Consider the following 55,269-nt stretch of genomic DNA (forward strand, 5'->3'; position numbering starts at 1 on the left):
TGGCTTACCTTTGTGAGATCATTAATTTTCATATCCCACCATCATCCCCATTCCAAAGAAACCCAAAATCACAGGACTTAATGACTACAGACTTGTCGCCGTAACATCTGTGGTCATGAAATCATTTGAACGACTGCTGTTGGCCTACCTGAAGGACATCACTGGACCCTTGCTGGACCCCCTGCAGTTTGCTTATCAAGCAAACAGGTCCGTGGATGATGCAGTCAACATGGGATTGCACTACATCCTACAACATCGGGACAAACCAGGGACTTATGTGAGGATCCTGTTTGTGGACTTCAGCTCGGCCTTCAACACCATCATCCCAGACCACCTCCTGTCCAAATTAACCCAACTCTCTGTGCCCACCTCCATCTGTCGGTGGATCACCAACATCCTGATGGACAGGCAGCAGCTAGTGAGGCTGGGAAAATTCTCATCCAAGACTTGCACGATCAGTAATGGCACCCCCCAGGGATGTGTGCTCTCCCCACTGCTCTTCTCCCTGTACACCAGCGACTGCACTGCAAAAGACCCCTCTGTCAAGCTCCTGAAGTTCGCAGACGACACCACACTCATCGGCCTCATCCGGAATGGCGACGAGTCTGCCTATAGACAGGAGGTTAAAGAGCTGGCTGTCTGGTGCAGTCATAACAACCTGGAGCTGAACACTCTCAAAATGGTTGAGATGATTGTGGATTTTAGGAGAAACACTTCAGCATTATCCCCACTCACCATCATGAACAGCACTGTGGCAACAGTGGAGTTCACATGTTCCCGGGCACCACCATCTCACAGAACCTGAAGTGGGAGCCCCACATAGACTCCATTGTGAAGAAGGCCCAGCAGAGGTTGTACTTCCTTTGCCAGCTGAGGAAGTTCAATCTACCACAGAAGCTGCTGATGCAGTTCTATTCTGCAGTCATCCAGTCTCTCCTCTGCACCTCTATAACTGTCTGGTTCTGCTCAGCTACAAAATCAGACCTCAGAAGATTACAGCAGATAGTCTGGACGGCTGGAGGAATCATCGGCACACCCCCCCCATTCTCCAAAAATTGTACTCGTCCAGAGTGAGAAAAAGGGCTGGCAAAATCATCTAAGACCCTTCGCACACAGGCCACTTCCTCTTTGAACTTTTGCCATCTGGCCGGTGCTACAGGGCACTGAGCACCAGGACAGCCAGGCACAGGAAAAGTTTCTTTCCTCAGGCCATCTACCTTATGAACAGCTAAATGCCCCCTAGGGAGCAAATTGGTGCAATAAACAACGCTATTTATATTCATATTTATTTTTCACATCATATCTCTTATTTACTTTCCCTTGCATTGTATATATCAAACCTGTACAAACATATAATGTCTAGTGTCTATTTGTATATTGTGTCCTTTATACTCTATATATTTTTCTTTTTTATCTTTTATTAGCCCACTCTACTTTTATTATTTGTGTCTTGTCACTGTCATTCTGTCTGTGCTGTGGAAGTTTCTGTCACCAATACGAATTCCTTCTATGTGTAAACATACTTGGCAATAAAGCTCATTCATCCATTCATTCATTCATTCATTCATATCTCCATTCATTAGATGCAGGTTACCTTAAAGTACCTGTGATCAATAAGACCTCAGTAGGAGGTCGCGCCTTCAGTTATAGAGCACGTAAACTGTGGAATAGTCTACCAGTTACTGTCAGAAATGCCCCGTCTGTTTCTCTTTTCAAATCCCGACTAAAGACTTACATGTTCACTTAGGCATTCCACCTCGTGATGTAATTCCACCTGCCTTGGTTGTTTTTTTATCACCTTTATGAAAATGCATATTAAATTTACTTAAGTAACAATTACTAACTCTGTTCTATCTTCTCATTGAGGACTACCTTGCTACATAAGACCTGAGGAGGCCAGCCAGTGGTGACAGCCGAATCCCGTGCTGACAGACAAATCCTGTGCTGACAGGATTATATCCATCTGCCATGACAATCGAGACGTTCTATGCCGAGCTGAGGATCCAAGATGCCATTTACCAACATTATCATTATTACTTGTTACACACTGGCTTAAAAATTGTTACTTTATAGAATGCCCAGGAGGGGTGGGCAACCACTGGCCCGTGGACCCCCAGAGGTTTTTTTCTCCTTCAACCTTCAGTTGGGAGTTTTTGTTCCTTTCCCCAGTGGCCAGTAGGTATACTTATAGCTCTATAATAAGTTCTTCATTATGGTAGTGTAGCCCCTACACAATCTGTTCTCCTGTTTGTGAATTTGGTGTGTAAAGTTATGGGTGTAAAATGGTTGTATAAATAGTGAGAGGGTTATGGTTTTGTAATCTGATGATTTTTTTTGTTCATATATTGTAAGGTTTTTTTTTGGTGCTTATTGGCAGGGAGTCATTTAGGGGCTGCCCAATCGGTGCTGGTTGGGAAAATGTGCGCGACCTTGGTGGGAGGAAAGAGGAAGGAGTAGAGAGGAGAGGTTGAGAAGACCGCGTGGGGAAAAGGGGAGTTTTTTTTTTTCTGAGGAAACCGGGCGAGGAGAACAGGCTGGTTTGGGTTCATTTTCACCCTGCTGCTCTGATAAGCTACGTGAGCCAAACAGCTAGCGGGCGTGCAGAGGGAAGCGCAACCAGACCGCGGAGGGAGTCACCGGGACTCGCCATCATTGCTCCACCCTTGCCGGAGAGCGAAAGGATGTGAGGACAGGTCGCTGTCACATTGGTGGTGGACAAGGAGCGCCAGCAAGAGCCACCAATGAGACGGTACCAGAGACTGTGTCATAAAAAAAAACCCCAGGTTCAAGTGTTCATTTTCTATCATTGAGACTACTGTAATGTTTATAAGTATGGATTAGTTAGTTTTATATTAAATGTTCTTTGAGTTTGGGTATTTACCTGAGTGTTGCGATATTGTGTGTGTGTAAATGGGTTTTTGTAAGGGAAAGGAAAAGGGGCTGAGTCTGTTAAGTGTAATGCATAGGAGGTTTACACTCACATTAACAGCTGCACGACGCTAACTGGGCCTCTCCTCACCCTAGCGAGAGTCATACACCGCAGTTGGGGAAGCAACAGTAGACCCATCCCCAAAGTTGGTTGTTGCAGACACCACTGATTCACCTCCCATGCTAGTAATGTTTTAAAAAAAAAACATCAGAATTGAGTGGGTGAGCTACAGTAGCCATTAGTCGACTGTCTTTTTTGTATGTTTTCTTGCTGTACGCCTGCGTTAAAGCGCTGTGTCACTGCGTGAAAAGAACGCTCTATAAAAATAAATTGAATTGAATTGAACTGCTTAAGGCCCTGGATGTTGTAGGGCTGTCATGGCTGACACACCCCTGCAATGTTGCATAGGCCACCAGGACAGTGCCTTTAGATTGGCAAACTGGGGCGGTGGTCCCTACCTTTAAAAAAGGGGACCAGAGAGGGTGTGCCAACAATTGGGGTATCACACTTCTCAGCCTCACTGGGAAAGTCTATACTGGGGTGAGGGAGAGGAGGCTCCAGCCGATAGTTGAACCTTGCATTGCAAAGGAACAATGGGGATTCCATCCTGGCCATGGAACAGCCAGCTGCTTTTTACCCTCTCACAGATAATTGAAGGGGCATGAGAGTTCTCTAATCCAGTCTACATGTGTTTTGTGGTCTTGGAGAAGGCGTATGACCATGTTCCCCGGGAAATTCTGTGGGAGGTGCTTAGGGAGTATGGGGTACCAGGGCCACTACTGCGAGCCATCTGCTCTCTGTACACACAAGAGCGAAAGCTGTGTCCGCATACTCGGCATTAAGTCAGGCCCGTTCAATGTGGGCGTTGGACTCCGCCAAGATTGTGCCATGCCTCCACTCCTGTTTGTGGTCTTCATAGACAGGATATCAAGGTGCAGTCGAGGCCAGGAGGGTATTCTGTGTGGGAGTCGGAAGGTGACGTCTCTGCTTTTTGCGGATGACGTTGTCCTTTTGGCACCATCGCATGGTTGCCTCCAACACACACTGGAACGGCTTGCAGCCAAGTGTGAAGCAGCTGGGATGAGGATTAGCACCTCAAAATCTGAGTCCATGCTTCTCTCACAGCAAAGGATGGCATGCCCCCTCTAGGTAAGGGGAGAGAATTTGCCCCAGGTGGAGGAGTTTTAAGTATCTTGGAAACATTTTCACGAGTGAGGGGAGAAGGGAGCGTGAAATCGGCCACAGACTGGGAGCAGCGGCAGGAGTAATGCGGCCGCTGTACCAGACTGTAGTGGTGAAGGGGGAGCTGAGCCATAAGGCGAAGCTCTCCATTTACTGGTCGATCTACGCCCCTACCCTCACCTACGGTCATGAACTTTGGGTAATGACTGGATACAAGCAGCTGAAATGAGTTTTCTCTGCAGGGTGTTGAGACTCACTCTCCGTGATAGGGTGAGGAGTTCGGACATCTGGAAGGAACTCAGAGTAGAGCCGCTGCTACTCCTCCACATTGAGAGAAGCCAGTTGAGGCGGTTCAGGCAGCTGATAAGGATGCCCCCTGGGCGCCTCCCTTTGAAGGTATGCCAGGCATGGCCAACTGGGACAAGGCCCCAAGGTCGGCCCAGGACCTGCTGGAGGGATTATATCTCACAGTTGACCTGGGAATGGCTGGGGATCCCTCAGGCTGAGCTGGACCTCTCTTCTCTCCCTGTTGTCACCACACCCGTACTAGGACAAGCAAGAAAGAAAATGGATGGGATGGATAGTTGGATGAAATAACAGCACCTTAAAATAACAGAAAAGCCATCTTGTTTGAGAGGGAGGAAAAACTAAGCAATGAATTAGGTAAAGGTTGTCATGAAAAGGCTGAGGTGCCATTCAAAGCTTAACTGCTCCCAATTTCCCATCAGCGAGGCTCTGTGCTCAAACTGGAGGCACCGTTTCTGGTTATAGTCACGAGAATATAGTCATAAATCAGGTGGTCCCCCATTTATGATGGGGTTAAGTTCTGCGAAATAATGTAGACCTCTATGTGACAGACTGGGAGATGCGGACTGCTGCCCAGCATCGTGAGAAAGCATGGCACTGCATATTGCTTGCTTTGGGGGGGATAAATTGAAAGCATGGTTTCCAGTGAATGTTTATTGCCAGCTCACCATCATGAAGTTGAAAAAATTCTAAATCGAAACATAAATCAGGGACCACCTGTACTTAGGTGCAGGACTGTACACTTACCAAGACACAGTGGATCTAAGCGCAGTAGGCTGTTGCAGCACTGGAACTCTAAATACTAAATTCTACAAGAATTTAATTTCGAAAGCAAACAAAATTTCTGTTTTACATTTCATTTACAGTTTTCTCAGGAAAGGAAATGTATGAACAAAACAAAAGTGAAAACCAGATTCCCTTCAGGTTACCCAAGTCATCATGTGAGCCTTTGTTCTCTTTCAGCAGTCCACTACCCCCGTGACCCATATGCAAGCTTTCCACAGGTTTCCATAAGATTTTTTTCCATTTATGCATTAGATTTTTTTTTTTCATTAAGCAGCATGTAACAGTTGCTTCAGTTCATGTTTGTAGTGTATTGAGTTTTGTGTACTTTGAGAAACAGCATGAAAAGACTGGGTTACATGTCTTACAGGTTACGGCTTTGGTAGTTGTGTTAAAAACAGAGCTAAACATCTAAGTTTGTTTACAATCAGCTGGTAACAGCATTTCAAAATCAGGAACAACATTTTTCACAGAATGGTATATAAGAACCTGATTTACATGAGTTCAGTTAGAGGTTTTTTTTTTTTTTTTTTTTTAAACAAGGTTGTAAATCAGGGGAACAGTACAGCCACATTAGATACATTTAAATACAAAAACTGATATGAAAGTTAAATGTATTTACAGGCAGTTATACAATAAAATGTTTTCATTATACAAACAGATATAACATGAGGGAGAGAGGAGCACAGTTTTATTGGAAGTGATATTTGGGAATAAAGAAATCCCATTTCCACCCATTTCGTAATCTTCCACACTACTAAAAGTGAACTCATTCAGCCTGACCTAAAAACATTACTTATAACTTTCTCAGTGAGATACATATTCAATTTGCAATGTCTTTCAATGGCATTTGACTGTACATAAAGTAATATTGATCTCTTGGAGTAACTGCTTAGCTTAAGGTCGCAAACATTTCAGCTTCAATAATCCTCGCACAAAGGTAAACTAAAAACCAAGTAAGAAAAAGTGGAAAAATACTGAATAATAATTCCACACACTCTAACACTGGTTAACATTGCTTATAGGAACTACCATCATCCAAGTCCAAGAGATGTCAGACCCTCAAGTGCCTACAATGAAAAGTTGAACCATTTCTCGCTTCAGGTTTTATCATAACCCTCAACCCAAGAAGGCCTCTAGCCACTCCTCTTTGACTCCCATGCCAACCTGTTCACATAACTCAAAAGTACAGTTACAATTCAATGGTACATGTAAAACTACTCAAGCCAAGACTTTCTAAGACACAACTCTTCCATTCTGGTCAGAAGCTAAGGACACATATGATTTGTGATTGGAACACATTTAATTTTCACAAGTTCTTTCCAGTGAGATGACTACGGTTAACATCCCCAAAAATCATACACCTTTCCATATCCATTGCGTCTGCATCAGGACCTTTTAAAAAGAAACTGAAACACATTAAATTATTACATTCACTTACACACAGAATTCAAAAGTGAAAGATGCAGAAGTTGTTCAACTGACCAGCTGCAAACCCACCGACACTGAGCTATCGTGACAAACACACAACAGAGCTCTATACACAGGCACGCAGAGAGGCTAATGTACAGACGGTTTGCTGTATGAATAACAAACACCATTTCAAAATATAGCTTTTGCATACAATCCAACCAACAGGTTTAAACAATTTCGTGCTTTTTAATGTCAGTACCAAAGAAAGAGAAGAGTACACACAAACCTCCATCAAAACTAATCTGTACTCAAGTTATTTCTAAACAACTGTAATCTTTAACCTTACACCTGATGTGTGCGTTTTATTGGAAAACTACTAGGAAAACCTTGCAAGACATACTTTGATATTACATGTGATTTGTGTATACAGCAAGACATATTTCAGGGTTCGAAGGTAAACATTACAATCCTTACATAACAGTCTCATCCATAAGAATTCAAACTTTCACCCAGAATGCTTTTAATCTGTATTTTAAAATGTTATCCGCATAATTATTAAACAGACATGTTTGGAATATTGCTCACTAGCATTGCATAAAAAGTATACCAACTTCTCTAAGTGGAAAAGGAAAACAAATCTAGTTCTTTCACTGTTTTATGAAACATTATTTGTAAGGAAAAAATACTGGGAAACAGTACTTTTCAAGTTATACTTGTTAAAGTCCAGTTTTAGCCTCACTTTGAATCTTCCATAAATTTAATGCATCTACAGTCATTTCCTTACAGGAACAATTTTAAGTTCGGGTAACAAAAAATTTTGTTATAAATTCTTCTCAACATTCAGCCTGATTTTCCCAAGAAACCGTAATTCAAACTACAATACTATGCTGTTTATTTGCTGCAGTAAAAATGTGGAAACAAGACACGCCTATAACAAACCAAGAGTAGTGAGGTCCCATTTCTTAATCTGTTCTTCCAGTTCTTTTGTTTAGTCCTGTTTAGTCTGAAGCTGCTGCTTCCAGGCTTCATTCAAGTAAACAAGTCGCTTGTAGTTGAGAACAAAAAGGGCTAAGTTCAGTATATATGTTGTAACACTGACAATACAGAAATCTTTCAAGACAAAGTAGAGGATGTAGCTTAGGTAGAGTGAACCCATTACAGACACGATGGACGTGGTCATGAGAATCAGAGCCGCCATCGCACTCACCGTCATTCCTGTGAAGATAAAGAGCAGTGAAGGTGTAAGATCTTTGACTAAATGAATTTCCATTATACACTCAGCAATCTTTGATTTATTTAATTTTATCACAGAAAAACAAAGGAAATTTGATTCAATTCATAGCTAAAATTTTTTGCAGTTTTCTGGCTGGTAAACTTACCTAGTAGCAGCTGGAATACATAAAAGAAAAGGTTATAAACACTGTTTGGCTGGTCCATTGCACCATTTTTACCAAATATTGATCCAAGTAACCCAAAGCCTCGGCCCCATCTAGAAAGGGAGAAAGTGTAGCATTAAAATCAGATTGAAAAATATAATCACAAATGTGGATATGTTTAAATGTGACATCTTTACAAACCTGTCTGCAAACATCTGAAGGGCAAACGAGCAGCAATTAGATCAACACAAGAGACCGAAAAAACAACATCTCTGTCGAGAGTGAAAGATGGACATTCAAATCCTACTTGCTACTGTAGCACCCTTGAACAAGAAACTTCACTTTGAACTGATCCAGTAAAATTTATCCAGCCGCATGTGTAACTAAGTAGCTTAAAGGCTGGAGAAAAGTTTCTGTTAAATAAATACATAAATAAATGTGAACGCAATCACAACCATCGATATTATAGCTGACAGCTTTCTTTTAGAGAGGCTGTGATGATCCATTGACAATTTGGACAGATTTTGTTTTAAAAAAAAAAAAAAAAAAAAGGGAAAGAAAAACTTCACCATTAATGCCAACATTGGAAATTACTTGAAAAAGTAAAAAACAATGCAGTACTTCAGGGCTGATCAAAAGTGACTTAATATTTTAATGTTTTATAAAGAATTAACTAGTTCCTTGAAATGTAATAAAGTGGCATACTGTCTATGGTGTACCAAAAGTCACTCATGCAGCAACACAAAACAGGAAAAAATTTACTCAAATTTAATTTTAAAAATTTTTTAAATTTTGATAAAACTCTTCAGAATGTTGATACAGAAGACAAAAAAATCTCTAACAATTTCATACTGCTATCCCACTGACATATAAGAGTTTACCAGTTTATCGAGGCTTTACAAGTCTCATAAGACATGTAAAATTACCTGTAACAAACATGATTAAAACACCTCAGCCACATACAACAAAACCATGACTGTTGGACCCCTGTACTGTATAGTACAGGTGTCCAACAAACTCCAGCGCTGTAGAGTCGGAAGTAATTATTGGGTTACTGGAATCAGAAAAGAATGTACAGACTCCAGCTAAATCTACTGTATATGCCGGTGTGCAAGTCAATTTGGCGTATAAGTCAACCCCCGAAAAATTAGAAGTGGAATACAGGTTTAGGCCTATATTTGCCAGATAAGTCGACCCCAAAAATTAACGTGCAATTTTTGGGCAGTGGTGTGGGGTCAGAGTCGTGGAGTTCGAAGCAATTACAGGTGGTCCCTGACTAACGATTTTTTTCGACTTTGCAATGGTGAGCTGGCAATCGACATTCAGTAGAAACCTTACTTCAAATTTTGTTTTTTTTCCCCCAGGCAAGCGATATGCAGTGTAATTCTCTCGATGCTGGGCAGCGGTGATCACAAGAGGTGTGTATTAGGTGTATTTTCGACGTAACCCCATCGCAAGTCAGGGACCACCTGTATGGGGTTACTGGAGTTGGAGCATAAGGTTTTGTGTACAGACTTCACCACCCTGTGAAACTCAAGGGTCAAGAAAGTGCATTTCTAAATAGTGCTATTATGGACCAATGTTTATAAATCAATTAATTGCAAAAGAAATTTTATTTTTTTTAAATTTTCTTCTCTTGTCCATTTTTTGAGTTTTAGCAGAACAAGCATGACCTGCATTTCTCTTCAACACAGACAGATGGCAGTAAAGCACAGCCAAACAGAATGAGTGAGGTGCTGCTTCACTTCAACTTGTTCCCACAGTGTTTACAGCCAGAATTTGAAGTTAAAAGTCTCTGTAGTGCCAGAACACACAGGCATGTTATTACAATGGAGTTGACAGCAATATTAAAGAAAAAGTGGTGTCAAGATTATGTCATAAACATGTGCAACATTTGTGAACTGGTCAACAGCTGGGATGGAAAGGAAACCACTGACACTGACTTGCAGAAATGTGAACTCTGACCACACTGTTTTGGTTACAACACATGGTAACAGAGTGCTATAGAAAAGTGTGAGGCTATCAGCTGTGGTCTGTGTACAGTAACTGTGCACACCATCCCTCGGCACCACCTGGTACCACAGTACTGTATGGAACACTGTGTAAATTATTAATCATTTCCAACCTCCTATTTGAAAATAAATGAATAATAATTCAGTCTCTGCACAAGAAGCATATAGTATTTATAAGTCACTTGTATGTTAAAAAGGAACAGAGCTACAGAAAACTACAGTTTGTCTAAAGGTCAGTGTAACGTAAAATTTGTGGCTGCACTTTCATTATGCTTTTTGTGCAAAGTATATGTATTTCTGTGTGTGCTAAACCGAGCCTTACGCCCCGTGTTGCTGGGTAGGCTCCAGTTCCCCGCGACCCCGTATGGGACAAGCAGTTCAGAAAATGTGTGTGTTTGTGTGTGTGTTAAACCATGCACAACCTCACTTCACCTTGCCCTCTCCTGTGCACAAACATGCTTGCTACAGTTACCGATACTGTATCCATTATTTTTATTTGTGCTGTGGCCTGTTGCCTTCACTGGCTCTAACTTTAACTATTACTTTTGCTGTTACATTTAGTGTCACTTTACCTGGTTTGGTCACCTTTAATTTTCAGTTTTGCCTTATTTCACTCTCACTGTTAGTTTGCACACTAAACTACTTACACTGATGTAGCCGTTTACAGAGCTGGGTACTTCTAGTGTCAGTAGACTGAGAAAGAGTTTAGGCCGGATCTTTGTGCTACAAGATGGCAGCTCTACCCACTACGCCACCTGCTGCCTGGACTCTTACTGTTCCTATTTCTCTCTTGGGCTGGTGCCGCTATTCTCACTGGACTCGGTAACAGTCAGATACCTGGAGCTGAACATTCTGGAGCAGCTCACTGAGCCGCCAACGTCGCACATGGCTTCGTAATTCGGGTCCCTCGCCTTCTCCCTTTCCACGTGCAACGCGTACGCCGAGAGCAGCACGCCGAGCAGACACACAACGAGGCGGGCCGTGCACTCCCACCGCGGGGTTGACACTCTCAGGACGGTCGCCGCCATCTTCCTCCGGCCTGGCGCGCACACGCACCCGCCCGCCATGGGGCTCAGGCTGCGGCGACGCGCTACAGCTTGCAGCCGTCTACGGCCGCGCCATGCAGTGCCTGCTGCGGGTTTCCGTGTTGCGCTGCGCAGTCACTGCTTCCCGGGGGTTGTTATAGCAAACCAACATGCTGCAACACGAACTCCGACTTCACCGGAGGCGTAGCATGATACAGACCTAGTGCGTGCAATGGCGGGTCTCTCCCCACTCGCGTTACAACTCAAACAAGCGTCGGAACAAAAACCATCAGGACGGTTCCTGAGCGTCCACAGACAACCAATCAGTTTGTCGCAGTTAGGGACCACGCCTTCTTCGAAGCCATGGAGGCGTGGCACTACTCATTTATACTTCATGAGAAATGCGAGCCTAATTTACATCGAAGATCGTCTTCAGGGTGAAGATGCTGTACTGGTAGTGAAAGGAACAGCAATCACAAGCAATAGGTGTGGACAATACATGTGGCAAAAAGGTCGCACAGAAGATTGAAAAATATACTGTTTGGTTCTGCAGTTTTATTCAGAATTATTCAGAAAACTCGGACACACCTGAAGTGTAAATCTATTAAAATCAAACAATAAAGACAATCTTTGAATGTAGAAAAATTAAAAAAAAAGCAATTAGAGGTTTTCCAGCTGAAGTTCTACCTTGTGTGTCAGCTACAGTCAAACAAGTGCAGAGAATGCAGTACAGTATTTGAGAATAAGGTCTATGAAAATATCTGAAAACTGTGATAATACATGCTGTAATTACACAGAACCAAACGGAGACATTGGGCATATTGAGAACCCTCCAAAAAAGTATAAACTCATTCATTTGAATGTGATTATTTCATTTTTTGAAGTACACATCTATTCAGTTATTCTTTTAGTAAAAATCTTGACTATTGAAATAACAGCATTTGGTAATACAGTTGAGACATGCTGACCCAGTGTTTCTGAAATAAGTGTTGAAAGGCAGCTGACATGATAATGAATCTTAACACAAATTGGTGTTTAATTCTGTGGCCTGTTTACAAAAGCACACCATGATGTTTGCAAGATGTTTGTCTCTGGTTTCTGATCTGCTTCACTGGTGATTAAGCAGAAACAGACAACACTGTTTATGACACTGGTGTTCAAACTGTTTCTGCCACAACTTTAGCCAAATATACCAATGTCTGATTATGTAAAATAACACTAATCATGATTTGTATATGCGTAGCAGCAAGATGAAGCTTGTAATGTGACTGACACTTGAAAAAGGAACGAGGGGGACAGATTGGAGTGGGTGCAAGGGTGCTCTGTAGAAAAGCTCTGGAGGAAATCTAAACCTAAATCTCTCCCCTAGAGAGTAAACCAGTGCAATACATAATGCTATTTATATTTATATTTATAACTTATCACATCATATCTCTTACTCACACTCCCTTGCATTTGTAACTAGTGACTATTTTTGTATATAATATTGGGTACTGTATTTTATATATTTTTCATCCCTTATTCACATACTCTATCTTCTCATCTGTCTTGTCACTGTCATTCTGTCTGTGCTGTGGAAGTTCCTGTCACCAAGACAAATTCCTTGTATGTGCGAACATACCCGGCAATAAAGTTCGTTCTGATTCTGAAAGAGTCCAGCATCAGGTACAGCATGAAGAGAGAAAGAAATAGGTGTGGAAGCCAGGGTTTCGTTATCAGTTGAATGCCAAGCTTGGCATTTTTGGTGTGTAAGCTAAGTTTCTGATCAAGGCAACCAACCAACCGATGTCAACAACCACTTGTCCTGAACAGGGTCGTTGTGACTAGGAGCCTACCTGGTAACACAAGGCGCAAGGCCGAGGGGGACACACCCAGGACGGGATGCCAGTCCGTAGCTGGGCTCCCCAAGCAGAGGTCAAGCCCCAGCCCCACCACACAGCAGGCACTGGCCAAACCCTCCAATCAAGGCAGCGTGTAATAATTAAACCCATCGTCCCAAGCTTCCAGTCTCGTTTTTTTAATCTCTAAACCTTTAAACAAGTGTTGCATTCTCTAAGAGCTGCAGGAATGTTTAAGGTTGCCCTTTGAAAGTTCTGAATTAAATAACAGCTCAGGAGTGACAAAATAATGAGCATACAGCAATTAAATATAAGTTCAGTTAAATGCCTCTGCATCAGTCACAAGAGATTTGTTCTAGACAGCTGTCTTTTGACATTGATCCACATGAAAGTCAAAATCATGCCTGTCAATGTGTACTACGAAGTTTCCCTGTTTGAATCCCACTCCTGTTGTAGTGCCCTTGATCATTTGCATGTATTTATTTAGCCGATGCTTCTCTCCATGGCAACTAACAATAATTTTACCCATTCAGTGCAAGTACCTTGCTCAGGGTACTACAGCAGGAGGTGGGATTAGAGCTTGGGTCCTTCCAGCTCTAACCAGTCAGTGTTACTCGACATCATCATCCCTCCTATTATGCCATATATTTCGTCATCACTTTGACATATTAGTCAATCCCGGATCAAGTACTTGCTCTAACTGATAACAGAATTCATAAGAATACTGTAAATGGGCTGATTTTATCCAACTTAGTTCTACTAGTATCGGAAAAAACACACACAGGCTAATTCACAACGACGACAACGCTAGATATCTATATATAAGGTTTTATTTCCTACGAATAAAAGCAACTTTTGGACTTGCCTCGCGAAGAAACATGATGTCGGCGAAGCACCACCAACAGCAAAGACAACGCGGCACAACACTCAGGTGACAATTGCGCCTCTAGTTCCTCGCGGTGTTAAATATTCATGAAGGGGGCGGGGCGTAGAGACAGCCCGCCAGGAAGCGCTGACAACAGACGTGGAGAAGAGCCGAGCAGCAGCACGGTGAACTTGTCACACTTTTTTTTTTTTTACTGAGGAGGCAGCAGAAAGGAGCTGTGTGTCCGTCGATGGAGCGGTGGAAGGGCAGAGTGGCTCTGGTTACCGGAGCCTCAGTGGGCATTGGGGCGGCCGTGGCCCGGGCTCTGGTACAGCACGGCATGAAGGTGGTGGGCTGCGCCCGGAGTGTAGACAAAATCGAGGTAAAATCAGAAGTTATTTTTATTTAAAGATTGTCAGCAAAATTCTTAATGCGCCACGCAAGTGTTAAAAAACGCACGACCGACGGTGTACTTGGCTTAGGGTAGCTATTTAGCTTTCTAGCTAGCCAGTGCAGTCCTCAGTTACTTGAAAAACTACATAGTTGATTAGCTGCCTTATACTAGCTGACGTTTTGAGCGTCCGTCACATTCAATTTTTATTATCTTAACAACTGGGGAATAATTTTTATAACAACCGGAGGACCTCTCGTTAAACAGGTGTGAATTTCAAGAACAGAAAGGTTGATATTTCCTGACTCGAATCATCTGTTAACTATAATGCTGGAATATAACACTTATTAATAGGTCTAAGCGGCATTTAACGCTAGCGAAAGCGTCGTTGATCTTCAGCGCGGCCTCTTTTAGTCGTCTGGCACGCGGCGCCGCCGGTTACGTCACAGAACGTGAGTGCGCTGAGTTTGCGACCCCTTGACCGTGGTAACGCGGACTTCGTTGGTGTCCTGCGGGACCTCAGTGGTCAGTAATTTCATCGAGCCATATTCTTGTCCCCCCGCAATGACCAAAATGTATTTTAAAGGTGTTCTTAATTCAGAAAGTCCCTGCTTTACGTGCTAAAGGACGCAGGTACGTCGTCCCAGTGACCATGTCTCACTAGGACTCAACTGCTCACATCGTCTTGTTGGACAGACGTGCTACGTGGGAATACAATATATTACAAAAATCTAAAAACTGTTTTCACATTAAAAAAAATTCCCTATATCACGATAAATGTGTAAAGAAAATAACTCTTGATACTGTAACAAATGTTTGTGTCCCTGTTTTGCTCTTTGTATCTCTATTATTACTTTTATGGTTTATTATGTCCACGCCGGTTGCCATGGGCACAAAGTTGAAAAGTCATCAGTTTTCGTGATACTGACTCCAGATGTTAGAAATGCAATTTATAATTTTTCTTGCCCATAACACTCCAAAGTCAAATCCTTAGTTGCTGAGACATCCCTTACTGGCAAATTGGGCTGCTAAAATGTGATATAGATATAACAGTAAAACTTTATTTTTGATATTTTATTAACGTTACAATGAATACTATCTTTAAATGACAAACTACAAACATGTTTTCTCCACAAACTCTCATTTAATGTCTGGACTGTGGACCAGTTCATTCCACAAACGTGCCCCTTTCCTCATGCTGCTGTTCATCACAAACAAAAACCTTGGACACTAGCTGTAAACACAGTGAAAGAGAGTTTAATTGAGGTAGGTACAGTCTCTTGCTGTGTTCTAGTGCTGTGCCACTGTGTCCCCATACACAATCCATACATACGTACTATTTAATACTTTTAAATAAATTTAAGATCATGCCCAGATTAATCCTTTACGCGGCTGCTCCTGTAATGTTTATATGTATATCCAAAAAAATTACTGGGACAGTGATCAGGAATCGTAGATATTCTGATAGTTTTTTTTATGCAGCTACTCGTGTGATGAAAATTGGTTCATACGGTTGAAAGAAACTAACTACTTAAGAATCACACACCTACATCTAAGTCTGTCTTTCTCCCGATGTAATGAAAACATTGTATTTTCTATGAGATGGGCGTCGCTTTGGAGAAAAGTGTCTGCTAAGTAAGTAAAGGTAAATGTAATACAGATCACATTTGCTTAAACTGGTTTGAACAGAGGGAGAACATACCAACTCCACACAGACTGAGTACGGATCAAATCCGTAGCTTTCTTGCACCACCACCTGAGAGACAGCATCGCAAATTCCTGTGCCACCATGCTGCTGTTATACAATTCACAAATGCACAATTTAACATACACTTTAAAAATATATGTTCACAGTTATTGTGCAGTGTTTTTTAGCTTTCCCCAGTACTGACTTTGCTGATGTTTCAAGACAGTAGGTCTTTGGACAAACCCATTTTTCTGTGCACTGGACACCAGGGTGGGTTTATTTCTGAGTTGTACCTAGAGTTGCTTGGTGGTAGTAGAGGGTTCACACATCACTTTACCTGTCCACACAAGCACACCTTGTTTTTCTGAAATAACTGTGCATTGGTGGATCTGAGGGCATCAGGCTTGGTCATTGTGTTTGTGCTTACAATGTTAAGGTTACAATAATTATAGTTACAAAATGAGAATTATTTACCCATTTATACTGGAGGTGGGGATCAAACCTGCAACTTTTGGGTTCAAGGGCAGTAGGCACTAACCATTACCCTACCAGCTGTCCCCAAATTTACTGCTTTGTTGCAATTTTGTCTTGTATATTTTAGCATGACATGTTAAAGAAGACTTTGTGGGGGCGAGGACTGGAATTTATGGATTTATGATTATTTATGTGTTTGTATTATATGAATTTATGAGTATGGTCAATGTACAGCTCTTAAGCCGCACTAGTTTTCGGATAAACTAATTTACATCTGTTGTACTACAGGCAGGACAAAACCAAGCAGACAAATACAAGGCAACTACAAGACATGGAGTTGCCCTTTGCAGAGATCCTTTACAGATAGTTTTAGTTTGTTTAGTACCATTTTACGATGCACAGAGTTGTAAGGGTGAGAAGCCTTTGTTGGGAAGTCGCTGAAGTGTCGGCTTAGTCTTATGATCTATCAAAACGTGAACTTTGAATTCTTAGAGAAGGACCATTTTATGGCCTGTTGTATTAATATGTACATTTTCTTTTGAGGTTGATTGCTTTATGGTGTACTGCTTAGCACATACAGAGTCTTGGAAAAGTATCCAGGCGCTTGACCAATTTTTTCATTTTACTGAATTAAGGATGTTGCTAAGTATCTTGCTTAACGGTGCTACAGCAGGAGCAGGGTTCAAACATTTTTTCCCCAGTATTGTAATGCAACACAGTGTCCGTAACAGCAGAGTATCAGAGTATATTTTGTGGAATGAAAGGCATGGGCAGTGATTTTAATATGATACGATTTTCTCCATATGCTGACATCCATGAAAAAAATAATCACAATGTCTCCATCCAGGTTGTAACCTGGATATCTATGCATCCTAGATAAACCACTCTTATCTCTAATTTCTAAGAGATTATGTGCACAGATTATTTTTGTGTAAGATTTTTAACCATCTATTGGGCGGCACAGTGGTACAGTGAGTAGCGCTGCTGTCTCACAACGCCTGGGTGGTGTGTGAGGATGTGGGTTTGATTCCCCACTCAGTCTGTGTGGAGTTTGCATGTTCTCCCCATGTCAGTGTGGGTTTCCTCCAGGTGCTCTGGTTTCCTCCCACGGTCCAAAGACATGCTGTTCAGGTTCACCAATAGTGTGTGAGTGACAGAGAGAGGGAACGTGTATGACTTGTGTATGGATGAGTGATCCATTGTAAGTAGTGTGTCTAGCAGTATGTCGCCTTGGTGAATAAGATGTGTGGGCTGGTAACACTATTACATAGAGTTCACTGGAAGTTGCTTTGGAGGAAAGCATCTGCTAAATAAATAAATGTAGATGAAATGCATGCACCATGATAATGAAGTTTTTAATCAAAAATGATATGAATCACAAGACTAAAAAGAAAGGTCTACAGCAAGACAAAGACAGCAGTAATGGTATTTTCTGACCTGAGAGGAGCAGGCCCTCACCTGGCTATTTATTTACTCTGACTTTCTGTTATGCAGAATTTTTGATGAATGGAAAATAGATGCTTTATGTGCACTCAGTGTTTTTGTCTGGTGTTTGTGCTTATTATGTGTGTGCACAAGGCCACAGTTTAGGAGGAACATTACTGCAGACTTTGGCTAGTCTGCACTGGCTAAATAGTTATTGATAATGAATGAATGAATGAATGAATGAAAATATTTCAATAACCACTTTGCTTTGAGCAGGATAACAGTGATCCGGAGCCTATTCTGGAAGCACTGGTCACAAGGCTGAAAGGGGTACACCCTGGATGGGGTGCCATAAAATTAACTTTTAAATTTTTAATGACAGGAAAATTAACAAAGCATTCGTGAGCTACAGAAAAGCTTGGCCAGTTTTTAACCCTCTTCCACTCATTTATCTTACCATCGTTCTGTGTTTTTGTTTTGTTGTTTTTGTACAGTGCACAGTGATGCAGTGAGTGCTTCACAGTTCCAGAACTGTGGGTTCAGGTGTGAGTCTGAAAACTGGCTCCACCTATGTGGAGTTTCCATATTCTGTCCATGTTTCAATGCATTTTCTTCCACAGTCCAAGGCACGTGTCTCAGGTGAATCGGTGTCTAAATTTCCCTTAGTGTGAGTAGGCATTTGTGACTTAAGTGTTTGGTTTTCCTACCGGAAACTGTGATCCTGCATTACAGTGGTTATAAATAATAGATGGATTCTGGCCCTATTTTATTGTTGTAGTTTTTAAAATGCTGATATTTAAGTTGCTTGAGTGTTTTAACGAATATGGATGTGCCATTGAGTTGGGTCCAACCACTCATGTGGTTTCCAAGACAGGAAAGGAGTAGAAATGGTTTGTCAGTGCCTTTTTCCATGCGTGTCTAGGCTGTGCAAACCCTGCACACCCTGCACTTTCCTCGAACCCCCATGCTCACCAAGTGTGAGGCACTGGTTTTTTTCCACTGTGCCACCGTGTCCTCATACATAACCCTTACATATACCTACTCTTTATTATAAAAATGCATTGAGAACCTGCTTTTAAATGCAATCTATACATTTATTCATTCAGCAACCCATGATCTGACCTTTCATTCATTTTCTCCAGTGTGACTTATAATGTTTGGGTAATTTTACCAGCATGGTTTAGGATAAGTATCTTGCTCAAGGGTACTACAGCCAGAGGTGGGAATCGACCCTGCGAACTTTGGATCCAAAGGCAGTAGCTCTGACCATTACACTATCAGCAGAAAAATGTTTGATGACTTACAATTATTTACCCATTTATACAACTGGGTAATTTTATTGGAGCAATCGTTTTAGGGCAAGTACTTTACTCAAAGGAACTTCAGCTGTCGGCAGGATTCAAACCTGTGGTGTTTGGGTCCAAAGGCAATGGTTCTAATCACTACACTACCCGCTTCCCTATTTGCATATATTAGTTCAGGAGATGTTTTTCTCCAAGGCAATTTAGAATTGTATTTAACTGACACTTCTTCATCTACAGTGACTTACATTGCTAGACACACACACACACACACACACACACACACACACACACACACACACACACACACACACACATTTTCTGAACCGCTTGTCCCATACAGAGTCACAGGGAACCGGAGTCTAACCCGGCAACTCAGGGCGTAAGGCCAGAGGGGGAGGGAACACACCCAGGACGGGACGCCAGTCCGTCACAAGGCACCCCAAGCAGGACTCAAACCCTAGACCCACTGGAGAGCAGGACTCGGTTCAACCCACTGCGCCACCGCACCCCCTACCATTGCTAGATACATTACATTTAATTTAGCTCACGTGTTTTTTTCCAAAGCCACTTACGACACTAAGCTACTTACAATTATTTACCCATTTACCCAGCTGGGTAATTTTACTGGAGCAATTTAGGGTAAGTACCTCATTGAAGGATATTACAGCTGGAGGTGAGACTCAAACCTGCGACCTTTGGGTCCAAAGGGAGCAGTAAAACAAACACTTAATGGGCAATTTTCAATTGTCAATAAAAAATATGGATGTCTTGTGATGGCACGACCAGCTGATGTTATCTGTTGTACAGCAAATGGAGTTCTCATCATTAGATGTCATGACAAAACGTCAGGATGGCCATCCTAAGTCTGAGTCACCGTAAGTTGCATATTTTTTGAGGGGGATCTTATTTTTTTCAGATGATAAGTCACAGGATTTCTGAGAGACGCTTGCGAGTGGATCACATGGGTTTGACACCACTGACAAGCTGTGCCCTATGGTTGCTTCCCTTCTATGGTGTTCAACATCACTAAGCCTCACATTTGGAAAATGTTCTGTATTCTAAAGGCATTTCTTACATATGAGTTGTAGCTTCAAATTTTAGGGGGTAGTTGCTTGTATTCCTGAATTTTTGTAGAAGTTTGTTAGATGGGGAAAACCTTTATTTAAAGTATAATTATGCAAATGCATAATTCCATATACAGTCCCCTCCACTAATATTGGCACCCTTGGTAAATATGAGCAAAGAAGGCTGTGAAAAATTGTCTTTATTGTTTAACGTTTTGATCTTTTGTTCAAAAAAATTCACAAAAATACTCTGCTCTCATGGATATCAAACAATTGCAAACACAACACAGGTTATCCAACAAAAAGAATCTTTAAGTATATGTGTGCCACAATTATTGGCACCCTTTTAATCAATACTTTGTGCTACCTCCCTTTGCCAAGATAACAGCTATGAGTCTTCTCCTATAATGCCTGATGAGGTTGGAGAATACATGGCAAGGGATCTGAGACCATTTCTCCATACAGAATCTCTCCAGATCCTTCAAATTTCGAGGTTGACACTGGTGGACTCTCCTCTTTTCTATGGGGTTCAGTTCAGGGGACTGGGATGGCCATGGCAGGACCTTGATTTTATGGTCACTAAACCATTTTTGTGTTGATTTTTATGTATGTTTTGGATCATTGTCCTGCTGGAAGATCCAACCATAGCCCATTTTAAGCTTTCTGGGAGAGGCAGTCAGGTTTTCATTCACAATCTGTTGATATTTCATAGAGTCCATGATGCCATGTATCCTAACAAGATGTCCAGGTCCTCTGGCAGAAAAACAGTCCTAAAACATTAAAGAGCCACCACCGTATTTAACCGGGGGTGTGAGGTATTTTTCCATATGGCTACCTCTCTGTGTGCGCCAAATGTTTGTTGTCAGAAAGCTCTATTTTCGTTTCATCTGACCATAGAACCTGATCCCATTTGAAGTTTCAGTAGTGTCTGGCAAACTGAAGATGCTTGAGTTTGTTTTTGGATGAGAGTAGAGGATTTTTTTTCTTGAAACCTTCCAAAAAACTTGTGGTGATGTAGGTGACGTCGGATTGTACATTTGGAGACTTTCTGACCCCAAGACGCAACTAACTTCTGCAATTCTCCAGCTGTGATCCTTTTGGCCACTCCAACCATCCTCTTCACAGTGCGTTGAGACAATATAGACACACGTCCTTTTCCAGGCTGATTCATAACATTTCCAGTTGACTGGAATTTCTTAATTATTGCCCTGATGGTGGAAATGGGCATTTTCAATGCTTTTGCTATTTTCTTATAGCCACTTCCCATTTTCTGAAGCTAAACAACCTTTTGCTGCACATCACAGCTATATTCCTTGGTCTTACCCCTTGTGATGAATGACTAAGGGAATTTGGCCTATTTCTTACCTCATACTTATACCCCTGTGAAACAGGAAGTCATGGTTGAACAGTTAACTGTTCCTAGTCACCCAGGTGTACTTAAAAATTCTAAAATATCAATGAGAATATACTTAATATATTTTTCTTATATGAATTCATAGGGGTGCCAATAATTGTGCCACACATATATTTAACAAAGATTTTTTTTGTTGGATAAACCTGTTTTGTTTGCAACTGTTTGATATCCATGAGAGGAGAGTATTTTTGTGAATTTTTCTTAACAAAAGATCAAAACGTTTAACAATAAAGACAATTTTTCACAGCCTTCTTTGCTCATATTTACCAAGGGTGCCAGTATTAGTGGAGGGCACTGGAATAGGTTCATTTATGTAAATAGAAAACTAAAAAACTATGTACATCCCTTGTTGGCAGGTAATCGTACCTGCTATGAGGATGTTTCTGTAGCTAGCCTGGGGAGCTGGAAGTGATTGAAATATTTGCAAGTGAGTTCCTAATTCTGATAGATCTTTATAAAGTTGGTAGGCCCTTCCCTCATACAGCAGGTTCCCATGCAAAGAAAAACTGCTACAATTGCTTATGCAAAAATTTTTTCATTTAACAGGCTTATTGTTCAGTATAACACATTTTTCCTCTGGTAATGTGGCAGTTTATGTCTACAAGAGTTATTTTATGTGTTGCCTATTATATGCTTCATTCTGCAATAAGCAAGTGGATGTTATTCATATTTTATTTAGCTGACACTTTTCTCCAAAGCAGCTTACAGTGTTAATCAACGTACAATTGTTTACCATTTATACAGCTGGGTAATTTTTAATGCAGCAATTTTTGGGGTAGGTACCTTCCTCAAAGGTATTGTAGCTGGGAGTGGGGATCAAACCTGCAACCTCCGGATCCGAGGGCAGTGGCTATAACCAACACTCTACCGGCTGTCCCCCGGGATTCTTTTTCTTCCTCCGTAACAAAACTATTGTGTAAACTTTATACTGAATCACAAACCTTAGTAATGGTAAACTATACTCAAAACTAAAATAGCATATTTCATTTAAAAAATTTCTAAATAAATTGTAGAAATGTGTAAATATTAACTCATAATTTAAACAACTGTGAATAATTTCCATAACATGAACACCCTTATGTATTAGTCGGAGTCTGAAAATAGTGCTGATGGTCCAGAAATTTTCACTCTGCAAAATTTTGTACCAACTTTAATACTCTGGATAATAAGTGGTAGAGTTCAGTTATTCTTCATACAAATATTATAAAATATCCTGGTGTTAGCATGGTGGAAACATATGTATAAAAACAAGTTTTATTTTGGTTAATTTTTAATTTTATGAAAAATATTTTATTCTACCAGACTACTTTTTTTTTTAACCCACAAGAAATAATTCTAATTTGACCACTAATAACTGGAATTTGTATAAAGGGGCAATTTCGTGGAACAAAGTTGCACTGTTAGTCAAGGGATGGGTGCATTCTAGTCAATTTCTGGTGTGGACATTAACAGCTACTTTGCCATTTGTATTTCAGAAGCTGGCAGCTGAGTGTCAGAGTGCCGGCTACCAAGGAACCCTGATCCCATACAAGTGTGACCTCTCTAGCGAAGAGGAGATCTTATCCATGTTCTCTGCCATCAAGACCCTTCACCAGGGCGTGGATGTGTGCATCAACAATGCAGGCCTGGCCCGGCCAGAGTCCTTGCTGAGCGGCAAAACTGACGGCTGGAGGACAATGATTGATGTAAGCTGAGCAATCTCATAGTTGTTCTCAACTACAAACAGCATAGGCCCCAGCAAGCCTATACATAGACTAGATCAGATGGACCTGCTTTATAAATGTAAAACCATATAGTTCTGAGTTGGTGTAAATGTAATCTACACAATCTGCCTCTCTGCTGGGAACATTGTATAGGTTACACTGGTCAAAATCCATCAGAACTACATGAGCACACTCCCAGCACAAACACAACCTGCTTAGACACGCAAGGTAGACAAAGTAAAAGCCATAAAAGGATTAAAAATGGTTTTCAAAAACCCTGTTAAAAAAAAAGTCAACATTATCTCATCTGTGCTAACAGAGGAGTTACACAATGTACATTGACTGGAACCTCTGAGCTGTATGATGATTGTCAGGCATATTTACTCCTGGACCACTTAGAACCTGCTTTCTGTGTTTTTTGTTGTATAGGTGAATATTCTTGCCTTGTCAATATGTACACGTGAGGCCTACCAGTCAATGAAGGAAAGGAATGTGGATGATGGCCATATCATCAATATAAACAGGTATAGCACCACTCCTGCCATCATCAGATTGTTGTTGAAATTAACCACTTCCTTCTGAACTGTTCTGCAGATGTCCTGCTTCACTGTGAACTTTCAGGTTTACTACATGTGCTGTGGATATGGGGGTTTAAGAACAGCAGCTACATTTATGCATTATAATAAAAATAACTTGTTAGAGCAGCTTTCACAGGAATCTTGCAGATTAGGTATTTTAAGCACCATATTTTCCATGTTTGGGTTTTTTTCTTCTAATGATTGCTTTTTTTAAAATACACAATCTGTGGAAATTTGAATTTTAAAAAAAAAAAAAAAATGAGTGAAATATAGTTCACTTTATCTGGTTTTCAATTTGTTGGTTTTTTAACTTTTTACTGATGATGAAAGTATGTGCTTACTCTTTGAATATTATCTTAAAAATGAGCATTGCGTTATTTTTTAGGTTTGAAAACAATATTGATGTGGGAGAAGCCAGTGAGTGACTGCATATTAACTTACTCACTGGTAGTCACCTAGTATGAATTTGGCTATTGTCAAGATGCCATGTGAAATAATAACTGAAGTGATTTGTAACACTTTACATAGCCAGTTTACCGTAAACCACATATACCCTGGAACATGAACAGCAAACAAGCCTGTAAGTTGATGGCTTAGCATATGAGTAAGCTGTGGCCTGCCTGAACATACCAAAATAAAATAAGAATAACACTTTAAACCATCACCTTGGTATGGTGGTGGGGCTTGTGTCTCTCTGTGAACCTTAGAATTATATTGCCTGGAGCTCCCTAGCAAACAGTTCATGGGGAGCATCTAAACAAAGAAAAAAAGACCATGAAAGACCCCTGCAAGTACAAAAAAAAAACAAAAGTACACCCTCCCTGGATCAGAGTTACTGGTATTCACTCCTTGAGCTGGGGCTTGGTGGCCTGTCAGTCCACATTACCCAGTCAGGCTCAGTCCATAGTGATAATGTGCGTCTACTTCTGCTCGCTTGGTGATCCTGCGGAGGTTCTCAGTTCTGGCTCCGTTGTGGTGGAAGGACCACCCCCTCTCACTCAGAACTGCTGAAACTCTGTCTACATTCAAGAAGGGTCTGAAAACTCACCTTTTCCGGGCTCACTTTGCCCATGATCTCTCAAGCTCATGTATGGTGTAAATAACTTTACGATCATGCCCAGATAAGCCACTACTCCTGTATTGTATGTAAATGTTTGTGTTCCGGGGGGCATGGTGGCACAGTGGGTTTAACCTGTGCCTGCTCTCTGGTGGGCCTGGGGTTCGAGTTCCACTTGGGGTGCCTTGCAACGGACCAGCATCCCGTCCTGGGTGTGTCCCCTCCTCCAGCCTTGCGCCCTGTGTTGCCAGGTTTGGCTCCAGCTCGCCACGACCCCCACTCGGGACAAGCAGCTTCAGTCAGTGTGTGTTTGTGTAACATTAAAAAAGAAAAAAAAAAAAAATAGTGAGAAGGTGGTCAGGATTCGTCTGTCCTGAGTTTTAAGCCCCTACTCGTGCGATGAACATCAGTGCATAAAGTGGAAAGAAACAAACTAGGTATATTTAAGAATCACATGTCTACAGCTATGTCTCTCTTTCTCCTAATGTAATCCACAAATTGTATTTTTTTCTGAGGTGTACGTCGCTTTGGAGAAAAGCCATCTGCTCAGTGAATAAATATAAATGTAATGTGGAGCTATCTTGTGCGCTCACCACCTGCAGGGTGAAAGGTGGGGGTCAGATACTTTGGTACAATGCCAGCCAAAGTGGCAGACTTGAATAACATGGACTTAGACGGACTGGACCATCGTAATGGAAACTGACTACTTTTTAGTCTCACTTTTTTGTTTAGATCAGGTTTACTACATTGACAGCTATTCATTGTTTTAACACTCCCTAATATTGAAAAGTAACCTGTGCTGTCTTTTTAAAATAACTCCTGATGACTGAAATAATTTTCCATTATCTCCTTTAATGACTTGTCAAATCTACTGTCAGATTATTGTAATCTATCCACTTCCCTCTGAAATTTTTCTCCTGTGTGCTATCACTATCCCTCCGTGTAGCATGAGTGGACACAGAGTGGTGCCCAGCTCTGTTGTGCATTTCTATTCTGCCACCAAATATGCTGTGACCGCCTTGACCGAGGGCTTGCGGCAGGAGCTCCGGGAGGCCAAGACTCACATCAGAGCCTCGGTATGAGCACACCAACACTGTGGTAGCACCTGTAGAGAGGGGAGGCCGACACTTGTTGTAGCACCCGTAGAGAGGGGAGTCTGATACTGTGGTAGACCACAATGAAAGCATTCCTTTATTTAGGTAAAACCGAATCTTGCATTTTCTTCACTTGAATTTCTAAATTTTAAACAAAAAATAGTTTTTACGGGAAACCTGTTGACATTACATACAAGTCTTCCCTGCAGTGTATATCCCCTGGTTTGGTGGAGACTGAGTTTGCTTTCAGGCTCCATGACAAGAATCCAGAGAAAGCTGCTGCTACATACGAGAGTATAAAGGTAATGCTCCACAATCGGCATTCATGCTGTGCTCAAAAAAGGCAATGAAATGTCAAGCCCGAGTCCAACAGGCATACCCCCTGTTAAATAAATCACATTTTCAGAAGGACTAAGGTGTCTGAATCTTTCCTGTAACAAGAAATAAAGGCTGAAGTAAGAGGGCAGTGTAATCAGAGATCAGGGAGAAGATGCAAATTCCATACAAACAGAGCTAGATTCAAACCAATTCCTGAAAAACCCAGGCCCCATGAGAGAGCATCACTACCTCCTGCTCCATTGTGCTGCAGATAAACATTTGGAAAACAATAATTTTAGCTAAATAAAGTGTTGCCCTTTCATCAGTATTCACCATCTATACATGTAAACTTTAAGTTTCTTTGCTTTTGTCCAGTGTTTAAAAGCAGAAGACATAGCAAGCGCAGTCACTTTTGTCCTGAGTGTGCCACCTCATATGCAGGTAAGCACAGCACTGTTTGAACCTTTCACTGTTTTCAGTGAGAAAGATGGCACTGCTCTGGTGTTGGTCTTAACAGTAGAAGGGCAAAAAAATGGAAATTTTGAATGGTTTGACACTAACTTGCTACTTGCATCAAATGTAACAGAATATTTTGTAATGTATTATGTCCCCTAAAGAAGATTGTCTTAAATTACATGATATGCTATATACTACTTACTGCCTGAAAACTTGAAACTTCATTTTGTTCCCTTTCATACAGATTGGAGACATCCAGATAAGGCCGGTAGAGCAGGTGTCCTAGCGGTGGGGTTGCGATTAGCCTTTGGGGGGGGGATCAAGCCTTTGCTATTTGCTGACCTCTCAGCCTTGTCTGCATCATGGAAGGATCAGGTGTCAATCTGTACAACCTGAAAAGCACTTGCATAATTTAAAAAGAATGGAATGGATTAGTGAGTAATTTAGAGAGCAGTGAGAGTAAAAAAAAATTTTTTTTTTTTTCCCCTTTCTTTCCAAAACTCTTAAACTCTTCCTAAAATGTGACATGGTTGCTGGGCTTTGTGGTCACCAATTGGTGACACACTTACAGTATAAAAATGCAAATGTTTTGTATCAGGTGTAAATGAGGGTCTTTTTTGGGTCTTTGAACATTGGTTTAAATAATGAATAAATTCAAAAGTAAACAGTATTCACAATAATTTTGGGAAGAATTAGAACCTTAACTGGCACTTCACCCTATCCAATGTCTTCATTTCACAGTATGCAGTTTATCTTCACGTTTCAGTTTGCTCAAATAAGTCTGCCTTTCTTTTGGTAATGTACATTCCTATGTTTGTCATTCAGGAAGTTGTAAACAGTCCAATAAAATGTGTATTTCTTAAAGCCTTAAAGCATAAATATCTCATTATCAATTGTACAAATGAAAATAAATTTGAGATGTCATGTTTTTAACCCTTTCTAATGAAGATTTCACCACATGTATGATTAAAAGTGCCCTTCTTTAACGGCAAATGGCATCAATTCAAAACGCAACAAAAATGTTCAAAGTTCTTAGTTATGTTGATTTTTTTTTTGTTGATTACAGTTAGTTAAAGTTTACTGATTATAAAAATATCACTAGTTCTAGAGTGTCAGTTTTAATTTGGTACTTACAGCCATTGGAGTATTCTAGAGGGCACCAGAACATTCCACAAAGTATCAGATCCTAAAAGGTACTGGAATATTTGGTGCTTGAAACTTGGTTCCAAAATTTGCCAATTTCAGAAATGTAGAATATTTTTTTAAAACTGACACATAGTATGAACCAATACCAAAAGTATGCTTAATCTCGCAAAACTGAATGGAAAATGCTAAATCGACACAGTAAAACTTGCTACATTGTGTTATTGCTGCCCATGCATGACTTTTAGGTGGCACAGTGGCCAAGACTCGCATCCACAGTACCTGAATTTTTAGGCTGGACGTAGGTTCAAATCCAGCTCATACTGTACAGAGTTTGTGCATTCTCTCTGTGTTCCCAAAACAACTGACCAGAAATTTGGGCTTCCCTTTCGAGGGAAGGAAATGTTTTGGCTTGATCCGGACGGTTCAGTGGAGACCAAAGGAGTCACAGAGAAGTATCTAAAGTCACATTGAAGAAGAAAGGTTGGCAAGGCTCTCAGGATGATGGAATGAGAATATGGAAGCAAAGTAGTTTACTGACACAGAAGGACAGGAGAAGAAATCAGACACTGTAAGGTCAAAGGAAAGCAATATCCCCAGTGCTCTGTGTCTTCTTTAGCATTGCTTATTGTTTGTTTGAAATGTGCTTCCACCAAGGTCTCACTGTTGCATGAGCTGACATTGGGACTGGAAATAGTTCTGTGCAGAAATTATCTTTAACTAAAGTAATTAATTTGTTGGAACCACTTTGCCCACCCTCATCCTGAAGCTGAATTTAATTTGACACCTCTTATCCAAACACATTGTAGCATCCCCCCATGGAGTTATTAGAGACAGGCTCAGGAGCCAGGGTAACGGGAATGTGCTCTTTATTGCCCATGTACATGTCTTCTCACTAGCAGTCTTAACAAAGATGCTCTAGCCAGTACCAAATGGTCCCAGAACACTCGAGAGTTCCCCTGGGTCACTGTAAGCCCTTCTTCCCCACACAATGGTTAGGGGGTCATCCCTTTAACTCCCCAGAATTCCCCTGTGGCAAACTACACATAAGCAATAAAACAACCAATCAAAACAAAACACCACACTATGTACAGAAATAACTAATACCAACTATTTACATTGAACTGTATCAGCTTCCCTTAGTGTCATTACAATATATTGCTTGATAATATATTGCTTTACAGGGGTGCGGTGGCGCAGTGGGTTGGACCGCAGTCCTGCTCTCCGGTGGGTCTGGGGTTCAAGTCCCGCTTGGGGTGCCTTGCGGCGGACTGGCGTCCCGTCCTGGGTGTGTCCCCTTCCCCCTCTGGCCTTACGCCCTGTGTTGCCGGGTAGGCTCCGGTTCCCCGTGACCCCGTAAGGGACAAGCGGTTCTGAAAATGTGTGTGTGTGTATATTGCTTTAAAATGGGGTTTTTCCAGACCCTTTGACATGAGGTCTTATAATAGTTTTTCCATTTAAAAACAAAGTAACAAAGAAAAACACATTGACCGAAATCGCTTGTCTCAAGCAGGTTCGCGGTGAGCTGGAGCCTAACCCAGCAACATGGGGCGCAAGGCTGGAGGGGGAGGGGGAGGGGGGGACACCCAGGACGGGGCGCCACCCAGGACGGGGCGCCAGTCCGTCACAAGGAACCCCAAGCAGTACTCTGCAGCGGACTGTCGTGCCGTCCGGGGTGTGTACCCTCCCCCTCCAGCCTTCCACCCTGTGTTGCCAGGTTAGGCTCCGGTTTGCCACGACCCTGCTTGGGACAACTGGTTGTAGACTGTGTGTGTGTGCATTCCCCACTGTCGGTATCCACTCAGACAGGGTACGCTGTAGAAAAGCCAGACAGTCCATTACAAGGCAATCTCCCACTCGTTCGCTCACACATACATGGTAAGGGCAATTTAACTGAAGCACACAGGGAAAAAAATCATGTGAACTGGTAAACATTTTGTAACTCACAAGGTCCAAACCCACAGCACAGGACTTGGGAGGCTCCAGTGCTACCTGCTGTGCCACCATTCTACTCCACATTATAAGCAAAAGGTAAAATTCAAAAGTGTGACTGGTTGCAATTTGGGTGAAGACTTAGTGAAAATGAAAACAAAAATTCTATCCCGTTTATCCCACTTTTTTTTCAAACTAATTTCAAAGTGCATTTATATCACTTTTCGGGAGAAACTGTTTTTTTTGTGATATTTTTCTTCTAAATGTCAAAGTTCACTTTGTCCCGTCCCGTATTGTCAATTTGGATGCCTTAATTACAATCGGCTTGAGCGCAGCCCCCTCGCGACTCCTTAAATTCGGGAATACTGTAATTTATTGACCCCTAGGGTCTTCACTTCCTGCTTTTTGGGTATCACTTCCCGAAGCTGTAGGAGGACTACGCTTTGGACCCCAGACTACAGTTCAAAGTTTCTCGTACAAAGTTCACTGCAAATTGCTGCGTAGATCCCACAATTCTTTATCGTACTTGAGCTTTTAAAAATATCTTTTGTATACAATAGTAAATTTGTGTATAATCAATAAAATCACGTCTAATACTGTAATACCCTATTATGTAATACTTTATAGTTGGTTTTAACGAGTTTATTTATTAGATTTTATTATTGGCATGACAGTTTTTAGGATTTATATATTGTCAAAAATAAGTATGGTCGGAAATGATGAAAAATGTTTACCTGTCGAGTTAAACAAACTGTGTGTGGAACCAGACAGCTTGTGGACTGGTAATCCATTCTGATCCGTAGGAAAAGCTAATACACTATGCTTTATGATTACTGAACGTTGAGTATTGTTTACAGCTGTGTTCGCGTCGTCTGTACTGTTGACAGTGTTGTTACTGGTTTTTCGCATTAGGCAGCAAAGCTTAATAAATATCTTTATATATATAATTTTTGTAGTGTTGTATACATAAAACTAGAATAATGCACGTATTACAAACTTCTATGATGCTGAACATTTATTTACATTTTCTAACCTGCGAGCGAGTCTCTGACTTCGAGGTCGCAAAGTAGTAGTAGTAGTCCAAAAAAAAAAAATCCCCTCTTTTATTATTGAAGACCGGCAGCTCGCGAAATATAATCAAGTTCGCGAACACTTAAAAGTCGGACGAAACGTCTGGAATCCACCACTGGTTAACAAAGACGAAACTCTCTGAAAAATAACTCAAATTACAATTAACAGTACGTACTTGCCGTGGCCGTTTCCTAATTTAATAAGCTGTAAGAAAACCCAAATGATTTCGATAGGTCCTCCGCGTCGCCTGAAGCGCCCTTGAGTCCAGAAGACGTCTGCAATTAACCACCGAAGAAGAAGGAGCAGCGGAAGTCTGGGCGGGGCCTTTAAGTCTTTCGAAGAAGGTGTGCCTGTTTTGTTGCAAAGAAGCAATTGAACGTAATACGCGTCATACGGAGCTGCTCGTGCAAGTATTTTATTCTCAGACATTCAACGTAAGGAATACGTCGCTTAAACATGGGCAACTGTCACACGGTCGGACCAAATGAAGCCCTTGTGGTCTCAGGTAAACATTCTCGTTCAGCGAACATCAACAACACCTTCGCACTTCGGTTTCGTTGTTTTCAGTTTTCTAAAATTACCATTTGAGTATGGTTAAAAATTTAAAAGACCATTTTAGATGAGTGACTTGCGAAATAAACGACAAAACAACATTTGATTCAGGTGAATTTTGACAAGAAAATTATCGTTTTCTTTTACACTGAATCATGTTGGTAATGAGTTAGTTTCCACGTTTAAGCACAATGTCGCGTATCAATTGAATGAGTTAGCTGTGTTTACTTGTGTGTGGATGGCTGACGATCAGTGATACGTGAGTGAACTTCTTGTCCCTGGATATATTACGGAGATGGGGGAATTTAACTACACATCACAAATCAAATGGGCGTGGAGTATCATTCACGCTGAATAACCCAGATAACTGCATTATTTTATATATATATATATATATATATATATATATATATAAGCGTCCCTCGAAGGACTCCGGTGGAAGACGTCCATTTCCTCAAATTACTGTGGAGTGTGAGGAGGCTGGACTTAGTGTCGGGGTGGGGGGCTCGCGGAGAGGTTAGGTGTTATTTTTCGTGGAGTGTCCAACGCCTGTCTTATTTCACGCATGCGCAGTTTGAATTGATTTCAAGTGGTGGTCGCGCAGGGTGTTATTTACAGTAAGTGCCTGTTAGAAAACGCTTAAATCTCTGCTCATCGTTTTCTCAATTCTCATTGTTTTATGTGGAAACTTTATTTAAAAAAACGCTATTGAAGTATCGTATAAATCTTATTTCCAGGCCTGTTCTGTTATATGAGTACACAGTTAGTGGCTCAGCCTCAGGAATGTATACGCATGAAGAAGGATGGTGGCATGCCTATTTTAAAGTATATAACGCCGTATAACGGTGAACGTTTCGGTGAATACTTACCAAATTCAGCATTTCTCATAAACCCTTCTTAATTTACCAAATGAAATGGCTTCCTTCAATAAATGAAATAACTTTTTTGTGCATTACACACTGTAAGCTTATTTCAGTAATGAAATTTTGGATACTGAGAGCCCTGCTGTTTCCAATTGTTATGATAGGCAAAATAATAGAGTTCCCAGCTCACTTAAAAACCCTAATCCAGTTTTGCCAAATATCACTAGAACACTGTGAAATGCCAATATAATTATCAGCCCATGGGTTCAACACTTACATTTGCATTTATATTTGTTTATTTAGTAAGAGGCTCTTCTCCAAAGCAATGTACATCTCTGAAAACAATTCAGAAGTGTATTACACTTGTTACCTGTCCTGCTGCAGACCATGCTCAAGAAACTCAGTACAGCCTCTACTGAAAACTCCAGAGCCTGAGTTATTGCTGTGACTTAATTCATTCCTGCTTTTTCTTATTTATTGATCAGCTCTCTACAGGGTCAACAATAAAATCAAGCAGAGATCCAGTGAGCGCATCAAATTTATTGTGAACAACTTTCTGACACTGCGCACTGCTGCTGAAATGCAGAAATACTCAAAAAAAAAAAAAAACCATCAGCTAAACTTTTCCTGCTAATTGCTGTGCTTTCTCCACAATCATTCCAATAAATAAAATAATGCAGCATTTCCCACATACATGTGTGGAACTTCATACACTTCCCATGATTCCCCATTCTGTTTAAAGCAACATTCCTAACTGAACAGATGGAAAAATCTGTATGCTTATGTACTAAGTACAGTACATTACTTCCGCTTCAAATGAATGCAATATGCAATTTTTTTGGGACATACTTCAGATAAATTTTGTTATACTTTTTTTGGGGTGGGGGATGGGGACAATCAAAGGCCTCAAAATATATTTGAAAAAGAGTTTGTAAATTGAGGGATGCTTGTATTAACCATAATCCCTTTTATGCAACAAGGCAAAACTCACCCTCCCACCTACCCTGAAAACAAACTTCCAGTAAACAATTAAAAAGAGAAAAGTGGGGAAAGCAAGACAAACAAATGGAAGCATTTAGAAGTGTAAGTAGATTCCAGGTAGTAATGGTAAACTATACATCTACTCATCTATGATCATATAGAGATGTTAATTTGATGTATGTGGACAGACAAATAGCAAAATATTCCATTGAGGAAATCTGCAATGTGTGACTATTTTCAGTCTTGGGAAAAAAAAAAAAAAAAAACTTATGAGCCAATGACCCAATGCACATGTGAAGAGGGGGGGGATTCTGCTTGCCCAGTCTCTTAATATGAGGCAGCATGCCAGTACAGTCACAAAGGCAATTGGGTCATTATTTGTGGATAAAATCCCACAGGGGGGATACCAAAGATTATTAATGATATTTGTGGAATTGAAACAGAGTACCGTGTATCAAATACTGATACCTAGAATGTGGCTTAGCTTAGAGTGGACTAAAACTTGTGCCTCAGAGGAGCAATGATTTCCTTGCATCAGTGGTTCTGAAAAGTGTGGTAAGTGAAGCACCTGCAAATGTGAGTGAAGTGGTCCGCAAGCTGATAGTCATTATATGTGAGCAAAGTGATGGACTCCATGAATTTAAAATTTAAACATGCCTGTTGTTAAATTGCCTGTGCATACTATCATCAAAACCACCTTGTTCCTCACCTCCTTGTAGTTCCATTATTTCTATGTATGTTATTTCTAACATCACTGCTTTTGTTAAGTAGTTTTTAGTTGTTTTCATTGCTTACAATGTCAGTTTGCTTGCACTAATCTCAAAAAAGAAAGATCTATTAGTCACATAATCTTTTGAATTTGTGAGGAAAAAAACATGCATTTTTATGTCAAGGGGTCTGTATCAGAGGTAAATATCAGTTAGTGTAGTTTTAGACATATGGAGAAAATTAAGTTCAAAATATGAAACTGTATTAAACTATGGTGCACACAGATAGAGGAAGTATGCACCTTACTGAAAGCTCGTGACCAGTCAGCCGATGACTTCTCCCAGGCCACTTTTAGTGGTCAAACAGTGCAAATGTATTTTCAAGTGGTTCTGCGTGCTTTTTAGAAGGGTCTAATTAATAAACAAAATGGAACTGTGCAGCAGGATGTAGCTTAAGGAAAATGGGGGGTTAAATTCTGAACAAAATGCCTTAGTTGTAAGTACCTGTAAAAATGAAATTTTGGAATGTTAAATTTAGGAGATAGCTAATCAAAAAGATCAGAGAGAGCACAGTTTCTTGTTGTGGTAGCTGTAAAATGTGAAATAAAAGACCAGAAGGAAAGGCATAGTTGATGCCAGTGGGGAATGTGTGAAGAATTAATTAACCAAATTATTTTAAGAAAACTAAGATATCTGTATATACAAGGGATGTTCTGTCTGAAGGCGGCACGGTGGCGCAGTGGGTTGGACCAGGTCCTGCTCCCTAGTGGGTCTGGGGTTCGAGTCCCGCTTGGGGTGCCTTGCGACGGACTGGTGTCCCGTCCTGGGTGTGTCTCCTCCCCCTCTGGCCTTACGCCCTGTGTTGCCAGGTTAGGCTCCAATTCCCCACGACCCTGTATGGGACAAGCAGTTCAGAAAATGTGTGTTTTGTTTGAAATAAATTAGGATGTTTAGGAATTAACAGTAACAAATGCTTGGGTAGAAAAACTGGAATAATCAGGAAGATTATTCACCTTAACTCAGTTGATCTGACCAGTCATAAACAGTGGGAGGTTTGACCGTGGGGCTAAGTCATGTTTCTGCTGGTCTAGTAAACCTCAACTCGCCACTACTTATGTTGATTTTTATACCCTGACACTAACAGAATGTTCCCAAACTGATAAAACATGAGTCCTTTAGAAAGGATTGTATATGTGTACAGATTAGTATGCAAGGAAATCTACTTTCCATTTCATGTATTAATTTAGCAGACTCTTTTCTCCAAGAGGCTAACAATGTTAGTGTAATTATAATGATTTATCCATTTATACAGCTGGTTGTTGTTATTTTTTTAACTGAAACAATTCAGAGTAAGTTTTTTTGCTCAAGGGTACTATAGCAGAAACTGACAATCCAGCAGTGGTGGCTCTAACCACTACGCTGTATCCTGCCTTGGGTAGGATGTTGCTAGGGGTTCAGTTGCAAGGAAACTGAAATGGGTACAGAGTGCAACCTTGATTCGTGCCATGAAAGGCTAATAAGTATTTAGATGGGGAAATGATTAGTTTGAATCAAGACTGCAGGAGAGCAATAAAATGTTTTGTCCAAGAAATGAAGTTGGAACCAAAATCAAATTTCTCCATCCAGTAGAGGGGATAAGTCCATTCTGCCTGGTTGAATGTTTTTCCTCCATTCAAAGACATAAGTGTCTCATTGTACTAGAGGATTTATGCAAGATATAAAGCAGCTGTGTAATGTTGATAAAGAAATGAAAATGTCCAAAAAATTAAATTTGTACCCAGTTCTTCCTTTTGCAATGTTCCCTTAATAAAGCCAATATGTTCTAGTGCTATAACTGAATCTAGAACTGTCTCTGTGTGTGAAGATGAAAGGGTAGTAACAGTCAGGGTCTAGAGGATTTGTGTTTATTGTAGTAGGGATACAGAGGGTGGTAGTAAGTGTTTTGCACAGAAATGATACAGTTGTTACATCAGATAAATATAGCTCTGACAGGAAGAAACCAAAAAACCCAGACTGAACAGATGAGAATAAAAGTACCATTTAAACTGAACTTAGGGCTTCAGCAGAGCACACACGACTGTCACAACTAGACCCTTTGAAAACAAAGCTTCTCTTTCTCTACTTCAGTCAAACGATTTATAGTCCCTCAGTTAATGATTAGTTGCACATTGTCCGTGTTTCTGTAATAAGCTGTGCTCCAGTATTGCTGTCAGCCTTTGAGAATGGGCATAACCACACACAACCTATCACAACCTTAAATTTAAGGGCGGAAATAACGCTCCCTGTTATAACTTTATTGCTTCAGATACTTGACATTCTGAGAGAAGCTCAGAACTGATTTTGTGATTCTTTGGGAAAGAGAGGGCCTTAAATCTGAAAAGTCTGGACAATTTAGTGTAATTTTAAGTCACTTGAGCAGTGGATTCTTGGGTATATAGTTTAGTGTAATGTTGCTTGAACTGCACATTAACATTACGCTGGTTCCTGAACTTGCAGTCACAGTTGAAACTGGAAGTCTATAACTTTACTGGTTTGTAAATCCAAAGACCCTTTTACAAGTACTTCAAAATCATCTGAAGTTTAATAATTCTAACATCCCACAATTTAGTTGCAAGCTTCATTCTGTTCTAGTTTTGGCTAAAGCTATAATACAGGTGGTATTTAAAGTATCTGAAACACCACATTAAAAGGGAGTTAAACTTTGAAATAACTAAATGGTAATTACAAATCTAGCTGCAAATTTGAGTTGGATTAGGATTATTGCCTAGTTAGCAGTATGTGTGAGGTATAAAAGAGGTCTGACAGTTAACACTTTTTCAAAGCAGCATGAGGGAGCTAAGGTTCCAAAGACACCAAAAAGTCAGTGCCCGAATTGCAGGTGCATGCTTTGCAAAAACTGTAAAAATTATTTGATGTATTAAGGGGAACCATCTCAAAAATAATGACCGCATATACCAAACAAAGAAATATTATTGGCAAAATGGAACAGTTGTTGCAAGCTAGACCTTGCTAAGAGGGATAGACAAACCTAGGAAAGTTGCTGAATGCCCTGGAGGAATGGCCTAAAAAATTACCTGACTTGAATTGTTAATTCTCTCCAAGGAGGCCAAATGTTTCATTTTAGGGGGTTGTTGGGACAACTAGTAGTTTAGTGGTTAGAGCTGCTGCCTTTGGACCCAAAGGTTGCAGGTTTGAATCTCACCTCTGGCTGCTGTACCCCTGAGGAAAGTACTTATGCAAAATTGCTCTAGTACAATTACCTAGCTGTATAAATGGGTAAATAATTGTAAATAGATCAACACTGTACATGTAAATTGATTTGAAGAAATGCATCATGTAAATGTGTTCAACTAACAAATTAAAAAAGATCATTGTGTAATAAGAATAATTTACCAATGGTGGTGTGTCATAAACATAGTTTAAAATTTGCATAGACTGTGGATTTTTGTTATTTTTAAACCTGTATAACAAGGGTTTTACTGATATCTGAACTGGCCAATAACAGTTAAAATGCATAAAGGTAGAAATTCTTTAAGTGAAGGTTACCTTACATTTATGGCAATATCAAATGTAAACAAATACAACCACAAAATCAAAACAATGTTTCACAGTTACATGTGTGGAATTATTTTTATTAGATGAAACACACACACATTTTCAGAACCGCTTGTCCCTTACGGGGTCACGGGGAACCGGAGCCTACCCGGCAACACAGGGCGTAAGGCCGGAGAGGGAAGGGGACACACCCAGGACGGGACGCCAGTCCGCCGCAAGGCACCCCAAGCGGGACTTGAACCCCAGACCCACCGGAGAGCAGGACTGCGGTCCAACCCACTGCACCACCGCACCCCCTTAGATGAAACAATATAGATTAAATCAGAGTAATATACATGAACAGATGGTTTACAAAATCAGACTCAATGAAAATCAAACTATTTAAAGAAAAAATAAAACTATACATATTTACATGGACTGGTACTTGAAGTTCGGAGATATAACTGCTTGTTCAGAACAGTCTTTCACCTCCAACATGTCAGTATAAAGATTTGTAATAATGCTTCAGGCAGTAATTCATGCAATACCTAGATCGATTTATTAATTTTTTCACATTTTTAATCCACTAGTTATTATCATACCAGAAGGTTAATAGGACTGACTTAAAATCTGTTCTAATAAATAAATGTCTGAATGGAAATGCAAACAAGAAATACATCATTTTGTGCAGGGAGCATCTAGGTTTTGCAGTTGTCCTGAATGCAGCAAGAAATTTCTGCATCAGTTTTGTTTTTGCCTTCAACCCACAGGTGGATGCTGTGGCTCAGATCAGAAGACATACGTGGTTGGTGGCTGGGCCTGGGCGTGGTGGTTTGTCTCAGACACACAGAGGTAAGTCTGTAAGTTTTACCAGTCTGTTAATACCTGAATTGCAACCCATGCAATAAATTTTCCAGTAACTTTCAATAGTTTCATGGCTCAGCTTGAAAACCCATAAGAAAAAGGAGCCAAACGCTTACCGGAAGTTATTATAATTAGGCTGATATTTGCAAATCTTCAGCTACATGAGGAATGGTAAATGGATGCTAGGAGAAGTATTTTCTTATCATGAAACAATCATTGTTCAATGTAATCAGTTGCCTTTTACAGGACATTGTTCATTTTTAGTATTATATTCTATACAGGATTACGCTTGAAATAATGACTCTGCAACCAAAGTGTGAGGATGTAGAGACCGCTGAGGGTGTAGCCATTACTGTCACTGGGGTGGCACAGGTAAATCTTCACTTCATTAAAATACCCTCCTTGTGTTTCTTCAAATTGTTTTCATGAAGTCATGGTAGCACAGCAGGTGGTGCAGAGATTGGGCATATTTGCTCAATGTTCAGTTTGTGTAGAGTTTGCATTTTTCTTGTTTGCATGTTCCCCCACGGTTATTAGCTTCCACTGGGTGCTCTGGTTTCCTTCCACAGTTCAAAGGCATGTATTTCAAGTGAACTAGTGATTGTCCTTTGAGTATAAATGTGTGTGTGCCCTGTGTGTGCCATCAGCTAGTTGATGGTATGAGTACCAATTACAGTGGTATAAAAAAATCATCTTACAAAACTTGTTAAACCTGAGAATTTTAAAACTTAAATATGCAAGATATTGCTTCAGTACACCCACATATGACAATCACGCTTTGGAAAGAAGCTTTCAGTTTCAGTTTTTGGGCATAAGCTTGATAGTCAAATCCAGACATGAAATATTTGAAAAATAATCAAGGATTGATGAAATTTAGAATGTTCTCCTTAAAATTTTTATTGGTAATATGATAATAAAATATATATCCAATTTTTTATAGGTTTGCTTAGCTAGTAATTTGCTGCTATACCAAGTGTAATAAAACTCCTGAAACAGGTAAAAGTGGTTTATTAAAACCACTTGATTAGACTAATTTCATCATTGTCATTAATTTTCTTGATATTTTCACTAAACAATCGCTTATACTTAACTTTATGGTAACTGCGATAAAAGGCTAACTGGAAAAAGGGCTTGTTAGCTGCTGAAATGAAAGATTAAGGCCACAAGTACATTGACATGTATTCTTTTAACTGACACTTTTCTCCAAAGTGACTTACAGTGTTAAGGTATATACAATTACTTACCCATTTTTACAACTGGGTAGATTGTACTGGAGCACTTTTAGGGCAAGTGCTTTGCTCAAGGGTTCTACAGCTGGAAGTGGGATTTCAACATGTGTCCTTTGAGTCCAATGGGAGCACTTTTAACCATTATGCTATCAGCTGCCCCGAGTACAGGACAGAACATTGTGTAGGCACTCAAGAACATAGATAATGTGGTCACCAAGAGTTTAAATGGACTCGACAAACAATAGCGCATGTGAGCAGTCTTGTGAAAATATGTCCTGTGATATTGATCTCTACATTCCTTTCTTCCAAACAAGGAAAACTCAGTTTAAACATCTCACCAAGATGAGCAATGGTGCCATTCACAGTGAATGCATTCAAGACATAGGGGTTTGATGTAGTATAATTATTTGTTTGTCTCTAGTGTCTACCTAAGAACTGGAACACTGGTCTTATAGAGAACGAAGTGTACAGCCTTTTTTCTGAGCAGTAACCATTTACATTTATTAATTTTATTGACGCTTGCAGTTCACAGGTGAAATGGTACTGTTTTGTGACAAATAACATGTTACATTAAACTGATACAAGCAAAACTAACCCTTGTCTTTAAGCATAATCTTTTTCTGTTTATTTGCATAGTCTTTTTGTGATTATGTGACTGTGTTTATTCAGCATGTAGTAATGCAGCTAAGTTAAAATAAGCTATGTCTTTCACTGTGCTATAAAAATTAGATGACATTTCCTGCTTTTAATCATGTGCAGAACAGTAGTCAGGTAATTGCTTTTGATTTTAGCAAGTTTAGAAGTTTCCACAGCTGTAATTAGTCTGTCATTGTAAAATTATTGACCAAGTTCATGTCACCCTTCGTAGGTAAAAGTGATGACAGATGGAGATCTGCTGGCCATTGCCTGCGAGCAGTTTCTGGGGAAGTCTGTGATGGAAATTAAAAGTGTAGTTCTGCAAACACTAGAAGGGCATTTGCGTTCCATCTTGGGTAAGTGAACATGTCATCTGTGGAAATTTCCTTTTTGCCTGGTATTTCTAAGTTTCCAGATGTATCTATAGACAACCATACACCAACCTTCTTCAAGGTAAAGTAGTAAGTATGAATGTTTCTCTTCTCAACAGGAACCCTTACTGTGGAGCAGATCTACCAGGACAGGGATCAGTTTGCCCAGCTGGTGCGAGAGGTGGCAGCTCCTGATGTTGGTCGGATGGGTATCGAAATCCTTAGCTTCACCATCAAGGTGAATGTGTGGCATGGAAATTTTGACATTTTGTGTGTTAGCTGTGTTAGGGTTGTTTAAATTTACACACACACACACACACACATTTACATTTATTTATTTAGCAGATGCTTTTCTCCAAAGCGACTTCCAATGAACTCTAGGTAGTGTTATCAGCCCACACACCTTATTCACCAAGGTGACTTACACTGCTAGATACACTACTTACAATGGGTCCCTCAACCATACATCAGTGAAATACACTCTCTTTGTGTCAGTCACGCACTATGGGGGACCTGAACAGCATGTCTTTTTACTGTGGGAGGAAACCGGAGCAACTGAACAAGTGTAGAGGGATAATGAAATGCAGAGTTTTAAATTTCACTATAGTTTTACATTTACACTTATTTAGCAGACACTTTTCTCCAAGGCGACTTCCAGTGAACTCTGTGTAGTGTTACCAGCCCTCAGACCTTTTTCAACAAGGTGACTTACACTGCTAGATATATTACTTACAATGGGTCACTCAACCATACATCAGTGAAATACTCTCTCTGTCACTCATACACTATGGGTGAACCTGAAAAGCATGTCTTTTACTGTGGGAGGAAACGGAGCATCTGGAGGAAATCCACACAGACAAGGGGAGAACATGCAAACTCCACACAAACTAAGCAAGGATCGAACCCACTCTTACTACCCAGGCACTGTGCTACTCACTGTGCCGCCCACATTTTAAAGAAAAAGTACTTGTTTGGGGGCATTAAAAAACATTTTTAAATTAAAAATTTTTGTTTTCAAAACAAATTAATTAATTGACATCAACTTTCCTATTTATATTTATCTTTGCAACAAATTTCAAGTTTTTAAACATAAGCATTTAGATCAAAATGTCTTAAAGATTATAAAAAACACATTCAATCAGATGTGTCCAAACTTTCGACCTGCATATGTCAAATATTATAATTACATCCCCGCTCAGTCTGTGTGCGTCTGCTAAATAAATTAACATAAACGTAACACACTGTAGCAAGTGCAGTGTGTATATTTGGGTGATATCTAGAAGCACCTGACAAAGCAAAAAGAAAATCCAATCAAAAAACATTAATTTTTTTTTTTCCACTTTTTGTACTTTTGTTTTCTACGTCCTTTCCTCACAAATTCTGCCCTAAATTGATCTAGTCTAAATATCCTGGTTGTATAAATAAGTAAAAATGTTTTGGTTAATGACATTTCCTAAGTAATGAAATTCTGTGCTAAATACTGAGTGCTCCATGCTTTTGTCGAACTGGATGTTTCTGGACTTTTTAATGTTATGTAGAAATATCAGCATTTTTTGTAGAATGTGTGATCCCCTGTATATATAATTTTTATCACTCAATTTGGCCTGATATTTTTGCAAATGCTCCTTGTTAACCTCTCACTTTAAAACTCTAAAATGGTTAAAGACTTGAAAATAATTACAGCCACACTAGTTTTAAGTTTTTAAGTTATAAATTGCTTTTCTAGAGAAATCAAACTTGAGTAAAGCATTGCCCTTCCTATTTTTTTGGGGTTCTACAGTGTTAAAAAGTAAAAATATATTAATTCAGTTATTTCAACAACTGTTGTCACTGAAAATTATATGATCTTTGTGGACACGAGAAGTGACTCAGACAAAAGTGCTAGGTTTGTCCCCCCCCTTAAACTAGGGTTTTCTGCCTTGCAGCTACAAAGATGATGTTGGCGGATGTAATTTTGAAGAATTATGATGCCATGTGTGTATGTTGTGTTTGTTTTGTAGGATGTCTATGACAAGGTGGAGTATCTAAGCTCTCTAGGGAAGACTCAAACAGCAGCAGTGCGAAGGGATGCTGACATTGGCGTGGCTGAAGCTGAGAGAGATGCTGGAATTAGGGTAAGGAAACTCTGTATCTTAAGAGTCCATATAAGCAGCTCAGTCTTGTGGGATTTTAATTGTCATGGCCCCTGGCTAGATTTGTAATCATTAACAACAATTGATCAGTCCCCGTTTTTGAATATAACCTATTCTCGTCTTCAAATACTTTGGAGTCTATTAGAACCCAAACTCTCACAAACTCTGCCTCTGTGGTGTTCTTGTCTGAAAATTAACTGAGAAAAAAGGCATAATCTCTTTCTTTTTCCATTCCCCTTTCTCTATCCAGGAAGCTGAATGTAAGAAGGAAATGATGGATGTTAAGTTCCAGGCTGACACCAAAATGGCTGACTCTAAACGGGAACTGGAAATGCAGAAAGCTGCTTTTAACCAGGAAGTAAACACAAAGGTATTTATGACTTAATTTAAATTGCCACTCATAGAATTAGTCATCTCTTAATTTGTATGTAAAACAGTCTGAAGTCCTTTTTATAGGGGCACACCCAAAATTTAGCACAAACAGTAACATTTAGTCCTTGTCTCCTTCCTTTGCTCCTTTTATCAGAAAGCCGAGGCTCAGCTGGCCTATGAACTACAAGCGGCTAAGGAACAACAGAAGATCCGACTGGAGGAGATTGAGATTGAGGTTGTACAGAGGAAGAAGCAGATAACCATTGAGGAGAAGGAAATTGTCAGAACAGACAAAGAGCTAATTGCCACAGTGAAGAGGCCTGCCGAAGCTGAGGCTTATAAGATGCAGCAGTTGGCTGAGGGGCACAAGTAAGATCTTCCCTCCAATTCCTCCCAGTTCCTGAACATCCATACAGATTTGCTCCTTAGACCAGGCATTCCTTCACAGTCCTTCAGATAATGGTTTTTGCAGGTTCCAATGAGAATTTATGAGCTGCATGCTTTGGTTTTGCACAAAGTAGACAGCCCGCTTACCTCAGGTAATTGCACAAGCATTTATTCATACTTCTGCATTTATTCATTTAGCTGACACATCTCTCCAAAGGGACTTTAGTCATTTGTACAGATGGATAACCTACTAGATCAAATTAGATTAAATTCTTAGGTCAAGGATGCTACAGCAGGCAGTCAGCCACAGCCTTAAACACTGTTAACATCAAACATGATCTGCAAAGAAAACTTTAAAATTTGAGTAATGTTGATTTTGTTATTGTATTTTTAGATTGTACATAATTGGTATTTAAAAACTGCACTTCTTTCAAATTGATATATAGTTAGCCACTTAGTTTTCTTACTGAAAACATATTAATGTTATGCAGAGGTGGGTAGAACACACACACACACACACACACACACAGAGATTGAAACCGCTTGTCCTGAGCGGGGTCGCAGCAAGCCGGAGCCTAACCTGGCAACACAGGGCACAAGGCTGGAGAGGAGGGGACACACCCAGGACGGGACGCCAGTCTGCTGCAAGACACAGGCCAAACCCGCTGCACTACCGCGCCCCGCTGTGAGTAGGATAGTCAAAAACAATACTGAAGAAAAACTTACTTGAAAGACCACAGCCTGCAAGTTAAGCAGCTGTTTAGTCACATTATTTGAACTTCTTTTACTCAGTCTAGCTGATTTGAAGGGGTGCGGTGGCGCAGCAAGCTTGGCTGGGTCCCGCTCTCTGGCTGGTCTGGAGTTCGAGTCCTGCTTTGGGTGTCTTGCAACAGACTGGCGTCCCATCCTGGGTGTGTCCCCTCCCCCTCCAGTCTTGCACCCTGTGTTGCTGGGTTAGGCTGCAGTTCGCTGTGACCCCACTTGGGATGAGCGGCTTTGGACGGCGTGCGTGCGTGCGTGCGTGCGTGCGTGCGTGCGTGCGTGCGTGCGCGCGTCTGTAGCTGATTTGATAGTTATCTAGCTAGACAGTGTTTCGTCAAGGACATCAGAATTAGATGATAGCACACCTTGGCTCGATAAGTTAAATGTCTAGTTTATTGGAGCAAGGTAAATGGTGTCTAACAGTTGTTTAAATGATTGATATTCTGTTGCCAATGCAGACAATGAGGTTCTGGTTAGAAAGCAAAGAGAGCTTATTTCCTTGGTAGTGAATACAGGTGGTCCCCAACCTGGGGTTACATTCTGCGAAACCTATTGTAAGTCGAAAATGCATTTAATACACCTAACCTACCAAACATCATAGCCTAGCATATGTGTGATGGCCATTATGGGCTTGCCGCCTTCATGCTGGGCAATTATCTTGGGTTTCTCCTCAAGAGTAATTGCCCTCTTCTTCTTCTTCCCACCGGTAGCAGGAGAGACAGATGGGCGTTTATGTGAAATTATGGATGCACAAAATGCAACCGTGTGGCAGACTGGGTGATGCAGCTTGTTGCCGCTGCCCAGCATTGCAAGAGAGTCTCGCACCGCATATCGCTTGCCTGGGAAAAAAAATTTAAATTCAAAATTCGAAGTTTGGTTTCTACTGAATGTCTATTGCCAGCTCACCATCGTAAAGTCAAAAAATCGGAAGTTGAGGAGCATCTGTAGTTGCAAATCAAACAATCTACGCAACAGGAAAGGAGCCACAACTTACTATAACATTTTTTTAGAGTGGATGTGGAGTTTATGTACACTGGGATTGACTTTCTTTGTAAGACGTTTTGACAACCCGTGTGTAAAGCATACTTAAATGTTTGGACGATATATCCTTCAGTTTCACTGCAAAGTGAGGTAAATCGTACAGAAAGAGCCATTGGAATCCTAATGCATCTTCAAAGAGAACCTCCTGTTGATAACAAAATACAAAGGGACACAATTATCTGACTCGCAATACCTTTGACTACTTTTGAATTGCTTTCTGCTCATCTTCTGAAGGATCAAGAAAGTGTTGACTGCCCAGGCGGAGGCAGAGAAGATCCGGCGAGTAGGGGAGGCTGAGGCTGGCTCCATCGAGGCTGTAGGGAAAGCAGAGGCTGAGAAGATGAGGCTGAAGGCACAGGCCTACCAGCAATATGGAGAGGCAGCCAAAACAGCTCTCGTCCTCGAGGCTCTGCCAAAGGTTAATGTTTGCTAATGAATTATGAAACGCCCACTGTTTGCCATTTCACCAGTTACCTTTGATAATTTGCCTGGAGTCCCACATTAATGCTATGAGAAATATTTTTTGTTTCTTGTAGTCGTTTGTTGCTTTCTATATATCTTACATTTATTCATTTGGCTGATGCTTTTCTCCAGAGCTACTTTCAGTCTTAAGGCATGTAAAATTATTTACCCATTTATACAGTTTTTTTTTTTTTTTTTTTTTTTTTTTTTTTTTTTTTTGCTGGAGCAATTTTGGGGTAAGTACCTTGCTCAAGGGTACTACAGCCAGAGGTGGGATTTGAATCTGCCACCTTTATGTCCAGAGTCCAGAGTTAGCAGCTCTAGCAATTACCATACCAGCTGTCCCTTTACCTTGCAGTCACATGTTGAAAGATGGAGTACTCAGACAGTTTTGGTTGTTGTTTTTTTTTTTTTTTTTTTTTTTTTTTTTTTTTCTTTTCTTGATTCAGATTGCTGCCAAGGTCGCTGCCCCACTGGCCAAGACCAATGAGATTGTCATCCTGAGTGGGGAAGGGAGCCGCATCACTGGGGAGGTGAATCGTCTCCTGGCAGAGCTGCCTGTGTCTGTGAATGCCCTTACAGGAGTTGACCTGACTAAGGTATGTGTCCAGAGAACCTTTTCTTTTCAAATGGGGATTGACGAACAAGAGGATTTTACACTATAAAAGCTACTTGGTAAAATTTTGTACAACCATAAGACATTTTATATATTTTATGTTGCTTACTGTGTCTCATATTCATTGACTGAACTGTAGCTAGAAGATGCATAATACAAATTTTAAGAAATGACTATTGAATGGTCAGAAGTCTGCAAGATACACAATTTTTTGTTGCTTGTTGACATTTTTTTGAGCTCTACATCTTTAATACTTTATACAACAGAACTAAAGCCCATGCATTGTGCTCACAGGTACAGCATCTGGTGGCACAGGTAAAAATGTGTTCTCCAGTTTATTGCGATATTATCTGATTAATCATCAATTTCCACAACTACTGTGCATTCATACATGTTGTTGTTGTTGTTGTTGTTGTTGTTCATTATCATGGCTGCTGGTGATACTTTTGGTAGAATACTTCCCTGTTTTTCCAAGTATCTCATACAGAGGACTCTGTATCCTCTTACTGATGACTTGCAGTTTCTCCTCTCCCAACAGATACCTTTGCTGCAAAAGATAACAAGTACTCAAGCATGAAGAAAGCCGTGCTCTCCTACTTTGGGTCTGCTGTATGCACGCACACCAACGGCCTTCCAAAGAAAAAGATGTTTCCAAACCTCTGGTGCCTTAATCTGGAGAGGACCAGGACACCTGCATGTATCATGTCAACACCGCTTATATTACTTTAGATTTTGTATTGTTTTTACAAGCCATGTGAAGTTCTGGAAGCTGTTTTATATAGAAATTGAAGACAAAAAGTCAAACCTCCAGCAGGGTGAGAAATCTCTTTCATATTTTGGTGTTCTGCTTGTTTTAGTAATATCTGTTCATAAAGATGAGAATGGAGTCATTGTCAGGTTTATACAGAATTATTTGCTTTAATAGGTCTGATTACATAAAGTGAGTTAAGACATCAACTGTGAGAACATGCCCTTACCATCTTTTTCTTGGAGACATGACCTTTTAGTCAGTGTCTGTTATAGAATAGTAAATTCTTCCTTGTTTCCAGATTCGCACAACTTTCTGGTTCATTATATACTAGCCAAGATTGTTAGGCCTTCCAGGGTTATTGGTTCCAAAACTTTTCTGCCCTTCTGTAATCACTCATTTAGAGTGAGGGCCATGTCTTTCAGGTTGAGAAGACATTGATGTTTTCCCTGCTGCTGACTCTGACTAATAATGTGTACCAGATCTGCCACCGGATCCACTTATTGCAGACTCAGAAAAATTAAAAATGAACAATGTGAGTACGTTTGAACTGTAAATACTCTGAACTCTTGAGTTTCACACTGCCCTGGAGAATGGAGTGTACTTTATATGTACACATTTATTTTTTCTTTTTACATCTCCAAGACACTATAGTAGATTGACTGGCAGTTCTCATCTATACAGTATGTCTATACTGGAACCATTTTTAAATTGTACGTCTCCTTTACAGACTGGAATTTCCTATTTCTTGACCTATTGTAAAAAAAAAAAAAAAAGAAAAACTGTGTAACACACCTGAGATTTCAGTTTTCTGTATTTCAGATTTTTTTTTTTTTTTTTTTTTTTAACTAATTTCCAAATGCGTTGTTGTTCATTTAAGATGTTTTTAAACTTTGACACTTGCTTGTATAATGGCAGTGCTGTGAATTAAAGTGCATTGCTTTTATTGGGACAAAAAACCACAGCCTTATGGAGAACCGCTTTGTTCTGTTCCTGTTACTGAAAAGAGAGAATTGTGTGGTTCTGAATTTGGCCTCTGATAAAGTTGAAGAAAAACGTAGCCATAGGATCATTGTTTGTTTAGGTGGAAACATCTGCAGTTTTATTGGAAGAAACAGCAAATTTCTCCAACAGTGAGATGTTTCTTTTTTCCATTTGAGAATGGTTTAAATATCGTTGCATTGATTTAATACATTGTGTGATAATGAGCCAATAAGCGACAGTTCTTTTCCAGTGACTCAGTATTTGTTTGAAAAGGAAAACTGACATTTTTTTCGTGTATTGAAAGTCCTTGACCTGTTGCCATGGATGAGAAAGGCATCGGGGATAGGCCTGGTCAAGAGGAGACACTGGAGGGGACTGAAAGTACCCAGGTCAAAATATAAGAATTTACTAAGATATTTTATCATACCAAACAAGCCAGGTTTGTGTTGGGTGATGATGGCAGTCATATTTCTGTGTATATAGGCATAACTGTTCATAAGCCATACTAACAAGTAGCCTTCGGAATTAACTTTTTAAATTCCCTCTACCAGCAATGCCAAGTGCTGTTTATATGCAGATTTACAATTTGTTTGGCAATTTCTGAAACTCCATAGTTTCAACTTTGTGAAGGATCGCTCAGTTGCAGTGTTGCATTCCTGCTGTGTGATTTTGTCTTTTTTAATTTTTTTTAATACATTTACTTGAGCACCAACACAGTTTTGACTCGTAGTGGCAGAACTATATGTTATTGATGGAAATGTTTTGGTCAAAAAACTTCAAAAATGACCATATGTTACCTCCAGCAACCAGGACCTGTTACCAGTACTATAGCTTACCAGAAAATGCCATAGGTATGAAATTCTTGTTTAGTTTCTGATGTTTAGTCTGTTTTTCTTTGTGTGACAGTAAGTGGCTGTGACAATGAACCCATGATGTTTGCCATTCAGAATGTAAGGAAGTAACAGTGAGAATAGACTATAAAAAGATGTTAAAAAAAAGAAATGTATTTATCATTGAGCAAATGCTAGAACCTTTTAAACCCTCCAACATTTAACACTTCTGAACCCACAATTAATTTTTCATTATGGATGTAAAACGTGTGTGTGTGTGTGTGTGTGTGTGTGTGTGTGTGTGTGTGTGTGTGTGTGTGTGTGTGTGTGTGTGTGTGTGTGTGTGTGTGTGTGTGTGTGTGTGTGTGTGTGAGAGAGAGAGATATATATATACACCATATAGGGGTGCGGTAGCGCAGTGGGTTGGACCGCAGTCCTGCTCTCCGGTGGGTCTGGGGTTCGAGTCCCGCTTGGGGTGCCTTGTGACGGACTGGCGTCCTGTCCTGGGTGTGTCCCCTCCCCCTCCAGCCTTATGCCCTGTGTTACCGGGTAGGCTTCGTGACCCCGTATGGGACAAGCGGTTCTGAAGATGTTTGTATATACCATATGAAGTTAAGCAAGATATAATCTTAATAAATCTTTTGTCCTATGGTGAATGGTTATTCAGTTTTAGATCACCACATATCACAAGAAGTACTTAAAGTTTGTTTTGAATCCATACATTTCCTTTGAAATATGGTGTTCTATAGTGGTTCATTGTAGCTACTGAAACAGGAAAGAGGAGTTTTCAGGATGGTGAAATAAAACCTCTTCCTTATCAAGCTTTCTGATTTGACAGTGTCAGTTCAGCATTGAACTTTTAAAAAAAAAAAAAAAAAAAAATTAACACACATTCTGTCAGACTTATATCGTTTGTATGGCTAAATGAGGATATGTCATGAGAAATGCATAACACAGATTATCCTTAAATGTGTATAAGTCTGTGTACACTGGAAGTCTTAGATGTAATGCATGTGAACAGTTGAATGTGTCCTTATGTGTTGCTTTTCCATGTGCTCCCAGTTGCACCCCCTGGTCCTGACCTGATAGGCCTTTCATACTCTGACAATAAATGTGCTGTTTCTGCCTATTTGCCTCTGTTATTTGTTAATAAATCAGAACTTTGTGCGATTAATCATTTCAACCATTTCATCTTTTGTGGTTTTGTGTGTGTGTTCATGAATTTTATTAAAGCAAGGTGCAGCATTTAGCAACATCTGACCACTTCCAATATTATTCATACAATCATTAAAAACATAAGAGGTACCTCAGTTTAATTGCTTAACATTGTTTAAATTTATTTTAATAGCTGACCCATAGCAGAGGGTCAAAACAGCATACTTCTGTCATCCACATATTTACAGAGAGCAGTTTAGGGATAGAACATATTAAAATACATTTCTTTGCTAAATATGTAAGTCTATGACTGTGAATCATAACATTACAGAGTATCCTCTCTTACATATTTAATACTTTATCAAGAAATGATTTTGGGTTGATTTAATGAGAATTGGGGGGGTCACATTTTTCATTAAAGGTTTCTTGAATCATACATGTACCCCAGTCCAGTAAGCTTGTGTCTTACTGCATTCCTAGAATGAATCTATTGAAGTGCCTGGAGAGGCAGTGTAGTTTCTGAAATAGTCATAAATATACTGTTCATTTAGCATACCCTTTTTTCAACAGAAATGTACAGCTTGGGGTGAACAACAATCATTCTCACAACAGATAAAGAGCTTTAGAAAGAGACATGCCACTGTTGGAGCACAGCTGGTTTGTCCAGTACTGCATGAACCCCAGTAGTTGCAACAGATTCACAGGTCCCCTTTTTAAACACAAGGAGCACTACTCCAGAGGTACCTTACCTGTGTTCCATGCAACATTGAAGAGGCATGTAAACCAGGTTCTCCCGCTATGTCCAGTGCATCTCCTGACAAATATTATCCATCCCTGCAGTCATGTCACTACAGAGTCCTCACACTGCCATAGCTACTTCAGAAACAGTGATGGGTTTTAATCCAACACAGATGTCAAACACTGCCTTCTGGTAGGAGGGCATGTCCAACAGGTTAAGTAGTTCAATCCAATTTCAATAAGTTGTTGTCCTCAGCAGGGTCACAGTGATCTGGAGCCTATCTCAGAATCTCTCGACACAAGGCAGAGGGGAACACACCCTTGATAAGACACCAATCCATTGCAAGGTAACTACTTACACACACACACACACACACACCATTCACACCGTAAGGGCAATGAAAAGAACATTAAGCAAGTATAGTTGAAGCCAGCTAAGATGAGATAATACAGGATAAGTAAACCTTAAAATACAGAGCATGTGCCATTCTCAAGTAATGATTGTAAATACACTTGCAAATATATAAACTTAGGGGTAAACATGTAGCTCATGTAACTGAAAAATACAATGTGCATCTTTTTTATAAGCTCTGAAATGTGTTATTGTAAACAAAAATTGAGTTATGCGGTTTAGCAATACTAAAAAACCCGTAATGATCATTTTTTTAATCACGATTATTCAACATTATAATTTCAATTAACTTATTTTAAGAGACTTCTCTGAGAAAAAGTTTATAACACTAACACTCTCCTTAAAAGGCTGCTTAATACAATGTTTATCATGTAAAATGTAGCCTGACCTTAAGAATTCAGAAAATTTTTTTTCATGTCTTCACATGAAGAAAAGTGTTGAACCCTCTAAGAGACTCTGGATTTCCGAAAGCCTGTTCCATTCGATGCCTAGGTGGGCAGCAGAGTGAGTCAAAATGTCAGTACATTGAGTGCTGCTGTGGTGCTTCAACCACATTAGTTTTCACCCTCAAACCAGATTGAATGACATGTTAATTACTGATAAACCCTTTTCATCATTCAGCACTGGAGCACAGATCACACATGATGGCAGGAAAGAAAATGCATAAATGATGCCTTTCTCATTCCCATTTGTGTTCCTCTATATAAACATGCCGTAGCACTTCAAGTAAGCCACATACTGGCTGAAACTGCTTGTCCTGGTGAGCTGGAGCCTAACCAAGCAACACAGAGGCTGGGGGGAGGGGAGGGGACACACCCAGGATGGGACACTAATCCGTCACAGGGCACCTCAAGTGGGACTCGAACCCCAGACCCAAGGGGGACCTGGCCAAGCCCACTGTACCACCACACCCTCAAGTAAGCCAAATAGCTGTAATTATACTTAGTATCAATAACTTTGATTAAAGCTCTGTTCACCATTTCTTCGTAAACTCTGAGGTCCTGTATGGTCTTGTTCAATTCAGGCAGCTGACATGGAGTTTGCAAAAACAAATGGTAAAATGCAACTCAACCACATATCACAAACATTTTCTGATGTTAACTTCTCTGAAATTATGACCTGAAAACTACTAAAACACCATTTTACCGAAGAGCTCAAAAAAGAAAATATATGAGAGGTTTGAGAGACTGAGGGCAACCATGCCTAGTCCTAGAGAATAGCAGCCCCGGCTGACATACAGTATAGCAGGTCTCAGATGGAGTTTTCCATCCATCAACCAAATCCTCAGTACATACAGTACTGTGGGAAATAGAATATTTTAGATTTCCAAGAATTCCTTTTGGAAAAAATGACAGTATTACAGTAAGGGTTTTGTATGTTGTTAAAGAAAGTACACACACACATACTGTCTGAGACCATTTGTCCTGAGTGGGGTCGTGGCAAACTGGAGCCTAACCCAGCAACAGAGGGCACAAGGCTGGAGGGGGAGGGGGCACATCCAGGATGGGACGCCAGTCCATCACAAGGCACCCCAAGCAGGACTCAACCCCCAGAGAGCAGGACCCGGCCAAGACTACTACAACCCTGCTCGGGACAAGCAGTTGTTGACAATGGATGGTTCTAAGCTTTGTAGAAAATTGATTAATTAAGAGCATTATTTTTGGAAGGATTCTCACTTTACAGCCCCCCCCCCCCAAGTGCCTAAAACTCTTGCATAGTACTGTAAAGCTCCTGAAGTTGATTGCTTTTCTTCCCCCAAAACATTCAAATTTTATGTAGCCTCACTTTGATACCTCAGTCCACCAGCATGTATAAAGCTATATACACAGGTCTACTCACTAGATCATACACCTTGCCATATTCCTTAAACCATTCCTGAACAATTTTTGCAGTGTAGCAGGGCCACTGCCATCAGGGAATACCGTTGCCATGAAGGGGTGTACATGGTCTGCAAAAATCTTTAGGTAGGTGGTACATGTAAAAGTAACATCCACATGAATGCCAGGAGCCAAGGTTTCCCAGCAGAACACTGGCCAGAGCATCACGTTGCCTTTGCCGGCTTGCCTTCTTCCCATAGTGCATCCTGCTGCCATCTCTTCCCCAGGTAAACGACGCACACGCACCTGGCCAGCCACATAATCTAAAAGAAAACATGATTCATCAGACCAGGCCACCTTCTTCCATTGTTCCATGGTCCCGTTCTGATGCTCACGTGCCCATTGTTGGCGGTTTCAGCAATGGACAGGGGTCAGCATGAACACTCTGACCGGTCTGCAGCTACGCAGCCCCATACACAGCAAGCTGCGATGCACTACGTATTCTGACACTTTTCCATCATGGCCAGTATTAAGATTTTCAGCAATTTGTGCTACAGTAGCTCTTCCACGGGATCGGACCAGACGGGCTAGCCTTCGCTCCCCATGCACATTAGTGAGTGTTGGGCGCCTATTACTCTGTTACTGATTGACTGGTTGTCCTTCCTTGGACTACTTTTGGTAGGTACTAACCACTGCATACCAAGAACACCCCACAAGACCTGCTGCTTTGGAGATGCTCTGACCCAGTTGTCTAGCCATCACAATTTGGCCCTTAGCAAAGTTGCTCAGATCTTCACGCTTGCCTATTTTTCCCATTTCAAACACATCAAATTCAAGAACTGACTGATTACTTGCTGTCTGCTATATCCCACCCCCTGACAGGTGTCATTGTAACAAGATAATTAATGTTATCCACTTCACCTGTCAGTGGTTTTAATGTTGTGGCTGATCAGTGTACATCAACAGTATTTTAAGTACTGGTCTGTGTAAACAGTGCCTCACAGTCAGAGGAAGGGTTTTCCCCCATTCAGTCTGAGTAGAGTTTGCATGTTCTCCTAGTGCTCTGGTTTCCTCCTGCAGTTCAAAGATATGTCTTTCAGGTGAACTGATGACTTGAAATTGCATGTTCTGTACATAGTATGTAGCTACCCTGTGATGCTACCATCACAGGGGTATACCCTGCTTAGACTAGCGCTGCACTTCCAGGATAGGCTCTGGACCATCACAGTCCTGATGTAGGATAAACAATTTTCAGTAGTGACTGAGTGACAGTAACACCTACTGTACATACTAAGTCTCATACCAAGAATCACAGCTGTATGCACCAGTCTCAGTAGCCATCTGTTTAGGTGGAAAATTTGACTGATTTAACACTAAATTGTGTAATTTCACTTACAAACACAGATTATAAAGGTATGTTTAAGCATGGGTGTGGATTGTATTCCCTCAGTATTTCTGTGTAACTCCACTAGGGCCTATTGCTAATATTTTTCTTGCCTGATACCTAATAACTTGCACTTCTGCATAAGACTACTTACATTTACATATTTAGCAGATGCTTTTCTCCAAAGCAACTTGCAATAGCTATTATGTAGTGTTACCAACCCACCTACCTTAGTCACCAAGGTGACTTTAACAGCTAGATACACTACTTACAATGGGTCACTCATCCATACATCAGTGGAACACACACACACTATAGGGAACCTGAGCAGCACCTCTTTGGACTGTGGGAGGAAACTCCTGCAGACACAGGGAGAACATGCAAACTCCACACAGACTGAGCAGGGATCAAACCCATGTCCTCTTGCACTACCCAGGCACTATGAGACAGCAATGCTACTGGCTGTGCCACCTACTTCCTGGGGCACAGGAGCACACTGGGTAAAGCTGATACTTCAGCTCCTTGGTGAGTGTAGAGTGTGTGTGATTGCACTCTGCAAACATGTTTGGAAGATGGCAATGGTAAACCACTTCCCTAGAAAACCATACCATGTGTAAGTTGTTGCTATGAGTTGGGTTTGACTCAGTAGTACTTCTGTCCATGCATAAAACTACTGAAGTAAACTTGATCTTTCAGCAGCGCGGTCTGCTCTTCTTGCTTAATTTGATATGATAACAATTAGCAGCGTTTCAAAAATACACACACACACACACACACACACACACATTTTCAGAACCGCTTGTCCCATACGGGGTCACGGAGCCTACCCGGTAACACAGGGCGTAAGGCCGG

At 40.5% G+C, this 55,269-nt stretch overlaps 3 protein-coding genes across 3 annotated transcripts; 2 read left to right on the forward strand and 1 right to left on the reverse strand.

The window, feature by feature from the left end:
* Positions 1-5,714: 5,714 nt before the first annotated feature.
* Positions 5,715-11,326, reverse strand: LOC108938295 (vitamin K epoxide reductase complex subunit 1-like protein 1). Its single transcript, XM_018758761.2, has 3 exons — positions 10,839-11,326; positions 7,993-8,102; positions 5,715-7,828 (listed from the first exon to the last, which is right to left on the reverse strand). The coding sequence occupies exons 1-3, from the start codon at positions 11,066-11,068 to the stop codon at positions 7,602-7,604; spliced, it is 567 nt and encodes a 188-aa protein (XP_018614277.2). The 5' UTR covers positions 11,069-11,326; the 3' UTR covers positions 5,715-7,601.
* Positions 11,327-13,853: 2,527 nt separating this feature from the next.
* Positions 13,854-27,558, forward strand: LOC108938265 (dehydrogenase/reductase SDR family member 11). Its single transcript, XM_018758731.1, has 7 exons — positions 13,854-14,111; positions 22,964-23,173; positions 23,621-23,715; positions 25,773-25,902; positions 26,130-26,222; positions 26,614-26,679; positions 26,939-27,558. The coding sequence occupies exons 1-7, from the start codon at positions 13,980-13,982 to the stop codon at positions 26,978-26,980; spliced, it is 768 nt and encodes a 255-aa protein (XP_018614247.1). The 5' UTR covers positions 13,854-13,979; the 3' UTR covers positions 26,981-27,558.
* Positions 27,559-31,131: 3,573 nt separating this feature from the next.
* LOC108938262 (flotillin-2a) lies at positions 31,132-47,886 on the forward strand. The gene is made up of 12 exons (XM_018758724.2): positions 31,132-31,345; positions 38,248-38,329; positions 38,623-38,713; positions 40,439-40,562; positions 40,697-40,815; positions 42,578-42,691; positions 42,960-43,079; positions 43,236-43,450; positions 45,506-45,689; positions 46,183-46,332; positions 46,888-47,164; positions 47,523-47,886. Exons 1-11 carry the CDS (start codon positions 31,297-31,299, stop codon positions 46,924-46,926), a joined length of 1,287 nt encoding a protein of 428 aa, XP_018614240.1. The 5' UTR covers positions 31,132-31,296; the 3' UTR covers positions 46,927-47,164; positions 47,523-47,886.
* The last annotated feature ends 7,383 nt before the right edge of the window (positions 47,887-55,269 follow it).

The sequence above is a fragment of the Scleropages formosus genome, chromosome 10, assembly GCF_900964775.1.
Source record: "Scleropages formosus chromosome 10, fSclFor1.1, whole genome shotgun sequence".
Taxonomy (NCBI): domain Eukaryota; kingdom Metazoa; phylum Chordata; class Actinopteri; order Osteoglossiformes; family Osteoglossidae; genus Scleropages; species Scleropages formosus.

What these genes read in the sequence shown, in the direction of transcription:
- LOC108938295 (XM_018758761.2), bottom strand. Translation starts at nt 11,068, where the DNA reads ATGGCGGGCGGGTGCGTGTGCGCGCCAGGCCGGAGGAAGATGGCGGCG. An exon ending in TCCAGAATGTTCAGCTCCAG is followed by an intron (nt 8,103 to 10,838) that starts GTATCTGACTGT and finishes CTCCCTTTCTAG; the next exon opens with ATGGGGCCGAGGCTTTGGGT. An exon ending in TGTATTCCAGCTGCTACTAG is followed by an intron (nt 7,829 to 7,992) that starts GTAAGTTTACCA and finishes TTATCTTCACAG; the next exon opens with GAATGACGGTGAGTGCGATG.
- LOC108938265 (XM_018758731.1), top strand. Translation starts at nt 13,980, where the DNA reads ATGGAGCGGTGGAAGGGCAGAGTGGCTCTGGTTACCGGAGCCTCAGTG. An exon ending in AGACTCACATCAGAGCCTCG is followed by an intron (nt 25,903 to 26,129) that starts GTATGAGCACAC and finishes TCTTCCCTGCAG; the next exon opens with TGTATATCCCCTGGTTTGGT. An exon ending in CTACATACGAGAGTATAAAG is followed by an intron (nt 26,223 to 26,613) that starts GTAATGCTCCAC and finishes GCTTTTGTCCAG; the next exon opens with TGTTTAAAAGCAGAAGACAT.
- LOC108938262 (XM_018758724.2), top strand. Translation starts at nt 31,297, where the DNA reads ATGGGCAACTGTCACACGGTCGGACCAAATGAAGCCCTTGTGGTCTCA. An exon ending in TCCTCGAGGCTCTGCCAAAG is followed by an intron (nt 45,690 to 46,182) that starts GTTAATGTTTGC and finishes TTCTTGATTCAG; the next exon opens with ATTGCTGCCAAGGTCGCTGC. An exon ending in CAGGAGTTGACCTGACTAAG is followed by an intron (nt 46,333 to 46,887) that starts GTATGTGTCCAG and finishes CTCTCCCAACAG; the next exon opens with ATACCTTTGCTGCAAAAGAT.